Raw genomic sequence first — 72,089 nt, 5'->3', positions numbered from 1 at the left:
GAGCATAGGCAATCCTTTCTTCACTTTTGTTTGAAGATAAAGGAAAATGTGGTTCTTTTTATTCAAGTTAATGATCAGGCATTGCTTTGTTTCTCCTTGAAGGGTTTTGGATAGGCTCTACAGTGGTTCCACAGATGGAATACTGGTTTTGTTGGTTTCATGGATGAGCAATTTATATTATGGATGACTGGAAAATCTGCTTTTTCTTTTATGTATTTCTGCATCAATAGTAATAACCAACTAATAAACTAAATAGGGCAGGGAAGAATAATGATTAGGACAAACTCCAAACATGCTACACAACTAATTCATCCTAATTAAAATTTGGCCTCATTTCTACCAAATATGAAAATGCTGGCAAGAAATACAAAGACATATACGAGTGAAATAATGCGTTATTATTCTACATTGGTTTTCTTTGACCAGTTAATCCACTGGCTTGGGAAGGGTAGTCTTAATTTTATTTGATCTTATTTTTTTTTCTTTTGGGTAATTCATATCACAAATTTCATTTGTCCACAGCTGTATTGTACTCCTTCTCCCTTGTACCACAAGTTCCTTAGCCATTAATCTTTCATAGGGCACCTTGGTTGCTTCCAAATTTGGGCTATTACTGTGCTGCTATGAGCACTAGTGTGCCTAGGTCTTTTCAGATAGGTGTTTTTGTTTTCCCTGGGTATAGCCCTAGGAGAGGAATTGCTAAATTTTAAGATAAGTTTATTTCTATAGTTTTGATGATCCTCCAGACTGAATAAGTATTTTTTTAAGATTGGCATGGTGTCAGTGTGGTGATACAGTGAATAAAATGCTGGACTCTGAACCATGAGGAACCTAGTTAGATCCCTGGCATTGCATGTACCAGAGTGATGTCTGATTCTATTTCTCTCTCCTCTTATCTCTCTCACTAATAAATAAACTCTGGATGGGATTAGATAGTATAATGGTTATGCAAAGATTCTCATTTCTGAGGCTCCAAAGCCAGAGATGAGCAGAGTTCTGGTAAAAAAGAAAAAAAAAATCTGCCAATTTTTTCTTTAAGTACTTTATGGTATTTGGCCTAGTATACAAATTTGATGCCCTTGAGGCTTACTTTTGTATGTGATGAAATGTGGTGGTCCAGTTTCATTCTTCTGCACATTTCAACCCAATGTTCCCAAATACCATTTGTTACATAGACTTTCCTTTCTCAATTTAATCTTTTAGGACCGCTTGTCAAAAATTAGATGTCAGTAGGTATGGCAGTTTATATCTGGGCTCTTAATTCTGCTGCACTGGTCTTTCTGTCTGTTTTGGATCCAGTATCAGGCGATTTTTATTACAGTAGTCCTATAGTATGTTTTGAGGCCAGAAAGTATTATGCCTCTATCTTTGCTCTTTTCCCTCAGGATTGCTTTGGAAGTCCTAGGCATTTTCTGGCTTTAGCTAATTTTTTGTTTCTTTTGTTCCACACTCCTAGAGAATTTAGGTTGGGATCTTTATAGGGATTGCATTAAATCTATATACAGCTCTGGGTAGAATAGTCATTTTGACAATGTTTATTCTTTGAATCCTTGAACATGGGATATCTTCTATGCATCTTTTTCTATTTCCTTGAATAGTGACTCATAGTTTTCAGTATACAGGCCTTTCACTTCTCTAGATAGGTTTTTCCTAGATAATGGTGGTTGCTGCTGGGAATGTGAATTGGTCCAACCCCTTAGGAAAACAGTCTAGAGACTCATCAGAATGCTAAAAATGGACCTACCCTATAACCTGACAATTCCTCTCTCCTTGGGATATAACCAAAGGAAACAAAGACACCTATTCAAAGAGACTTATGCATACCTATGGTCATAGCAGCACAATTTGTGCTAGCTCAAATTTGGAAGTAATCAGGATGCCTAATAACAGATGAGTGGCTAAGACAGTTGTGGCATGTATATACAATGGAATTTTATTCAGCTGTTAAAAATAATGAAGTTGGGAGCTAGGCAGTAGCACAGTGGGTTAAGAGCACATGGCACAAAGAGCAAGGACTCACTTGGTTAAACTGCTTCAATCCTTGCTTCAGTTACTATTGTAATTTCTGAGGTTGGTGATTGTATTTGGTATTTAGCATATCGTGGCTTGTACTCAAAACACAATAACTGAAGAACAACAGAACATAAAAACGAAAAACACATCAATTAAAAAAAAACGGTTAAACCAAGAGCAAATAAAACTGCTACTACAATGAATGAAGAAAAGAGACCAGAAGAAACCACAAATCAGTCATAGGTAACCATAAATAAGAAAAATATGCAAGCAATAATAAAATTAATAATCACAGAAATGAAGACAACTATGGAGGGAAGGGCTAGCAGAATTAGGGAAAAAAACAGATGAGACCCTCAAGGAAAATACTAGCTACCTCAAGGTAATTAGAAAACAGAAAGCTGAAATAGCTGAGCTGAAGAAAGAAGCTGAGGCAAGGGAAAGCAGACTAACAGAAGCAGAAAACAGAATTATCCAGACAGAGGATGAGCTAGAGAAAAATAAGAAGGAGGTGAAAGAGCTCAAAAAGAGATTGAGAGACACTGAAAACAGCAACAGAGACATATGGGATGATCTCAAAAGAAGTAACATTCATATAATTGGCCTGCCAGAAGAAGAAAGAGAGGAAGGGAAAATAAAGATACTAGAGGAAATAATAGAAGAAAACTTCCCAGACCTGAACAACAGAAAGGACATTAAGATTCAAGAGTCCCAGAGAGTCCCAAATAGAATCAACCCAGAACTGAAGACACAAAGACACATCATAGTTACAATGAAAAGAAGTAAGAATAAAGAAAGGATACTAAAGGTTGCAAGAGAAAAACAACATATCACATACAGGGCAAAACCTATAAGATTACCAGCAGACTTCTCCATTCAAACTCTAAAATCCAGAAGAGAATGGCAAGATATCTATAAAGCCCTGAATGAAAAAGGGTTTCAGCCAAGGATAATATATCCTGCTAGACTTTCACTCAAACTAGATGGAGGGATCAAAACCTTCTTAGACAGACAGCAGTTAAAGGAGGCAACCATAAACAAGCCTGCACTAAAAGAGGTCATGAAATGCCTCTTATAAACAAGAATATCACTATCATACTTACAATATATCAGAGCAAATAAAAAATTGTTGAGTAATGGCACTACAATACATTAAGTTCATAATACCAATAAATGTCAATGGCTTAAACTCACCCACAAAAAGGCACAGAGTGGGGGGATGGATCAGAAAACATAACCCAACCATATGCTGCTTGCAAGAATCCCACCTGACCCAATAAGATAAACACAGACTTAAAGTGAAAGGATGGAAAACAAAAAGAGGCAGGAACAACCATTCTCATCTCTGACACAATAGATTTTAAATTAAATAAAGTAACAAAAGATAGGCAAGGACATTACATAATGATTAGTGGATCAGTCAGCCAAGAAGATTTAACAGTTATGAACATCTATGCACCCAATGAGGGACCATCTAAATACATCAAACACCTAATGAAAGAACCACAAAAATACATCAATAGTAATACAATAACAGTAGGAGACTTTAACACCCCACTCTCACACTTAAATCAACATAGCAGAGAATCAACAAAGAAATAAGAGAATTAAATGAAGAGATGGACAGACTAGACCTCCTGGATATTTTCAGAGTCTTTCACCCCCAAAAAACTGGAATACACCTTCTTTTCAAATCCATACAACACATACTCAAGGATAGACCACATGTTAGGCCACAAAGACAGCATCAACAAATTCAAGAGCATTGAAATCATTCCAAGTATCTTCTCAGACCACAGTGTAGTAAAGCTAACATTTAACAACAAACAGAAAATTATTAAAAGACACAGAATTTGGAAACTAAACAACATACTCCTTAAGAACCACTGGGTCAGAGAGACACTCAAGCAAGAAATTCAAATGTTCCTGGAAACAAATGTAAATGAAGACACAACCTATCAAAATAGGTTAAATACTGCTAAAGCAGTATTGAGAGGGAAACTCATAGCCATACAATCACATATTAAACAACAAGAAAAAGCACAAAAATAACCTTACTGCATACCTTAAGGTCTTAGAGGAAGAGGAACAAAGGAACCCTAAATCAACCAGAAGGACAGACATCACTAAAATTAGAGCAGAAATAAACAACATCGAAAATAAGAGAACCATACAAAAGATCAATGATTCCAAATGTTAGTTCTTTGAAAAATTAAACAAGGTTGACAAACCCCTAGCCAACTCACTAAACAAAAAAGGGAGAGGACTCAAATTAATAGAATTATAAATGATAGAGGAGCTATCACAACTGACACCATAGAAATGCAGAAAATTATGTGAAACTTCTATGAAGAACTACACACCACCAAGCTAGAAAATCTGGAAGAAATGGAAGAATTCCTAGAAACATATGCCCTTCCAAAACTGAACTAAGAAGGACTACAAAACCTAAATACACCAATCATAGACAAAAAAAATCAAAACAGTTATTAAGAATTTCCCAACAACAAAAGTCCTGGACCAGATGGCTTCACAAACAAATTCTACAAAACCTTCAGAAAACCGTTAATACCCATACTTCTATAGCTTTTTCATAAGATACAAGAAACAGGAACACTCTTTTCCACCTTCTATGAAGCCAACATCACCCTGATACCAAAAGCAGATAGGGACACACAAAAAAGGAAAACTATAGACCGATATCTCTGATGAACATAGATGCCAAAATATTAAACAAGATCTTGGCCAACCAGAAGCAGCAGTATATCAAAAAGATTGTTCATCACGACCAAGTGGGATTTAGCCAATGGATGCAAGGCTGCTTCAACATACATAAGTCAATCAATGTCATTCACCACATCAATAAAACAAAGCCAAAAACCACATGATTATCTCAATAGATGCAGAGAAAGCATTTGACAAAATCCAACACCTATTCTTGCTCAAAACTCTACAAAAAATGGGAATAGATGAGAAATTCCTCAAGATAGTGGAATCCATATATAGTAAACCTATGGCCAACATCATACTCAATGGACAGAAGCTGAAAGCATTCCCCCTCAGATCGGGGACTAGACAGGGTTGTCCACTATCACCTTTACTCTTCAACATAGTATTGGAAATTCTTGCCATAGCAATCAGGCAAGAGAAAGAAATCAGAGGAATACAGATTGGAAGGGAAGAAGTCAAGCTCTCACTATTTGCAGATGATATGATAGAGTACATTGATAGAGTACATTGAAAAGCCTAAAGAACCCAGTAGAAAACTACTGGAAGTTATTAGGCAATATAGCAAGGTGTCAGGCTACAAAATCAATGTACAAAAATCAGTGGCATTTCTTTATGCAAACACTAAATCTGAGGAAGAAGACATCCATAAATCACTCCCATTCACTGTTGCACCACAATCAATCAAATACCTAGGAATAAACCTGACCAAAGAAGTTAAAGATTTGTATACTGAAAACTATGAGTCACTATTCAAGGAAATGGAAACTATTATTAAGAAATGGAAAGACATCCCATGCTCATGAATTGGAAGAATAAATATCATCAAAATGAATATTCTCCCCAGAGCCATATACAAATTTAATGCAATACCCATCAAAGTTCCACCAAGCTTCTTTAAGGTACTAGAACAAAAAAAAAAATCATTTATCTGGAACCAGAAAACACCTAGAATTGCCAAAACCATCTTGAGGAAAAGAAACAGAAATGGAGGCATCACACTCCCAGATCTCAAACTATATTATAAAGCCATCATCATCAACACAGCATGGTACTGGAACAAAAATAGGCACACAGACAAGTGGAACAGAATTGAAAGCCCATAAATAATCTCCACACCTATAGACATCTAATCTTTGGTAAGGAGGCCCAAAATATTAAATGGAAGAAGGAGGCTCTCTTCAATAAATGGTGCTGGGAAAACTGGGTTGAAACATGCAGAAACAAAAATCAACTACAAATGGATCAAGAACCTGGATATTAGACCAGAAGCTATCAAATACTACCAAATAGAGGAAAACATTGGTGGAATACTCTCCCACCTACACCTCAAGGACATCTTTGATGAATCAAACCCAATTGCAAGGAAGAGAAAAGCAGAAACAAACCAATGGGACTACATCAAATTGAACAGCTTCTGCACAGCCAAAGAAACTATTAAACAAAGAGACCCCTCACAGAATGGGAGAAGATCTTCACATGCCATACATCAGACAAGAGACTAATCACCAAAATATACAAAGAGTTCAGCAAACTTAGCATCAAAAAAGCAAATGACCCCATCCAAAAATGGGCAGAGTATATGAACAAGACATTCACTTCAGAGGAGATCCAAAAGGCTAACAAACATATGAAAAACTGCTCCAGGTCACTGATTGTCAGAGAAATGCAAATAAAGACAACAATGAGATACCACCTGACTCCTGTGAGAATGGCATATATCAAAAAGGACAGTAGCAACAAATGCTGGGGAGGATGTGGGGACAGAGGAACACTTCTGCACTGCTGGTAGGAATGTAAATTGGTCCAGCCTCTGTGGAGAGCAGTCTGGAGAACTCTCACAAGGCTAGACATGGACCTTCAATATGACCCAGTAATTCCTCTCCTGGGGATATACCCCAAGGACTCCATAACACCCAACCAAAAAGACATGTGTACACCTATGTTCATAGCAGCACAATTCAAAATAGCTAAAACTGCGAAGCAACCCAGGTGCCCAATAGCAGATGAATGGATGAGAAATCTGTGGTATATATATATACACAATGCAATACTTTTTAAGATCAATCAACCCACCTTCTCTGACCCATCTTGGATGGAGCTAGAAGGAATAATGTTAAGTGAACTAAGTCAGAAAGATAAAGTTGAGTATGGGATGATCTGAAGCTGAGAAAGAAGAACAGAAAGGGAAACTAAAAGCAGGATCTGACTAAATCTAGAATAGGGCAGCAAAGTAAAAACCTGTGGTGAGGGGGAAGGTGGACATTCGGCTTCACCAGGTGGCAGGGGCGCAGGGGTGGGTTGGTGGGAGGGGACATAGTCTTTTCGTGGTGGGAATGGTGTCTATGTACACTCCTATTAAATTGTAGTCATATAAATCACTACTTAATTAATATGAGAGGGGAAAAAGTAATCATATTTCTTGAACTTTTAAAAACACAGACCGTCTTTTTAATACATAGGCTGAGTCTTTTATATGTTGATTCTCAAAAGTCTAGACCAGGGAGAACAGAAGCAACTGGAGGCACAGCTATATACAAGTTGTTGGGTATTGTACAGCAAATCCTAACAAAGGGACTTTTCAAAGTTAACCCAATTACAAAATTACAAAAGATGATGATAACAATAACTACCCATTGTCTTCTTGAACCCTAAGACAGCAGGAACATCACATTTCCACTATAGAGCCTATATTTCCCCTGCAAAGTCCTGGAACCTTAGGTTGGGGCACACTTTCCTGCATTCTTCTCTCAATTCATATCAAATAATATTGCATCCACTGATAACAATCTAATCAATGCAAGGAGTACCACCCCAGCATGCTTCACTTCAGACTGTGTCGAGAGACTTCAGGTGTGGAATGACAACCCTTCACCCTTATTACTTGGGTGAGACCTTTCCTTTTATAGTATTCTCTAATTCCATTCCAGGCAGTTCATTTCCTAACAAAGTCCCAAAACCTAGATATAGACCAGGTCCCCTGACATAGAGCATATGTTCACACGTGTCCATAAACTACGGCAAAATATATACCTGAAAGCAAAAGTACACAATGGTCTGCAGTGAGTACCCCCCAACACTTCATCTGCACTATTCCAGCCTTTAGGTTCATGATTAATCAACAATTTGTTTGGCTTTGTATATTAACTCTCTTTTCAGCCATCAGGTTTCAGATGCCAGCAGGATGCAGACCAAACTTCCCTGGACAGATGACCCCACCAGTGTATCCTGGAGCTCGCTTCCCCAGAGACCCACCCTACTAGGGAAAGAGAGAGGCAGGCTGGGAGTATGGATCGACCAGTCAATGCCCATGTTCAGCGGGGAAGCAATTATAGAAGCCAGACCTTCCACCTTCTGCAACCCACAATGACTTTGGGTCCATGCTCCCAGAGCAACAAAGAATAATAGGAAAGCTATTAGGGGAGGGGGTGGGATATAGAGATCTGTTGGTGGGAATTGTGTGGAGTTGTACCCCTCCTATCCTACAGTTTTGTTAATGTCTCCCTTTTAAAATAAATAAATAAATAAATAAATAAACAAACAATTAATTAAAAAAGAAATAGAAAAAAAAAACCAGGATGTAGCTATGGGCAAAGACCTATCTAGATGTAATGGAACCACCTCAGGCATACCTCTACTCCCACCCAAATTATACCTGACTACCCACCCTTTCTGCATAACCCCCCCCTACACACACACACACACACACACACACACACACACACACACACACACACACCTTATTCCTTTCCTCTTCTTTAACCAAGTATAACATTTCCTAGTCTGTAAGGGAGTGTAAGCATCTCTTTTGTCTGATGGTCCCTCTCAGGTTTTACCTCCATAAACCTGCATTAGCACAGGGGGTGAAGCACCAGGCTTTACAAAATGAGTTTTTAACATATTACTGTCTCTATAAACATGAAGTCCTGCATGAACCTAGGAGACAAGAGATTATATAAGAGGAAAGGAAAACAATGAGAAGGAGGGAACAATTTGAGAAATTGACCTCTGTGGGGAGGTGGGGGGGGGAGCTACATGATTTGAGAGACTTATCTCCTTTTCCTCATTGGTCACAGATAAAGTTTTTAAGATAAAGTTTAATAATTAGCTTTCCAGGGCTGGGGAGACAGCACAATGATTATGAAAAAAGGAGTTTCATGCATGAGGATCTGAGATCCCAGGTTCCATCCCCTAGTACTACTATAAATCAGAGAAGAACAGTGCTCTGGTATTTCCCTGTATCATTCACTCTACATTTCTCTCATTAAAATAAATAAAAAAAATATTTTTGAATGATATTTATGTCCTTTAAAAATGTATGTAATATTCTGTTTTAGGGTATTATTCATTTTTTTCATTTAAAAATTTACTTTATTAGTGATTTAGTAATGTTTACAAGACCGTAAGAGTACAGGGGTATAATTCCATACTGCACCCGTGACCACAGTGCTGTGTCATGTCCCTATCACTGTCCCCTCAGCCCCAAGAATAACCACCATAGTTTTCACAAAATCTTAGTGACTGTTTGACTTAAAAAAATAATGTCATGTGTTTCAGTTCTTTATATTGCACATATGAGTGAAATCATACAGTAGTTGTCTTTCAGAGAAATGCAGGTCATTTGGGAATAGATATAAACTATAGCAATGAGTATTTGAACAAAAAAACACCAAATTAACGATCCTCAAGATATTGTATATGATAAGAAGGATGAGAAAAAAATGTAAGAAAGATTAAAAAGTACTAGAGAGAAAATGGCATCCTTTAGCAAGACATAGTTTGTATGCATATGTAATGTGTTATACATAAAAGTATTATACATATAATTTATATATAAATATATAAGCACATCTAAGAAAGTTTTTCTTAAACTAGTCTTATCTCACCATTCTCATTTGAACATTCTCTATCCATTTCTTTCTCCCATTTCTTTAAAAAAATTTTTTATATCTATTTATTTTCCCTTTTGTTGCCCTTTTTTATTGTAGTTATTATTGTTGTTGTTGTTGATGTTGTCATTGTTGTTGGATAGGACAGAGAGAAATGGAGAGTGGAGGGGAAGAAAGAGAGGGGAGAGAAAGATAGACACCTGCAGACCTGCTTCACCGCTTTTGAAGCAACTCCCCTGCAGGTGGGGAGCCAGGGGCTTGAACCAGGATCCTTCCGCCAGTCCTTGCACTTTGCACCACATGTGCTTAATGTGCTGCACTACTGCCCAACTACCCTTTTTCTCCCATTTCATACTTTAAAGTTGCCTCATTTTTTCTATGGTTGTGTTTCTGAGTCTGTTTTACTGTGTATCACTTTATTGAAAGTTAAATGTTCCTTGTTTCTTTCTCTGTGGCACTCTTTTCAGTAATTCTTGCAAGAGAGGTCTGGTGATGGCAAAGTCCTTTAGTTTTTGTATGTTTAGTACTGTTTTGATTGCTTCATATTTAAATGATATTCTTGAAGGGTAAAGTATGTGGGCCGGCAATTACTGTCTTTTAAAACCTTGGATATACCATTCCACTCTCTTGGTTCCCATGGTTCCTGAATTAAAGTCCGGCATAAGCCTGACTATACTGCCCATAAAAGTAACTGTCTTCTTTTCCCTGACAGTTTGTAAAATTTTCTTTGTCCTTGACTTTTGATAGTTTCACAACTGTGTGCCTTGGTGTAAGTCTTTCTGAGATTAGGAATTCGGGAGTTCTTTCTGCTTCCTGAACATCTATACCCTTACCATATCCAAAATTTGGGAAATGTCCTGCTATTATGTCTTTGAATGTAGTTCTTGATCCCTTCTTTCCCTCTTTTCATTCAGAGACCCCTATAGTTCCGATATTAATTTTTTTTGTTGAAGTTTCAATATTTTGAAGATTTACCACATTTTCCCTAAACTTTCTTCTCCTTCTACTTTGAAGTCAAAGCCAGTTTTTCTTCTATTTCTGATATTCTCTCTTCTACCTGAGTAAGTCTAATTCCTTAATTTGCTGTTTCATACTGGAATGCATTTAAAGTGTCCTTCATACTCTGTAACTTTATTTTTAAAATTTCCACTTTTCTATCAAATGGATCTTTAAAATCTCTAAACTTGTTCTCTCATAGCTTTTCTGAGTTTATACTATTTAGTTTCTGGCTTTCATCTTGGTTTTGTTGAACCAGTGTTTTCCTAGTTTTACCTATTTGTTCTGGTTTCTGTTGTTGTCTGTCCACACTGCTGCTAGATTCTTCTTTGTATGTGAGTTGTGGAGGGAGGCAAGTTATGGATTATGATGTCCCTTAAAAAGAGATCCAGCACCAAAAGACTGTGACCCATCCCTCCCATCCACTCCCACCCCCCACTGGTCCAGGAAGCTGCATGTCTACCCCTCAACACAGGGTTTTTACTTTGGTGCCCTACTTACAATTTGGTCAGGTCCTGCTTTTAGTTTCCCTTTCAGAATGACCCTGGGTCCATGCTCCCAGAGGGATAGAGAATGGGAAAGCTATCGGGGGGGGGGATGGGATATGGAGATTGGGTGGTGGGAATTGTGTGGAGTTGTACCCCTCCTACCCTATGGTTTTAATCCTTTCTTAAAAAAAAAAAATTAATACAAAAAGACCCAGCCTAAATAGTGAAGGGGGGGGGGGTGATTCGAGATCTTATTCCCTTCTCAGTTTTATTCCTAAAAATAAGAACTCTGCTGTATATGAAAGTCACTTTTCTTGCCTGCAGGAAGTAATCAAGTCTAACCTTGATCACTAGCATCTCTATGGCAGCTGAAACACCTTAGTGTTTGACAGGCTTCCCTTATGCCACAAGGGTACCTTGTTCTGTTTCCTTATTTATCTGAGAGATTCCCTGGAGTTTGCAAAAGAGCCTGTGAATTCTTAGCCCAAAGCTTCTTTTTAAAAGCCACTCAGTCCCTGACTTGTTTTACATGGGCCCTTTAGATCTGCTACATGGATTTGAAGTGATTGCAAATATGGTGTCCATTGGCAACAGTGGTTCTGCTTGACTCCTCTCCCCTCCTGCTTCCACTGTCTATATAAAATCATCAACCTTCAGATAATTATGTTCTTTTCTTAAATGGAAATCCCAGATGTACTCTTCTGAAATTAGATGTAATTTTGTTGTAATATTTGTTTTCTGGAGGAGAGCCAAATTTGTGTGACTAGGTCTCCCTCCCTACCTGTCTTAGAAGTCCTGTTTTTGCAATTTTTTCAACAACAAATAGAACTCTCCATTATTCCCATCCTCTTTTTCCCAGCCAGTTGATTATTCTCTCTGATAATCATCATAGTTTTCAGTATCTAAGAGTCAAATTGGTTATTTTTTAGGGTTCTTATTTTATTTATTAGGTTTTATTTATTATTATTTACCAGAGCACTGCTTTGCTTTGGTTTATGGTGGTGCTGGGGAGTGAACCTGGAACTCTGACAGGAGAGTTTCTTTGCATAACCATCATGCAAAGAAAGATAGCTACTGCAAGTAGATAGCTACTGCCACCCTGGTTTGTTTTATTAAATTATACTTTCACTTCTTTATTTAACTTACCATGATCACCTCTGTTTCCACTCATCTGCTCTACTGTATCCTTTAGGTTAGTTACTGTATTCTTTGTTCCTCTGATTTTTGTTATGACCTCTAAAATTAAACTAAGACTAAACCTATACTTGCAACTCTAGATTTTAGAGTAAAATGCTTACAATAATATTTTCACTAGCCTTAAATAAAATGCAAGGATTTTTAATTTAAATTCTAAAATAATCAAATGATTAACCAATACAAAATTAAAGAAGTATTTAGATATTTAGATATCCAGGGATATATACAGAGTTGGTACTCATTAATTTTTTTATTAAATTTTTCATTTGCTTGACACAAAAGATGAAAGGAAAAACTGTTCTCTAAAATAAATGCCTTCTTGCTTTCTAAGTGAAAAATACTTCAAATCTCCTGTGTGGATTCATGAATATGGGTGGTTTATGTATCTAACATACATATACATCTGACATAAATCTTCAGAATATATAATCTATAAGATTGAAATGTACTTTTAAAAAGGAAATCTTGGTTTAAATAAATTGAGGGGAGGGCAGGAAAGAGTGTTTAATTTACTTAATAAACCGCTGTCTAAAGACTTTTTAAACTGCCTCAACTGTGCAATGAATAATTAGCAGAGTTGTAAGAGCTTATTTTCTGCTCATTATGATAGACTCAGCAGGACTCTTGTTTAAGCACATTGTTTTCATTGGACTCCAATTCTCACAGTCAATTGAAAGTACATATATGGTGGTTTTTTTTTTGGAGGGGGATGTTTTGTTTGTTTGTTCTTTTTTTTTTTTTCCGTATTTTCTGTTTCCAGAGTCAGGCCAGCAATCTTGGTAATTATTTTGAATTGGTGAAGTGGAGTTGTAGTCCATTTATTTCTTGAAGGTATTATTATTATTATTATTATTTTCATTATAGAAAAGAATGTGACGGCACATATCCTGAGAGAAAAAAAATCAAGGAAATAATCTCATCTATGTTATTTCTGATGTCGAGCCACACAATCCAGAAGTAAAGTAAGACATAAAAAGAATAAGCTTTATGAAAAGCCACTCTGAGTTACAGGAAATTGCAATTAGGTGGGTATATTACTAGACATTTCATAAGACATTGCCATGAGATGTAAAGGCAGATTTCCGGCCTTTTTATGACCCAAGTACACTCTGAATACATGGTATCTTAGTTAAAAAATTTAAAGTTAAAATATGTTAATAGCAAATATTATTAAAATTTGTCTGGCTTGTTTTTGTAAAACGTAATGATGAAACAAAATGGAATAGAACAAAGGCATGAGTCTGCCTTGACTAATGGCTAGGGAAAAAGTTTAGAGCTTCAGAAGAAAAGTTAGAACAAGAATCTGACAATAAAATCTGTTAAAAGATTTGAGTAGTGGACTGGGAGATATTATAATGGTGATATATATATATATATATATATATATATATATATATATATAATATATATACTTTTTCTTAAGTTTTTTTCTTTATTATTATTTTTTTTTTTTATTACCAGTTCTGCTCTGGCTCATAGTCCTGGGTGCAGGAGAATGAATCTGGGACTTTGGGGCCTCTTGTATGAGGGTCTCTTTGCATAGCCATTATAGTATCTATCCCTGCCCATTATGATACTTATGCAAAATGCTTTCTTAACTTCCAGGTCCAATCCTGAACACCACCATAAACCTGAGCTGAGTAGTGCTTTAGTGAAGAAGGAAAAGAAAGAAAGAACGAAAGGAAAAAAGAAAGGAAGAAAGAAAGAGAGAGAGAATTGAGTAGTTTTACAATAACAGAGTAAGGCAAAAAATATTTCTCTGAGTTAACATTGTTACTTTTATAACAATTCAAAATAATACAAGTTTAGAAGAACTGGCATAATTCATTGCATCTATTGTTGGTTTGAATGTATATGTTCATATATATATATATATATATATATATATATATATATATATATACATATATATATATCCTTCCCTAGCACACTTTTAAATATTTTTAATATTTATTTATTTACTCCCTTTTGTTGCCCTTGTTGTTTTATTGTTGTAGTTATTATTGTTGTTGTTATTGATGTCATCCTTGTTGGATAGGACAGAGAGAAATGGAGAGAGGAGGGGAAGACAAAGAGGGAGAGAGACAGACATCTGCAGACATGCTTCACCTCTTGCGAAGTGCTTCACCGCTTGTCCCTGCAGGTGGGGAGCCCAAGGCTCGAACCGGGATCCTTAAGCTGGTCCTTGCTGTTTTGCGCCATGTACACTTAACTCACTGTGCTACTGCCCAATTCCTGCACACCCTTTTTATAATCACATTATTGTAGTAGATGCAAACATTTTCTTCTCCATCTACATGTCACTATGCACTAATAACTTAGGAAACATGGAGATATTTTATAATTTTAAATACTTTGTATGTAGGTTTTAGGGTCATACTGATACACACAAATGCAGAAGCCAAGATTATCAACACTTTGTAGTTTGTAGCTACCACACAAACTTAACAAATTATGTTGATGTGTGGACATAATTTCTTTCAAATTTCTCTTTCCTTAATTAGACGCTCTTTGTATATAATTATGCAGTCCTGTCTCATTCTTTCTCAGTAATTTACTTCACTGATATTGGTGAATATCAATCCTATCTAGAGACTAATATTTACTAACTAGGAACAGTCTGTAAACTAACATTTTCACATGTTTTTGTTTAATTATGTTACCATACTTATACAGTATTACACAACTTGCTGAATTCCTTCATATAAATTACTTCCTGCTCTATTCACTCAATCAGAATTGCTACTGGTAATAGAAACAGACTACAATTTATCCATCCATTGATTTCCAGGTGTCATTTAAATTGTTCGCATTTGTTAATTTTTAAAGTTATGTTACAATGCATAACTTTATTATTTTATTTCTTTATTGGGAAATTAATGTTTTGCATTCAACAGTAAATACAATAGTTTGTACATGCATGACATTTCCCAGTTTTCCATTTAACAATACAACCCCCACCAGGTCCTCTGTCATCCTTCTTGGATCTGTATTCTCCCCACCCACCCACCCCAGAGTCTTTTACTTTGGTGCAATATGCCAATTCCAGTTCAGGTTCTACTTGTGTATTCTTTTCTGATCTTGTTTTTCAACTTCTGCCTGAGAGTGAGATCATCCCATATTCATCCTTCTGTTTCTGACCTATTTCACTTTACATGATTTTTCTCAAGCTCCATCCAAGATTGGCTGAAAACGGTGAAGTCACCATTTTTAATAGCTGAGTAGTATTCCATTGTATATATACTACAACTTGCTCAGCCACTCATCTGTTGTTGGACACCTGGGTTGCTTCCAGGTTTTGGCTATTGCAATTTGTGCTGCCAAGAACATATGTGTACACAGATCTTTTTGGATGGGTGTGTTGGGTTCCTTAGGCTATATCCCCAGGAGAGGAATTGCAGGATCACAGGCTAGGTCCATTTCTAGCCTTCTGAGAGTTCTCCACAGAGGTTGAACCAATTTACAGTCCCACCAGCAGTGCAGGAGGGTTCCTTTGTCCCCACAACCTCTCCAGTATTTGCTGCTGTTACCTTTTCTGATGTATGGTATTCTCCCAGGAGTGAAGTGATATCTCATTGTTGTCTTTATTTGCATTTCTCTGACAATCAGAGACTTGGAGCATTTTTTCATGTGTTTCTCGGCCTTTTGGATCTCTTCTGTTGTGAATATTCTGTCTATGTCCTCCCCCAGTATTGGATGGGGTTATTTGTTGTCTTGTTGTTGAGATTTGCAAGTTCTTTATATATTTGGTTATTAGCCTCTTGTCTGATGTATGGCATTTAAAGATCTCCCATTCTGTGAGGGGTCTCTTGGTTTGGGTAATAGTTTTCTTCCAGAGTCTTATTTGTTGTTTCTGTATTTATGATGAAAATTATTTCAAACTCTTTACTCACTCCTGTGATTATTTCCTTAACTAGTGTTTGGATGGTGACCTCAGTATTTTGTGCTTCACCCTTTGGGGGGATTTTAGCTGGATCCTTGTCCTGGTTCATTTCTCCAATATTTATTCTTGTTGGTCTAGCCATTTTATATATTGTGTTATGGTTCCCTCTCTCAGTACTTTTCAAATTACTGATCACTATTGCCTGGATTGACTTGTGTCCAAGTAAGGTAATTAAAGGGTTCACAGTTGTGGAAGTTAACAGTTGTTTCAATAGTATTTTAATCCCTGATTTGGAGCTGAGTGGCTTAAAAGCCTCTTTTGTGCTTTTTCTTCCCTGTAGGCTATGGGAGCCTGAGGGCTTTTAAACTATAAGTAGGCTTCTTAGCTTAATCAGATATTCGTCGAGATGCGGCATCATCTAAGTTCATTTCCCAAGTCTACGCTCGACCAGACCTGCCAATATACGCGGATATCTTCGCCCACCCTGTCCAATGCTTGACGTCTCGTCACCCAATCTGGTCCCCTATGCCTACACTGAACTTCTCTGTTCCAGTCTCTTCTTGGAAACAGAGTTGGCAGTCAGCTGAGGTAAAGAACAAACACCTCATCACAGACCCCTGCAAGCGTCAACCCGGCTTTGACCTAGCACATTATGATTGGGCCCTCCTCAATCGCTATCGAACAGGCCATGGCCGGTGCGCCGCTATATTCCATCGCTGGGGAGCCAGAGACGACCCAAACTGCCCCTGCGACTACAGACAGACTATGACCCACATAGTCAACGACTGCCACCTCTCCAGATTCAAAGGAGGTCTCAAAACTTTACATCAGGCTCAACCTGACGCTGTTGACTGGCTACGGAAGAAGAGCAAACGCTAGAAGAAGAAGAAGCTTAATCACTGGCTCCTGACCAAGAGATAAAGCAGGGAGGGTGTGGCAGATATAATCCAGTGGTTATGCAAAGAGAGTTTCACAGCCCCACTGCTATGCCACCAAGGTACAGGTCTTCTCCTGGGTTTCTTGGTTAGATCTCTGTCCCCGGGTGTCAACCCAGGGCCTCCCTGCTTCTGCTCCAGATTCCAAGGGCAGTAGCAATGGAGACTCAAAGTTGCACTTGGTGAGTCTCAGGGGAGTCCTTTCCTCCCTTCAGCTGTTCCCTTGTTGGTGGAACAGACTGGAGGTAGTATCTCAACTGATAAACTGCTGGACTGTTACCAGTCACTTAATCTCTCCCTAGGCTCCTCTCTGTCCATGAGCCACACGTGTTTGCACTCACTGGTGATTTGGTGGGTTCCTGAAGTTGTTCTAGTCCTGTCTTGTTTGGGTCCCAGATGGTCTCCTTTGGTATTCTTAGTTGATCCATGAGAGGAGAGAAGAGAAACAGATCTCACAATGCATATCTTTAAATAGGCCTTCTTGTATGTGTTTAAGCACTTTCTTACAACACATAATTTAATGTGAAATTGTAGCATCAAAAGATATACCCGTTTTTGTATTTTTAGACACTGCCATACAGTAATAATAATAACAATGATTTGAATATATCTAATTTTAATATTCATTTATTTTGGATATATACAGAGAGATAAATTGAGAGGAAAGGGGGATAATATATATGAAGAGAGAGAGAAAGAAAGAAATAAAGAAGGAAGAAACAAATAAAGGAAACTGCAGAACTGCTTTACTCCTTGTGATGCTTCCCCTGCAGGTGGGGACCAGGAGCTTGAACCCAGGTCCTTGCACATGACAACAAGTGAATTTAACTGGTGTGCCACCACCTGGACCCCCAAATTTTCTTTTTTTCTTTTCTTTTTCTTTACTTTTTAATTTCTTTATTGGATAGAGACAGAGAGAAATTGGGGGGGGGGTAGAAAGGAAAGAGAGAGTAAGACACCTGCAGCCCTGCTTCATATGTTGTGAAGCTTCCCCTCTGCAGGTGGGGACCAGAGGCTTGAACCTGGGTCCTTTTCGCACAGTAATGTGTGTGCTTAACCAGGTGCACCACCACCTGGCTCCAATCCATAAATTTTCAAAAGTAGTAAAACAAAGTAAAAAAATGATGTACAATCCTGACTCCAATAACCATGAGATAAAGGTCCTAAGTTTCTTCTATTTGTAAAATAAATTTTATAGTTCATTTATACAAAGATTATGGAGAATTAAGCATATAAAATAATTATCAAAATTCAGATCAGTGAGATGGCTCACCAGAAAAGTCATTAGTATTGCCATGTGTCTGTCCCAGATTTGATAATCCTCCCAGCCCCTATCAAATTAGAGAAAGCTTTGGTGCTGTGATGCTTTTCCTTCTCTGTGTGTTACTGTCGATTTCTTTCTATCTGTGAAAGTTGAGCAAGAGATCTGAAGCCACAACTAAAAAAAGAAGTTGTCAATATTCTTGACAGTATTCAATTACCATAAATATTACTATTATTACTTCCCCCACTCAATTTTTGTCATAGCAAATAAATAAATGAAATAAAAATAATAGATAGGAAATATAAAGGAAAGAGACTGATAGACTTCAGTGATGTCACTATGAGGTCACCCCATCAGCTGGAACCCTATTCGGGGAGTCCTGATTCCCAAACAGACAAGATGTGCCTAGACCTCCAATAAATCCCTCTCTCCATTGTTACTGGTCATGTCTATCAGGAACAACATAACAGACCCCTCTGTGGGCCCCCATAGGATCTTGCCTTCAACATGGATCAAAAATGCAGAGAATGTCCCATCTTCCAAAGGGAGACTGGACAACATACTCTATCTTCCACCTGAGGAAAATGGGTTCTGAAATTGGGGCAGCCTGGAATGTTCCTACTCATGACCACAGAATGTGAGCTCAGATCTACAGGGATGCAGAGTTCACATAGGCTCCTAAGCTGAATATGGGCCCCAGATCAGATCAAATTGATGGGATTTACAGTCAACAATATTTATACACCTTTCCCATATTTGGGAGCTACTCTCTTCCCAGATCCAGCTTTCTGGTCCTTTTTCCAGCCATGACATCATCTCCCCAGACAATAACTTGGATTCACCTGCATATCAGATGTCAGTCTCAGAAAAAAACAAAAACAAAACTAGTATAGTTGTGGGCCCTTTAGAATATAACTAAAATAGGCCTACTAATTATCTACAAAAAGGAGACCCCCCAATTCATCATCTGAACTATTTCAGCCTTTAGGTTCATGATTAGTCAGAAATTTGTTTGGCTATATATATTAACTCTTCTTTCAGCCACCAGGTTCTAGATGCTACCGTGATGCCAACTGGATTTCCCTGGACAGAGGACCCCACCAATGTGTCCTGGAGCTCTGCTTCCCCAGAGCCCTGCCCCACTAGGGAAAGAGACAGACAGGCTGGGAGGATGGATCGGCCTGTCAATACCCACGTTCAGCAGGTAAGCAATTACAGAAGCCAGACCTTCCACCTTCTGAACCCCATAATGACCCTGGGTCCATACTCTCAGAAGGATAAAGAATAGGAAAGCTATCAGGGGAGGGGATAAGATACGGAGTTCTGGTGATGGGAATTGTGTGGAGTTGTACCCCTCTTATTCTATGGTTCTTTTCAGTGTTTTGTTATTATAAACAAAAATTATTTCTTAAAAAGGGAGACTATCTAATGGGTAATTTATAATAATCTTTTCCCTTTTCTCTAATTATTCCACTGAAAAAATACCCTTAATGGGATTTCTTTGTTATTTGTTATGATTATGATGAATTAATTATATGCTCCTCATTGAAGTAACTTGTAAGTTACTTCTTTATCAGTAAAGTCTTTCTTTCCAATTCAGATCTTCCTGTGATTTTTAATTATATACATACAACTAGAATCTTGCATCAAACATCCATTTAAAAATGATATACTTAGGAAAACTTAACTTTACCACAGGAAAAAAAGTTATATTTTTTATTGGCACCATATTTAAAAAATTAATTTTTTAGAAGACAGTAATAGAGGCTATACCTTTAGATAAAAAATTGGGAGGATATGCAGATAATATAGGTGCTCAATACCAAGGATGAAATGTTAGAAACTAAAAAGGTGTTGATTCATAGTCATTTTCCAGTTCTGTAATACCTCACTTGTATTATTCTTCATTTTGCTTCTAGTTCAGTTTATTTGTTTTTTTCTCCCTCTCATTTTCATTTCATACACTCTGACCTTGAATAGCATGCTTAAAAATAATGACTTGCAAATAAATCACTTCAAATCTAAGTCATTTTTTTAAAGGTTCAGATAGATAAGTTGTACTTTTTTTAATTGTATGCCTTGGCTGAAGCGTTTTCAACTCAGGACAGAAGCAGGACTATCTCAATAGGTGAAGAAAGTTCCCTTGTTGTTTATGGCTGATGATGATTGGGAAGGATGGGAAGCTTTGCAGGAAATTGCAATTTTATGCGAACTCCAGACCAGAGAGGTTTGGCCACTATTCAGAGAAGTACTCAAACCTGTGATGTTTATCTGTCTTCAATAGTTAACCTTCACAGATCCATTCATCTCCAATGACGGCATTCATCCTACCCAACCTCCTTATGGGAATTCTATGGAATAAATTGTTCTTGGAAGAATTTCTGAAAAAAATACTGTTTAGAAATAAATATTTAGATAAAACCAAGAATGAGGGATCCATCAAAGAGTTTTAAAGAACTTAGAAATACTTGAGAAAAAGGCCACGAGCTTTTGAACTGATATCAGGTTGACTTACTAACATGATTACATCAGTGCCACTAATATATAAGTACTTCCAAGTCCAGATACTATATAATAGTTAAGTGGTTCAATCCAGTGGTTACTGAATCTCTCCCCACTTTATAGAGATCTTCCTAAAAGTGGTTTAGGAATATCATTAGCTATTAAACTGTACAAACTGTACAACTAACTCTGTAAGGAATTTTGATTTTGTCTTTGGCTACTTTTAACCTCTTTTTTTTTTTTTTTTTTTTTTAATCAGTGCACTGTTGAGCTCTGGTTTATGGTGATACGGTGAATTGAACCTGAGATTTGGAGCCTCAGGCATGAGAGTCTGTTTGCATAACCATTATGCTGTCTACCCTCTCCCTGAGACTTTTAACTTTGTATTCTATACTTTTTTAAAAAACCAAGAGAGGGTTGGAGAAACAGCATAATGATTTTGCAAAAGACTTTCATCCTTGAGGCTCGGAAGTCACAGGCTCAGTACCCAGTACCACCATAGGACAGAGTTTAACAGTATCTGTTCTTTCTCTACCTCTATTTCTCTCTTTCATTAAAATAAGTTCAGCGGGGAAGCAATTACAGAAGCCAGACCTTCTACCTTCTGCAACCCTCAATGACCCTGGGTCCATGCTCCCAGAGGGATAGAGAATGGGAAAGCTATCAGGGGAGGGGGTGGGTTATGGAGATTGGGTGGTGGGAATTGTGTGGAGTTGTACCCCTCCTACCCTATGGTTTTGTTAATTAATCCTTTCTTAAATAAATAAAAATAAAATAAAATAAAATACACAAATTAATTAATGTAAAAAGAACCAAGAGTCAATATATTCCTATATTGAGACCAAAAGCTAAAAGAAAAATCATTAATCAAGACATTTTGAAGACAAAAGTATAGTGACCCTAATGTAGGAAGCCATTTGATCAGCTTTCCTAATAATATATAACTTAAAAGATGTAGTTTCTCAGTCACTAATGAATGTGTGATGAGTTGATATTCTCTTTTTAGTCAATTTGGTTGTAATAACTACTAAGGTAGATTAATAGATATATGTCATATCACCAACACACAGGGTAAAATTTGAAGTTATTGCTTTAAAATTATTATTTCTAGTAGCTGGGTAAATAGTTCAGATTGTAGAGTGCAGGACTTACATGCTTGGGGTTCTAGGTTCAATTCCTAGTACCAGAGTGGTGCTCTGGCTTCTCTCTTTCTCTCTTTAATGTGAAACTTTATATAGCATGTGAACTTAACAAAATAATAATTCTTGAAATTATTTCTAAGACACATTTAGTTCTTAAGTTAGTTATTGAGGGTAATTTAATTTTAACTTTGAATTCATATAATTTTCTATTTCTTTTAAAAATTTGACCTAGTCTTCAAGACAGAATTCATCATTTGTCTTCTCCATCAATCCTAGCTATCTTCTCTTGTTAATTGTAATTTCTCTTTTGAAACTCTTACAATATATCATATTCTACTCTGTAAGTTAAGTATTCAAGTTTACTTTCACTTATTACTTTTTTTAAAAAATAAGACCCACCCATCCACCAAGAAAAAGTTAAAGAGTAGCCCCCTCCCCCCATTTCACTAAAGAAACATCCTGGACAAAATTTATTTAAAACACATATTTTGTCAAGTATTTCTAGCTGAATTTTCAAAACTTGACTTTAGAATCAGAATTTAAAATAAAACACACCACTGGTCATTAACAAATAGATAACAAAGACATTTCACTAACAGTAAGTTGAATTCATACTCTGCCCTATGGTTAGGTCATTGATTTCTAAATAGGTATCAGTTCCCAAGTAGTTTTTATCTCTTTATTTTCTTCTCTTCCCTCCCATCCTCCTCCCTCCTCTTCCCTCCATTTCTCTTCCCTCCCCTCCACTTCCTTCCTTCCTTCCTCTTCCCTTCCCCTCCCTCCCCTTCTCTTTCCTCCCCGCCCTCTCCCTCCTCTTCCCTTCCCTTCCCTCCTCTTCCCTTTTCTTCCTTCCCCTTCCCTTCCTTCCTCTTCCCTCCTCTTCCCTTCCCTTCCCTTTTATATTTGATAGGATGGAGAGGAATTGAGAGGGGAAAAGGTAAAGAGTTAGAGAGACACCAGCAGACCTGCATCACAACTTGTGAAGCTTCCTCCCTTGAACCCAGAGCTAATGCATAGCCCTCCAATTGTTTATATTCTAAATTTTTGTGTATGTGTTCATGGTTTGATAATAAACCATCATTTATTCTGAAGAACTCAAAGGAATTTATGTTTTCTATCTTTAAACCTATGTACTAGAATTGCTTGTTTAGCTCCTATAGTCATTTGATATCTAGTAAGAAATATATGTTTGGTATGAATTCTATTTCTAGCACAGAGCTTCTGACAACCTTGGAATTCCTGAAGGAAGAAGAACTCTATGAACGTGTTTTTTATTGTGCTAATAGATGACTTTTAGAAATTAGCTAAAAATGAGGAGCCAACAAGTTCAACCCCACTCCTCCCACACTTGCATACCTCCTTAGAGCGGAGACAGACTGGTGGTTGGTAAATATGCCTATGTAATTAAGTCTCTGTAAAACCCAAGAAAGCTTGAGACTTTTATCTGAAGGGTGTTGAAAACAGTCTTCTAAGACTGAGTCGTTAGAGCATGGTGACATTAATCTGGCAATATTTGTAGGTAGTAGTGTCAGAATTAAGTTATATTGTAGTATATCTGACTGTTAATAATTACTGAAAACTGTTCATTGATATGATATAATGGGAATGTTCCAACCTCCCCACACTCCTACACACACACTTGCACAATAGTTTTGATTTCAGAAATCCAAAATTTTTTATTTCAAAAATCCAATTGTCACCTATAAAGACAATTACATCCTCTGGAGAATAATGCTTTACTCTGAGATCACTTTCAGAAATGGGAATTAGTTTGACACTATAGGCCACAGTGACTGATTGCTAACCAATCACTTATTTATTTTAAATTTTTATTTATAAGACGGGAAAATTTACAAGACTATAGGATAAGAGGGCTACATTTCCACACAATGCCCACCTCCAGAGTTCCATATGCAATCCCCTCCCTGATAGCTTCCCTATTCTTTTTTTTTAATTGTTGTAATTATTACTGTTGCTATTACTGATGTCATTATTGTCGAGCCGGGATCCTTACGCCGGTCCTTGCCTTTTGGTCCTTGCCTTTTTTCTCCACCTGCGCTTTACCCATTGCTCTACTGCCCCAACTCCCAAACCTCCCTATTCTTTATCCCTCTGGGAGTATGGAACCAGGATCATTGTGGGGTGCAGAAGGTGAAAGATCTGGCTTCTGTTATTACTTCTCCACTGAACATGGGCGTTGGCAAGTCGATCCATACTCTCAGCCAATCACTTATTTTAGCTAATTAGACAAAAATACCAGGATTTGGGGGGAGAGTAATAAAGAAAAAGCATTTCCTCATCTCTAAGATTATTAAGTAGGTAAATGATCCAAACTCACTGTAACCTTGTCAAAACATTGGAAGTACTTGCATCAACATGCCAAGATAACCAACAAAGAAGAAAAAGAAACTGAACACCAGTGGACTGAATTTCTCAGGAAAACCATGGTCTTCTGGTTGGAAAAACAAGGGTGAGATAAATGCTATGTACTTCTTTTTGCTGGGAAGAGAGTAGGTGAAAATCTTGAGAGAAACAGAAGATATGATATTCTGCCCCCCATAGTCTGCCCACTATCTTAAGTGATATAAAAGCATAGCCATTATAGTATGGAAGATCTGGTTTGAGTAGAAAATGCTCTGTCCAAGGATCTGTGCAAATAAAGTTTCCCCAGTAACACAAGACTGACATATAGAAACTGGCTGCTGTAGCACAGGTCAAAAATAATCATTTTTGTCCATTTTGAAACAGAAACTGAAGTGGAGAGACATTATGTGAGGAAAAAATAATTCTCTGGGGTAGCACAGCGAGTTAAGCGTACATAGCGTGAAGTGCAAGGACTGGTGTAGAGATCCTGGTTTGAGCCACCAGCTCCCTATCTGCAGGGGGTTCACTTCACCATTGGTGAAGCAGGTCTGCAGGTGTCTGTCTTACTCTCCCCTTCTCCTCCTCTCTCGATTTCTCTCTCTGCTATCCACACCAATGACAGCAGTGACAACAATAACAACAAAAATGGAGAAAATGACCTCCAGGAGCAGTGGGCTAATATTGCCGGCACCTAGCCCCAGCAATAAACCTGGAGGGAAAAAAAAAGACATAATCCTGTAGAATTTCTGGGCCTTGCTATTATGTGAGCTAGTATTGTACTTTTTTTTTTTTTCCTTTAAAACTTACTGAGTTTGTCTGTTGGCCTTTTGGATCTTTTTTTTTGGTGAATATTCTGTCCATTTCCTCTCCAAAGTCACTGATTGTCAGAGAAATGCAAATAAAGACAGCAGTGACATACCACTTCACTCCTGTGAAAATATCATACATCAGAAAGGACAATAAAAATAAATATTAGGTCGTGGGGATAAAAGGAATACTTTTGCTTTTTTAATTTTTAAAAATTTCTTTGATAAGGGAGTCGGGCTGTAGCGTAGCGGGTTAAGCACAGGTGGCGCAAAGCACAAGGACCTGGATAAGGATCCCGGTTCGAACCCCGGCTCCCCACTTGCAGGGGAGTCGCTTCACAGGCGGTGAAGCATGTCTGCAGGTGTCTATCTTTCTCTCCTCCTCTCTGTCTTCCCCTCCTCTCTCCATTTCTCTCTGTCCTATCCAACAACGACAACAACAATAATAACTACAACAATAAAACAACAAGGGCAACAAAAGGGAATAAATAAATAAAATAAATATTTTTAAAAAATAAAGAAAAATTAAAAAAATTTCTTTGATAAAGACAGCCAGAAATCAAGGGAGTGGGGGGTGATAGAGAGGGGGAGAGACAGAGAGACACCTGCAGCCCTGCTTCACCACTCATAAAGCTTTTCCCCTGCAGGTGGGGACCAGGGGCTCTAACCCCGGTAATGCATGTGCTCAACCAGGTGCGCCACCACCTGGCCCCAAAGGAACACTTTTAAAATGTTAGTTGGAATGAGAATTAGTCCAACCCCTGTGGAGAGCAGTCTAGAGAACTCTCAGAAGGCTAGAAATAGACCTACCCTATAGTCCTAAGGATATATACCCCAAGGAAACAAAAACACCTATCCAAAGAGATCTAGATATACCTATGTTCATAGCAACTCAATTTGCAATAGCCCACACTTGGAAACAATGTAGGTGTCCAACATTATAGCCACTCAACAGATGAGTGGCTAAGCAAGTTGTTGTATATATAAACCATGGGATACCAATATGCTCTAGAAAATTATGAAGTCACCTTTTTCTCCTCATCTTGGATAGAACTTGAAGGAATCATGTTAATTGAGATAAGCCAGAAAGATAAGGATGAATATGAGATGATCCCTCATGGAAAAAAACTTTAAGAAACAAGAACAAAAAAGGAAAACACAAGTAAAACCTTGACTGGGTTTAGTTTATTGCGCCAAAGCAAAGGACTCTAGGGAAGAACAGGGAGAGAGGTAGAAGGGAAGGGGGCTTTCAGTTCTTGGTACATGATGATGGCAAAGGACCTAGGTTGGGGGTGAGAGTGTTTTTCAGACATTTAATATGGAGGATAAGAAATTGTGCCAACTACTGTACTATAAACCATTAAACTCCCAATAAAAAATATAAAAAAATCACAATGAATTTGGTCCCCATTACCTGATATTTAAATTACTACAAGTCATAAAGAAAGATCCTAGAGGTATGAAATACTGAAATATTTCATTTAAAAGAATTAATCATGCTGTTATTTCAGTTAAATGTAACTAAAAGAAAACATTTTAAGAATTAAATGTCAAATGCTAGGCTGAAATAAGGGGAAAGAAAGTTAGGTGTTCTTTTTCCTCCAAACAAAGGGTGGCATGAGCAGAAGAATTTAATGATTTATGTAAAAAAAAACATAAATTGTGAAAATAATAATAAAACATATTTTAAAAGTTTGTGCATTTAGAACTCCCTGCCAGTGCTTTGTGAGGTTCAAGTAAAAAAATCCATGTTGATGGCTTTTTGTTTGGGAATACACAGGAGTTATTAAAGTTGGCATAAATTTAAACTTCTAATCAAGTAAATAACAGAACACTGGTTTTGGAATCTAGCGGATAAGAAGTAGGGGGAAAAGTCTGAAATGGAGATTTTAAGGACTAAGTCAAATGTAACCTCCAAGAAGTTTCCCAGGGCTGGGAAAAATTAATGGATTTTCAAATCAGGAAATTACTATGTTTCATGTTAAGAATTGTCTTGTCCTTTAAAAAAACATATTTTGTATACAAATATACACACATGATATATGTGTGTGTGTGTGTGTGTGTGTGTGTGTGTGTGTGTGTGTGTGTGTATTTAATCTACTGCATTAACTTAAAATTGTAAAGAGGATTCTGTGATGAGTTCTTTGGGAGAAATGAAATAGTGGGGTGTTAACCATTGTGGGCAAACAGGCTGGTACAAAGAAAACAAATGGGGATCGTGTGGTAGCGCAGCGGATTAAGCACACATGGTACGAAGCACAAGGACTAGTGGAAGGATCCGGGTTCTACAGCCCCCACCCCTCCGGGTCACCACATGCCCCGGGGTCTCTTCACAAATGGTGAAGCAGGTCTGCAGGAATCTGTCTTTCTATCCCCCTCTTTGTCTTCCCCTCCTCGATTTCCCTCTGTCCTATCCAACAACAAGGGTGACAAAATGAGAAAAACGGCCTCCAGGAGCAGTGGATTCATAGTGCAGGCACTGAGCCCCAGTGGTAACCCTGAAGGTAAAAAAAGAAAACAAAGAGCAAGCAAAGTACCCAAAGGTGTATACTGAACAAAGCAACAGGTAAACAGTCTAGAGTACACAAAGGCTCACAGACTGCAATATCCTTTTTATTTGTTCAGAAATCCTGATATTTAATTCCACTAATATTTATAAACTTACTATAGAATTTGTAGAAAATGCTACTATGAAGTGAGCCTTTGAAAAATAAGAGCCAATTTAGATATAAGACAATGATGTAAGTACAATAGCAAACACTAAGTGAAATCTTATGTGAGTATGTAAGAAAAGAAAAGAAGAGAAAAGAAAAGAAAAAGAAATGAGGGCACAGGTGGTGGCACACTGGTTAAGAACACATATTACCACTTGTAAGGACTCTCTGAGCTCCAGCGCCCCACCCTCAAGGGGCCACTTCACAAGCAGATATCTTTCTTTCTCCCTCTGTGGTTGTCTTTCTTTTTCCCTCTCTATCTCCTCCCCCAAATTTCCTCTGTTCTACCCAATAAAAGAGGCCACTAGAGAGGTGGATTCTTAGTGCCAACTCCAAGCCCCAGCAATAACCCTAGTGACAATAATAATAACAAAATAAGCTTTATATAATCAAAGAATTGGGAGATCAAATCCTTAAAGGAAAACTGATGTTTATAATGCTTGACAAATTCCATAAGAACTGAGACAGGTTCTTCATGAGAGGAAGAACATCAAGAGCAAAGTCATTAACTCATGATTGCTTAGCAGCTGTTATGAATCTAGAATTCAGAGAATATGGCTAATTATTGAAGGGACTATCTTAACATCTTAGACATTAGTGTTTTTCACCCATGTCCAGCAGAGAAGCAATGACAGAAGCCAGACCTTCTACCTTTTGCACCCCAAAAGAACTTGGTCCATATTTCTAAAGGGATAAAGAATAGGGAAATCTCCAATGGAGGGGATGGGATATGGAGCTCTCAGATGATGGGAACTGTGTGGAATTGTATCCCTGTTATATTACAGTCTTGTGAGTCATTATTAAATCATTATTTTAAAAAAGAAAAAATAATATTTTATCTTTAAAATTTTAATTTCTTAAAAGAAATTCTTTTTTTTTAAAATTTTTTTAATATTTTATTTTATTTATTTATTCCCTTTTGTTGCCCTTGTTGTTTTATTGTTGTGGTTATTATTGTTGTTGTCGTCGTTGTTGGATAGGACAGAGAGAAATGGAGAGAGGAGGGGAAGACAGAGAGGGGGAGAGAAAGATAGACACCTGCAGACCTGCTTCACCGCCTGTGAAGCGACTCCCCTGCAGGTGGGGAGCCTGGGTTTGAGCCGGGATCCTTATGCCGGTCCTTGTGCTTTGCGCCACCTGCGCTTAACCCACTGTGCTACAGCCCGACTCCCCTAGAAATTCTTAAAAAATTTAAACAAATGAATTATATAGTAAGTATCTATATTTAGACATTCATATATATCAGTTCTCTAGATTCCACATATGTCTCTGATATCTGATTACTGTAAAAAATGGCAACTAATCCCTAGCACAGCAAAAAACAGTATCATCTGTTTTCCATCTACACCATGCCTCGGCCTCGCGTGAGCTTAAAGTGCAGCTTGGCGATACGAGAATCCGGCATGAAGCCCAGCCAGTCTATCTTGGCATTACTCTCGATCGCACTCTGTCATTTCACGAACATCTCATAAAAACTGCAGCAAAGGTGGGCGCGAGGAATAACATCATTGCAAGACTGGCCAGCTCCTCATGGGGCGCGAGCGCTTCCACACTACGATCATCATCTCTGGCATTATGCTATTCCACTGCAGAATACTGTGCCCCAGTATGGTTCCGTAGCCCCCATTTCCACTTGGTCGATTCCAAATTATATTCCTCCATGAGGATAATTTCTGGAACCATCCGTTCCACCCCGGTTCCATGGCTGCCAATTCTTAGCAACATCGCCCCGCCAGATATTCATCATAATCCAAGTTCATTTCCCACGTCTACGCTCGCCGGACCTGCCAATATACGTGGATATCTTCGCCCACCCTGTTCAGTGCTTGACGTCTCGTCACCCAACACCTACACTGAACTTCTCTGTTCTAGTCTCTTGGAAACAGAGCTGGCAGTCAGCTGAGGTAAAGAACAAACACCTCATCACAGACCCCTGCAAGCGTCAACCCGGCTTTGACCTAGCACGTTATGATTGGGCCCTCCTCAATCGCTATCGAACAGGCCATGGCCGGTGCGCCGGTATGTTCCATCGCTGGGGAGCCAGAGACAACCCGAACTGCCCCTGCAGCTACAGACAGACTATGACCCACATAGTCAACGACTGCCACCTCTCCAGATTCAAAGGAGGTCTTGAAACTTTACATGAGGCTCAACCTGATGCTGTTGACTGGCTACGGAAGCAGGGCAAACGCTAGAAGAAGAAGAAGCAGAAGAAGGAGAAGGAGAAGGAGAAGGAGAAGGAGAAGGAGAAGGAGAAGGAGAAGGAGAAGGAGAAGGAGAAGGAGAAGAAGAAGAAGAAGAAGAAGAAGAAGAAGAAGAAGAAGAAGTGAAACCATCCAGTGATTGTCTTTCATCTCTTTAATTATTTTGCTAAGCATAATTACCTCCAGTTCCATTCATTTTATCCCAAAGGACATAAGACAATCTTTAATTATTCTGTAGTAGTATTCCATGGAGTGTATATTTAGCCAGTTATCTACTGATTGACATGTGGGCTGTTTCTAGTCTTTGGCCACTGTGAATAATACAGATATGAATATGGGGTACAGTTGTTTGTGTGTTCTTTGGGAAAAGAATATATATGATACATATGAACTTGAAAAAAAAATTATGCTCTTCCTCTCATGGAGAACCTGTCTCAGTTCTTAGCAAATTTGTCAAGCATTATAAACATCAGTTTTCCTGTAAGGATTTGATCTCCCAAATCATTGCTTATATAAAGTCTATTTTATTTATTATTATTATTATTGCCACTAGGGTTATCGCTGGGCTTGGAGTTGGCACTATGAATCCACTTCTCCTGTGGCTTCTTTTTCCTTTCCTTTCTTTTCTTTTTTTTTTAAGATTTTTTTATTATCTTTATTTACTGATTGGATAGAGAGAGCAAGAAATCTTAGAGGGAAGGGGGTGAGAGAGAGAGAGAGGGAGACAGAGAGACACCTGCAGCCCTGCTTCACCACTTGCAAAGCTTTCCCCTGCAGGTGGGGACTGGGGGCTTGAACCTGGGTCTCTATGCACTGTACCATGTGTGTTCAGCTAGGTGTGCCAGCACCCAGTCCCTCTTTTTCCTTTCTATTTTATTGGATAGAACAGAGGAAATTGGGGGAGGGGGGTGGAATAGAGAGGGAGAAAGAAATACATAGCCAAACAAATTTTGGGCTAATCATGAACTTAAAGGCTGGAATAGTGCAGATGAAGATTTGGGGGTCTCCATTTTGTGGATAGTTAGTAGGCCTATTTTAGTTATATTCCAAAGGGCCCATGATTTTACTAGTGTTTTTTTAAATTATTATTTGTTTTGTTTTTCCTGAGCCTGACATCTGGTATGCAGGTGGACCCAAGTTATTGTCTGGGGAGATGATGTCATGGCTGGAAAAAGGACTAGAAAGCTGGATCTGGGAAGAGAGTAGCTCCCAAATATGGGAAAGGGGTATAAATGTTGTTGACTGTAAACCCCACTAATTTGATCTGATCTGGTACCCATATTCAGCTTAGGAGCCTATGTGACCTCTGCATCCCTGTAGATCTGAGCTCACATTCTGTGGTCATGAGTAGGAATGTTCCAAGCTACCCCAGTATCAGGACCCATCTTCTTCAGGTGTAGCATAGAGTATGTTGTCCATCCTCCCTTTGGAGGATGGGACATTCTCTGCATTGTTGATCCAAGTTGAGGGCAGGTCCTATGGGAGTCCACAAAGGGGTCTATTTTGTTGTTCCTGATAAAGATGACCTGCAACAATAGAGAGAAGGATTTATTTGAGGTCTAGGTCCATCATATCTGTTTGGGAATCTCAGGACTCCCCACCTAGGGCCCCAGCTGATGGGGTGGCCTGATAGTGATAGTAACTAAAGAGTAACTGTTAAAGTATGCCAGTCTCTTGCCCTTATTCAGATTTTGCAGTCCTTGCTTTGATAAGGTTAGCTTTTCAGTGAGTGAGGGAAGTGTAATAGGAAGTAGGTGAGGACGGTATCTAGGTCTAAGTGGACACTATTTCATTAGGAACTCCATACTGACTCACTACAGACTATCGTGTACTTTTGCTTTTAAAGATTTATTTATTTATTTATGAGACAGATAGAAGAGGAGAGAAAGAACCAGACATCACTTTGGCACATGTGCTTCCGGGGGATCAAACTCAGGACCTCATGCTTGAGAGTCCAAAGCTTTATCACTGCGCCACCTCCCGGACCACAACAAGAACAGAATTCCTAATTCACAATCTTTATGAGTTGGAGTTCATATATCCCAAAGCCTTGTCTCAGAATATAGAGGGTTTTTACTTTAGGTAGGCAAGTTTATCCAGACGTAAATTAAAAGTACATACTGAGGGCTGGGGAGACAGTATAATGGTTATGCCAAAAGGCTCTTATGCCTGAGGCTCCAAAGTTTCAGGTTCAGTCCCCAGCACCACCATAAGCCAGAGCTGAACAGTGCTCTGTTCTTTCTCTCTGTATCTCTCTCCCTCATTAAAATAAAATAAATTAAAATATTTTTAAATGTACATCCCTCTCTTACAAAGAAAAAGTTAGACCTGAAATTGAAATAAATTAGTTATATAACCTCAGGTAGATATTATTTGGATCCAAAATAGTAATAATAAGATAATGCTTTTCAATTAGATGCTTTCCTTACAGTTAACATTACTCACATAAATATTTTTCCATGAAGATACAGAGATCTTACTTAGCATAGGATTTATGAGAGATTCAGTGCTATAGTACATATTAGGATTGCTTGGTTGACTTAAACAGTGGAAAAGGGTCCGCTTTTAGAATTTCTGATATGAATCTCTGGTAGATTTCAAGAGTTAGCATTTTTATCTAGTTTTCAGCTGACTCTAGTGTTGTCAGTCTGCAGGCCTGAGAACCAGTGACTAAGGACTTTGTGAATGACACAACTGGAACAAGCGTATTTGACAAATCAACATCCAGAAAAAAACTTGTTTTTCATAAACAGTTCTGAAAAGTCATCTGGAAATGCAGTCACTGTATCAGATCTCCTCACAGCCAACCAAGCAAGAATTTAAATCATATGGCCTGCGAAAAGTCTCTCTAGATCTCCCAGGGGTAAGTACTCATCAAAGTTGCCAATTGCTAGCCTACAGTTCTTGCAGCAATAGTATCAATATTTGATCTTGCTCTGAAATTTTTCTGACTCCCATTAAAATAACCTCATAGAAACTCAGTGTTTTTAAGGCCCAATTATTACGAAAAACCTTTAAGTATAGTGTTCTTTATGGAAAAGAAGTATTAATACCCATATGGAAAATAGTCTGAACACTACCCCTCTTATCCTATGGTTTTGTCAGTGTTTCCTTTTTATAAATAAAATAAAAAATAAAAAAAAAATCCAATTTTACTTTGGATGGGACCAGATAGGCAAATCCTTTTTCAATATTCTCCAAAATTTGTTCCATATTTTAGATACCATGCTTCTATATTTTACTTATAAGTACTCCAACTTCCCTTACTCACATTTTTCTCTCATAATATCTCCTGGTGTGCTTCTATGAAAACCAACCTCTGACATTAACCAGAAGTATACAAAACTTCTTTGAATGAAGGACCTTTACTAGTGATTCCTTCTAAACTCTGTTGTCATAGTTTCTCACAAACACATTTCTGAACTTCTCTGTGTCCTATTGCCTCTTCTCCAATGACAACTGTATTAGGACAGAGAGGATGCTCTTAAATATTTTTCTGATTTAAGGTATTAAAGATAGTCCTTTGATTTTTATCCAAACAAACTCACCAGTCTTGATTTCAAGGGAAAGAGACAATCAGCTCACTGCTGTTCCACAGATGTGAAAGAACAAATTTTGCCAGAGAAATCTCCAAGCTGGTCCATATGGAGCTAACTGTAAACACAAAATCTATGTTTTATAACATCTCCTTCCAGTCACATGACAACATGGGTCTGGATGTAACATGTGGACATCAGACACTGAACAAATCCTGATGGCCTATTTAGCAACAGTCATCCTGGATAGATTCCGAGGGAAAACAGGCCATGTGGAAGCTGTACTATGTCAGAACTTAGTTTACTCCTTGACAGAGGCCCTATTCCACGACACACAAAATACTGAACTCAAAAAGGCTATCTGGCCCTACAAATAATCTGTGCTATCTCAATTTGTAAATGCATTTATGCTACTGTACTGGGTTGACTATAACCAATATGACAGAAGGTGAAACCACACTGAAAGTGAGATAAAAACCTAAGATGTATGTTCCTTATACTGCCTTTTGGGAGCACTGATTGCTATCACCATATTATTTATGAGATTGCATAGTTCTCATTGAGTCAGAGAAATGAGCCAACTTAGAATTTTTGAAATAGGGAGTCGGGTGGTAGTGCAGCGGGTCAAGCACACATGGCGCAAAGCAGAAGGACCTGTGTAAGGATTCCAGTTCGAACCCCTGGCTCCCCACCTGCAGGGAAGTCACTTCACAGGTAGTGAAGCAGGTCTGCAGGTGTCTATCCTTCTCTCCCCCTCTCTGTCTTCTCCTCCTCTCTCCATTTCTCTCTGTCCTATCTAACAATGAGGACATCAACAACAATAACAATAACTACAACAACAATGAAAAACAAACAACAAGAGCAAAAAAAAAGGGAAAATAAATAAATATAAAAAATTAAAAAAAGAATTTTTGAAATAGAATCTCTTTAAAATATTTTTGTTGGGGGAATTAATAGTTTATAGTAAATATAGCTGTCGATATATATGTAATATTTCTCAGTTTTCTGTGAAACATCTCACCCCCCAGCCTAGGTCTTCCTCTACCATCATGCACTAGGACTTGAGAGACTCCAACCCAACCCCGACTCCTTTACTTTGGTGCAATCCACCAAAGCCAGTCCAATTTCTACTTTGTGTTCTACTTTTGTGTTTTCCCTTTATGTTCTTATTTCTCAACTTCTGTCCATGAGTGAGATCATTCCATAGTCATCCTTTTCATTCTGGCTTATCTCACTTAACATGAATCTTTCAAGCTCTATCCAAGATGAGGTGAAGAAGGTGAATTCATCATTCTTAACAGCTGAGTAGTACTACAATGTGTATATCTACCACAATTTTCTTAGCCACTCATCTGCTGTTGATACCTAGGTTGCTTTTGACTATTAAAAATCATGCTGCTATGAACATAGGTATGCACAGATCTTTTTGGATGGGTGTGTTGGATTCCTTAGGACATATCGTCAGGAGAGGAATTGCCAGGTCATAGGGTAGGTCCATTTCTAGCCTTGCAAAAGTTCTCAGAACTGTTCTTCACAGGGAATGGACCAATTTATATTTCAACTAGCGGTGCAGGAGATCCTTTTACCCCTGAAATTTTTTCAGCATTTGTTGTTACTGTCCTTTCTGATGTATGGCATTCTCACAGTAGTAAAGTGGTATCTGATTCTTGTCTTATGAGATAGCATTCTTTTGTTGATGTAAAAAGTAGTGAGGAGAAAGAAAACCATTTGTGTGGTAAATACCAATCATCTTGTAAATACATTTTGTGTCTATATGTGTGTTTTACAGAAAAAAGTCTCTTCCAACTAGCATTACTTTGTAACAGAACACCCAACAAAATAACAACTATTTATTATTTGTGTTTGTGGCTTCCGTGAATCAGGAATTTGAAAAGAGCACACCTCCTTCCAATAACAGAAATTATCTTCCCTGGTTGATATTTGGGACTACAATTAGAAATCTCAAAGGCTGAGGGTAATCTGATGACTAGGCATTATATTGTCTAGTGACTTACATATTTACTTGTGTGAGCAGATTAAATAGCTTTGAATAACACAGTTAAAATTTCACAAGATACACACTGGGTGGAACTTAATAGAAAAAAATGGGGGGGGGGCAGGCCATGGCATATCCAGTTGAGTGAACATATAAACATCCACAAGGACCCAAGTTTGAGACTTTGCTCCCTAGCTGCGATGGGGAAGCTTCATGAATGGTGAAGCAGTGCTTTTCTTTCTCTCCCTGCCCTAATAAAAAAATCTTCTCCTCCCTAACTAATAAAAAATAAATGGTAAAAAAGGGGGGGGGGTATGGCTGTCCAGAATGGTGGATTTGTGGTGCAGGTAGCAAGCCCCAGTGATAAGTCTGGCTGAAAAAAAAATGTTGTTTTGAATAGAAGCAAGAGAAAACAGCTTCCCATTTGTGGCTCAAAAATGGGAAACATCCATGACTTTTTTCTATATTTGCATTCTTGGGATTTTCATATACTTACCCACTTTATGTTAGGTTAACTGGAAAAACATAATTAAGATAAAGAAGTTAGATTAAGAGTATTTTTAGGGGGAATCTGGGTGGTAATGTGCCTGGAAAAAATGTACATGCTACCACGTGAGGACCTAGGTTCAGTTCCCCAGTCTCTACCTGCAGGGGTGATGTTTCACTTAAAAAAGAAAGTCTGATCAGTAGTAATACAGGGTTCATGTCCCTACTCCCACCTGCAGGAGGGGGCTTTTACAAGCAGTTGAACAATGCCATAGATATCTCTCTATCCCTTTGTCCCCTCCTCCTTGTCTCTCTCACTTCTATCAGAGTTAAAATGGCCACTAATATCAGTGATATGTACAGGCACCCAGCTCTATAAATAACCCCTGTAGTTAAAAGAAAACATACATAGGGGAGTCGGGCTGTAGCGCAGCGGGTTAAGCGCAGGTGGCGCAAAGCACAAGGACCGGCATAAGGATCCCGGTTCGAACCCCGGCTCCCCACCTGCAGAGGAGTCGCTTCACAGGTGGTGAAGCAGGTCTGCAGGTGTCTATCTTTCTCTCCTCCTCTCTGTCTTCCCCTCCTCTCTCCATTTCTCTCTGTCCTATCCAACAACGACGACAACAACGATAATAACTACAACAATAAAAAACAACAAGGGCAACAAAAGGGAATAAATAAATAAAATAAAAATATTTTTAAAAAAGAAAACATACATGGGTCCAGTTTGTCCAAGTTTGCACTATTCTAAGGCTGCATATCTAATAGAAATTGGACAGATTGCTAAAAAGTGGTTGCCTAAAGCTTCTGGTGACTTGAGGTCAATCCATAGATGTTCTACAATGAAAAATATTTCTCAAAACTCCAAAGCTCTAAAGATTTTGAACTGCAAGTTCCTCAGTATAGACTTTAGTCTCATTTGAATCTCTTTGTCTCTTCCCCAACTCTGCTAATGACTTTAAGGCTCTTCACCTTTCTGTGAACTTTATCAAAATGAATGTGCAGGACCTAATGGGGTCCCTTTCCTGAGTACCCTCTCCTCTTTCAACAGCCTTGGAGATGAGACAATGGGTTAATTGAGGTAGCTACCTGTATTCAGGCCCTGCACAAATTTATCTCTCTGTTGTTTTTGGACTGTAGTCTATGTAAACTGCCTCAAAAATATTTGTTCAGAACTTTTGCCAACATTGCAATTTTCCACCCAGGCTTTTGAGGAAAAAGAAACCCTCAGTGGATTGTTCATAAAAACACAAAACTAATATGCAGACCCTTTGTATATTACGTTTTATAATATACTTACAATGTCTAGCATATGTAGTACTTCTCATACCATATATGTATAGAGTTTATAAATATATCACTTTTCTTTATTAAAGCAGACCCTCTAACATCCAATATACATTTTGTGAAGTCTTAACTTTGCACTTTTTAAGAGGTGGATGACAAATCATCACAGAAGGACATGTCACACTACAAGATGGCAATTCCAAATATTCTATTTCTCTATATCATGAAACAAGGTAACACCCTCATGATGGTGCAAATATTCATTTTAAGAACAATTCGCTTTTTTAAACATTCTTTTTCTTAAATAGCTTTATTATTTTTAATCTTTTATTTTTATTTATTGGATAGAGACAGTCAGAAATCAAGGGGGAACAAGGAGATAGAGAGGGAAAGAGACAGGGAGACACCTGCAGCCCTGTTTCATCACTCGTGAAGCTTTCCCCCTGCAGGTAGGGACTGCGGGCTTGAACCTGGCTCCTTGTGGATTGTAACATATGCACTCAACCAGGTGAGACACCACCTTTAACCAGGTGAGCCACCACCTGGCCCCCATGTGGGGTGTGACAATTTTTTGTTTTAATCATAGCACTGCTCAGCACTTACATATGGTGGTGGGGTTGGGGGGGGAGGCTTCCAGAGCCTGGAAGTCTCTTTGCATAACCATTATGCTATTTGCCCCCCCCCCAGAACAATTCAAATGAACTTAGGAGGCTTGAATGTGTGCCCAAGGTATAGGTAAATCAGGAGAGCACAGGGTCCCAATGCTTCATAGCTCTCACTAGAAAATATGTTAATTCCGTCTTCAGTAGGACTGATGGGGAGTTTCTCCAGAGGTTATTTGTAGGGTCATTAGTATTGGCTTTGAGGAAGGGCACTTGAATTTTACCATGAATACAAGCTCTTAACGATGCTCTCTCTCTTCATTGTTTTGTTTCCAAGTAAATCTTGCTTGTTGTTAGACTAGCTAATAGCTTTTATTTGAAGTCAATAATAGGTTTAAAATCACTTCAAGAGCACATAGCCAATGTTTCCCTTGCTCTGCAGAAGAACTATTATATCACCTATAGACAATACATATAATCAATGATTTATATTATTTGTTCACCTCATCAAAGCAAACTATAAGTTCTTTAAGTGTTTTTGTTTTGCTTTGTTTTGGTGAAAAACTAAGGCTTCCCACACGTGATATTTCACTACTCTAGGTCACTTTTTTCATAGAGAAAGAGAGAGACAGAGACAAACAGACAGATATGAAAATATAGACGGATAGCACAGACAGCATAGCACCAAAGCTATCTTCACTGACATAGCACCACTCAGGTAATGCTTATGGCAATGCATACATTCCACATGGTGAGCTATTGCTACAGCCGAACAGTTAAGTTTTGGGGGATTCCCACGTTAGACCTAGATTTCTAACTGCATGGGTGGTTGGTGTTGCTAAGCTCCATACTGTTCAAAAATCAACAGTACTTATTTCATATAGATGTTAGAAGGTTTATTTGAACTGATACTAGTAGGAATTTATAAGAATTCATGATATGCAAAAAGTGTTAATAAGCAATCACAATTATTGTAGAGCATAATGGGTGAGATTCAGCAGAGTGTCACCGCTGGAATAGGTCAGCTAGAACTTTCAGACTCAGTGTGGCAAGAAAAAAAAATTGTGGAGGCTGGGAGGTAGCACAGTGGGTTAAGCACAAATGGCGCAAAGCACAAGGAACAGCGTAACGATCCAGGTTCCAGCACCTGGCTCCCCACCTGCAGGAGGGTCATTTCACAGGCAGTGAAGCAGGTCTGCAGGTGTCTATCTTTCTCTTCCCCTCTCTGTCCTCTCATCCTCTCTCAATTTCTCTCTATCCTATCCAACAACAATGACAGCAATAACAACAACAATAACAATAAGTCAACAAGGGCAACAAAACAGAAAAAATAACCTCCAGGAGCAGTGGATTCGTAGTGCAGGCACTGAGCCCCAGCAATAACCCTAGAGGCAATAAAAAAAGGGGGGGTAAAAAAAATTGTGTCAACTCAGCCCTGCAAGTAGAATTCTTTCTCAATTCCAAAACAACAGATCATGGGGATGGGTTTTTAGACACACAAACCAAGGACACTTATCTACTTCTTCATTGGTAGGGGGACTTAAATTTCTGACAGGGTCTCTTTAAGCATGAAGCGAGATATGCTGCACATCTCCAGCCTTTCAAGCACTAATGCAAAAGCTGTGACTTATTAAGCTTATTCATGCCTTGAGTCCTTCCACTGACAACCTTGCTCTTTCCATAGAAATGTCAGGGTTATATCTTAGAAAACAAATTTCCAGGTCTGCTAATAATTTTATAATGTCTGAACTACGTCCTCTAGAAAAAAGTATATAAAAGCCTTGGGTTTAATGTCAGTTGTCACTCAAATGTTCTCTTCCTATTTCAATAATAGCTTATTGCACCTTCTTCCATCAGAAGATAGTTCTGGAGATTCTTTAAACAAATGAAAATGGAAATACCTCATGAACCAGAAATACTACACTAAGGCATATATCTAAAGGATATGTAAACACTCGTTTGAAGGGACATATGAACCCATATATTCGTAGCTGCATTATTTGAAGAGCCTAGACGTGGAAGCAATAAAATGTTCCTTGACAGAGGACTGAATGAACAATATAGAATATATCCCCAATGGAATACTACTAAACAACAAAAAAGATGATATTGTAATATGTTTAGTAAAGTAATTAAGGAGGTAAACAATTACTGGATGGTTCACTCATATATCAAAAAGAAGAATTAAAACACATAACTTTGTAGAAAAGAAAAGAAAAAAGTAGCTAAACTGTCTCTAAGACTCTGTGTGAATTAAAGTGTTCATCATGGGGAGGGGACTGGGCCAAGGAACTTTACTGGTGAATGTGATATGCAAATATACCCGTGTAAATTCATAATCTTGTAAACCGTTTTAAAACTACTAATAAAAATTAAAATCAGGGAGTCAGGCTGTAGCGCAGCGGGTTAAGCGCAGGTGGCACAAAGCACAAGGATCGGCATAAGGATCCCGGTTCGAACCCCGGCTCCACATCTGCAGGGGAGTCGCTTCACAGGTGGTGAAGCAGGTCTGCAGGTGTCTATCTTTCTCTCCTCCTCTCTGTCTTCCCCTCCTCTCTCCATTTCTCTCTGTCCTATCCAACAACGACAACAACAATAATAACTACAACAATAAAACAACAAGGGCAACAAAAGGGAATAAATAAAATAAATATTTAAAATAAAACTAGTCAAGACACCTTAAAGACAACTTATTGTTGAAGATATGCAAAATTAGATTATGCTGTAATAGTTCATCCTTATAGGTCTTGTTTCCTCTCAGAGCACCTGCTCCACCATGTTGTCCTCTCAGGCTATTGCCAGTTCCCTAGAGAGTTGGGACATTCTCAGAGTGCCTTTCCCAACCAATCCAGTCCTGGCTCATCACTCACAGTTTTTGCCCTATAAAGTCCTTCTTTTTCCGTCCCTCACTCTCTTGCCCGCTTTTCACTTCAGTGACTAGACACAGGGAATGTTGCTGCGCGAGGCGGCCATTTTGGCTAGCTCCACATGGCCCGAACCACTTCGCTGTCACCCAACTATATGAGGTGTCTGTGGGAATAAAGAATTGTGTTCCCTCTCTGCTCCGGATCTCCTCTCTCTCTCTCCTCAGCATCGCAGCCGACAGTTTCCTTCACTAAATTTGTCATGGTAGTAGTACTATCTGTGAAGATACTTATGCACTTTCCCCTAATATTTGCATTAAGTGTGTATACAAAACATTTTCTCAGTGGTTTGATAACAAATATATAAATACTGAAGTGGCTCTCTCACTTCTAAGTTTATTGAGCAGATGGTCTAAACTGAAAAGTGTTTATAGTTCACTTATAAAATGGGCATATTGAGACATTTTTTAGTGTGAATGAAGATTATTCTAGAATTGCCCCCTTTTTTCTTGAATAAAGACATAATTTAGGAATCAACTCCCAGGACTACTCAGGACCCAGTTAAGGAGAAGCAGTGCCAGGCTATAAAATGCTAATTATCAAAACTATATAGCTAACCTTCTTCACTTATAAGTGAGCTCCAAGAGTGAGAATACATCAGCTTATAAATTTACACTTTTCTCTCTCAGATGGTTTGATAGCCATACTTCCCCTAATCTTATCGTAATATGAGCCTACATTACATGATAAAGAAAAAATACTTCATAAATCCATTTATATATACCTCTCATTACCCAGAGAACACTGTATTTGGGGTCAAGAATTTTATAACAGTTCAAACTTGCAGGAATGACATTTCAGAATTAGTTAGGGGATAATGTAATATAGAGAAAACCAAACAACTTATTTGATCTGTATATTTGGCAAAAGAGGTACGTATCACATATTCACAGAGGAGACTGTCCAAAGATCCTTTAAAATGGCCATTGAAAATGCCTGAAATAAGATAATAGAATTTGGTTGTGAGAAAAAGTGAATAAGAAAAGTCAATGTATTTATGCCACCAAATTCTTTTATGTCTTTGTTTGTTTCTTTTCTTTATTTTTAAAGATTTTTTCTATTTATTTTTTATTATTGGATAGAGACAGAGAGAAATTGAGAGGGGAGAAATTGATCTTAACTTCCTCACCATCCAGAATCCAGACAGAGAGGAAAGAGTGACAGACACCTGCAGGCCTGCTGCACAATTCGTGAAGCTTCCCCCTACAGGTGGGGACCAGGGGCTTGAAACTGGGTCCTTGTGCACTGTACTGTGTGTGCTTAACCAGGTGCACCACCACCTGGCCCCGCCACCAAATTCTTTATCTCAAAGAGTAGAAAAATTAAATCTGAAACTGCATATTATGTTGCTGCTGTGCCAAAGGTAATGTTTACATATGATCAATAGCCAATAAACTATACCAGTAATAGTGAAACCTAATAAGTTTCATAAATATAGAAAGTTAATTATCTCTGCTGATAACACTTCTTATTATAAATTTAACAAAAATAATGCATAGACTATTAGAATTTCATCAGCTAAGGTATAGATAATAAAGTTCTCTCTAGATTTTTCAAAGAAGTAGTTCAAAAACATACTATCAACACTATTAGTATTTATTACAATCAAATACTGGTCATATTTTACTCTTCACTTTTTTTTAAATTGCTACCAGGCTTATTGCTAGGGATCAGTACCAAGACTACAAACCCACTGCTCCTAGCAGCAATGTTTTTTTTCTTTTTTTTTCCACTCTATTTTGTTTTGACAAGAGAGAAATTTAGAGCATAGGGAAAGATAGAGGGAGAGAAAGAGAAAACACCTGTAGACCTGCTTCACTATTCATGAAGCATCCTCTCTGTGGGTGAGGAGCAAGGGCTCAAACCTGTATCCTTGTGCCCAGCCCCACTTTATTCATTTCTATAAGGAGAAAAATTAGGAAAGAAAGTAACAAGTATCTACAGTATCTTACTCATATAGAAGAGATAACTTTAATGATTTCCTGACGGAATAGTAGGTCAGCTCACTATTTTCTACAGAATACAAAGCAATTGTATGTAGTAACCAAAAGTAATGGCAGTAAATATTAGTATTAATGAATTGGAACCACAGGTATTCTTTGATTGCATTATAGTTGCTATAGATATTTATTGTTATAATTTATATTTACCACTAACTTAATTAATTATGGTAGTGATTAGATGCACTACTATGTCCTTGTTATAACATCTAGTAATATATATGTGTATATCTTCATCATGATTGTATAGTTTTAAGTGTACATTAAGTGTCTTTTTAAAACTTTAATTATATCTAAATATAGATATGCCTCACACACAACACATATCTACATATATGTGCACATGACAGGATATACTATATATGTGGACATATTACATATGTAAATATATTTACATCTAAAATTTTATTCTGAGAAACAGTTCCTAAGTTCTACTTGTTACTCTAAGTATTCATTGTGACAATAATTATTTATTTATTGACTAGACATAGAGATAAATTGAGAGGGGAGGAGATAGGGAAGGAGAGAGGAAAAACGACACCTTCAGCACTACTTCGGAAGCTTTCCCTTACAGGAGGGATGACAAACTCTTGATATATATGATTTGTAATGTGATGGGATATAAACATGACAGGATACTGTACAATACAGGTACAAATAATGAAACAAAGAAAGAGACATACAAATCATGTTACCATAACACAAATCAGACCAATTTATCTTTTAGTTTCTTTTTAAAAAATATTTTTTCTGATATCTGCTTGAGCACAATTGATAATTGGAGATGTCAAACAGGTACAATTTCTGCTAATCACAATCCTGCTTTGAACTATATTGATTTGCACACCTAAGAAAAACTTGAGAATATTTCAAAACTTAAAAACTATGCTATACCAGGTCTCTCTCAGTTGCAATATACTCAGTATCAATTAGTACTTTAGATACTTCCATAGTTGGAACTCAATTGTTACCTAAGTATAGAAAGAAAGGAAAACAATAAACTCTGACACAGGCAACACTGCATAACTGAATAAACGATTGAAATAAGATACAGGGAGTCGGGCGGTAGCGCAGCCGGATAAGCGCAAGTGGCGCAAAGTGCAAGGACACACAGAAGGATCCCAGTTCGAGCCTCCAGCTCCCCACCTGCAGGGGAGTCGCTTCATGGGTGGTGACGCAGGTCTGCAGGTGTCTCTCTTTCTCTCCCCCTCTCTGTCTTCCCCTCCTCTCTCCATTTCTCTCTGTTCTATCCAACAAAGACGACATCAATAACAACAACTACAACAACAATAAAAAAGACAAGGGCAACAAAAGGGAGAATAAATAAAAACATTAAGAAAAAAAATGAGATACAGTCCACTGAACAACCTTTCAGGGAGTATTTTGTTCCTATCATACTTTATGGCTTGAAGAGACTTTGAAGTCCACATTCAAAACTGAAACTGTTTGACTGTGGTGCAACAAGATACTCTTTTTAAAAAAATTTTTTTTTTTAATTTTATTTACTTATTCCCTTTTGTTGCCCTTATCGTTTTATTGTTGTTGTCTTTGTTGGATAGGACAGAGAGAAATGGAGAGAGGAGGGGAAGACAGAGAGGAGGAGAGAAAGATAGACACCTGCAGACCTGCTTCACCGCATGTGAAGCGACTCCCCTGCAGGTGGGGAGCCGGGGTTCGAACTGGGATCCTTATGCTGATCCTTGTGCTTTGCGCCACCTGCGCTTAACCCACTGCGCTACAGCCCGACTCCCGCAACAAGATATTCTATGAAAATAGGATAGATAGATACATTTGCCTGGTAGATAACCACTACAGATGAACCATGCATACTTGAGAGTTCAGAGTTAGTTCAACTGATTCTCCAGAAATGTTATCTGTTCATCCAGACCTTACTAGATGATCTTAATTTCCTCACCATCCAGAATCCAGTTGGCACTCCTGTGAGGATTTATTTTCCCATGAGAGTTCTCTTCTACTCTCAGACAGAAATATTCCATACACTTTTTCAAGGTTATATGGCCATAAGAACCCAAGTGGACTTAACAATGAAAAAGTAAACAGCAGCAAATTCACTGTGAAACCTAGTTATAAAGACATAAATACTAAAGGACTTTACATATTGCATTCTGTTAATATCTGTAAGGGATGCAAGAGATGTGATTACATTAATGCACTATACTGGAAAGTAATAATGTTTTATTTATGCATGATACATTGCCCAAAATTTTGTTTCTTTCATGAAATAACAGATTGAACGGTTAGGGAGATCAGGAAAAAAAATATGAAGAAATGACAAAGCCTGAGAAATTAAACCTAGAAGGGAAGACTCAAAGGACAGAAGCTGGAGAAGAAAAGCAAAGAACAGCTGAGCAACCTGTCAGATAAAATAAATTAAATAAAAACAAATATGAAAATATATCTTAGACAAAGATAGAGATCAACTGTGGTTCGTTAACTCTGAGATCAAAACCAGGAGAAAATATTGTTAGCTGCTCTGAGAAAAAGACTGACCATCAGCTAGTTCAATTTCAAGGTAAATTATTGTGGGAAAGTGTTAACCATTCTAAAAGTCTTGGTTGAAATATTTTCTCTCTAACATGGCTTAAGGACTATGTAATTTTAAATGTGAGCAATGTTATTTATCAAGCTTCTTTTATAAGTTTTATTTTGTGTGCACTTAATTCAGCAGCATGAACATATATAATCATAAAGAATGTACCATGCTCAAGGAAATATCCTATCAAGATATTATTATTTTTATTTTTTTTGTTTTTTATTTTTTAACTGTTATTTATTTGATAGAGACAGTCAGAAATTGAGAGGAAGGGGGACATAGAGAAGGAGATAGAGAGACATCTGCAGCACTGCTTCGCCTCTTGTGAAATTTTCCTTCCTACAAGTGGGGACCGGAGGCTTGAACCTGGGTCCTTGCACACTGCAACATGTGCACTCAACCAGGTGTGCCACCACCTGGCCCCCTATCAAGATATTATTATAGGTATTCCAACCAGTGTAGCAGGGTATTTTGTACCAAGAAAGGGGCATAGTGATGTCTGAATCATATCTCAGATCCACATTTCAATTCACTGAAGCCATTTAAACATTTCATAGCTAATATAAGACATGTTGTTACATTCTTAAAAGGACAAGAGACTGATAGCAAACATTATGCAGTTCAACAGTAACAACAAAAAAGTTAAAAATGGGCAAAGGATTTGAATAGAAAAGTTTCTAATGAGGATATACAGACAGCACACAGCCATATGAGAAAATAATCCACTTCAACTGTCAGTAGAGAAATTCACATTAAAACCACAATGAAATGCCACCTCACACCCATTAAAGTGACTATATATATATATATATATATATATATATATATATATATATATATGAAATGAAAAATGTTGATAAGTATGTGAAGAAATAAGAACTCTATAACACTGTTGGTGGGAGTACAGGCTAATACTACCCCTTTAAATAAAACATTTTGGAGAGTCTTTAAATAAATATGAATGCATATAGAAAGATAAATGGAAATACATTAAGATCTTGCAGTATCCCTCCTAGACATATATCAAAAACCAAGAAAAAATTAATTTAAAGGCACAATATGTATACCCAAATGTTCATATTTGATTTAATCACAACTACCCAGGCATGAAAACAACCCAAATGCCCACAGATGGCTGGATAAAGAAGCTACGGATCATATATTCAATGCAATACTGGTCTGCAATTTAAAAAAAAAGTGATATTATATCCTTTGGAACAAAATGTGTAGAACTGGCAGTGACTATATTCATTGAACTAAGTAGGGAAGTATAAGACAATTATGATTTCATTTCTATGTGGAATACAAGGAATTAAATCTCATGAATCACCAAACAAAATAAGAGTGACCAAATGTTCTCTAAGATTTTGTGAGAAGTATGGTGGTTATCACTGAGTAGGGCTGGAGAGGGAAGGGCGGGCACAGAATATTGGTGGAGGATTCCCTGTAAACCATCATTGCATCACTAAGAAAAAAAATTACAAAAATAACTACCTTTAAAAAAAAGCATAAAGGGGGCCGGGTGGTGACACACCAAGTTAAGCACACATAGCACTAAGTGCAAAGACCAGGGTTCAAGATACCCCTCCCCTCCTGCAAGGGGGAAGCTTTGCAAGTGGTGAAGCAGGTCTGCAGGTACCTATCTTTCTTTTCCTATCTCCATCTCCCCTCTTAATTTCTCTCTGTCCTACCTAATAATAAATAAAGATAAAAACATTAAAAAAGAAAAAATGGGGGGGCAGGTCATGGCACACCTGGTAGAACACACATGTTACAATGCTCAAGGACCCTGGTTCAAGCCTCCCCATCCCACCTACTGGGGTGAAGCTTCAGGAGTGTGTCACAGTGCTGCAGGCATCTGTCTCCTTGCCTTGTTTTTTTTATTTTTTATTTTTTTGTCTCTATCCAGTGAATAAATAAACATTTAAAAACAAAGGAAAAATGATATTTTAAAAGACTAAGCCTGTTTCTGGGTAGCTAGACCTTGTATTTAAAAAGTACCCACTGAGGTCCCATGCAAAGCTGCCTCATCTGCTTGCCTTCATGTCACCGGCACTTTGTGCACCTGCACCTGGCTCACCATCATTGTGGACCCCAAACTAAAGCTCTCACACCTGGAGAAACTCTGCCTGACATACAAGGACAGCATGATCCTGAGCCTCAGCACTACCAGCATACTGGCCAGAGAAGAGGATCCTGTAGGAGCTGTCCTAGTAAAACCTTGGCCCCTGTTCCTCCCACACCCCTTACCCCACCCAACTGATTTGAAAGGAGCTGCTCCTGAGAGAAAACCTCTGCTGCTTTGTCATCATTTCCATCGAATACTATAATATCTGGCAGATGTATAAGACAACTCTTTTTGGTTGCCTAAGAAAGTGGATCTTTCCAAGGACAGCCTGCACTGAGAGGCCCTATTGTCTGAGGGTAGATATTTTATATCCCATGTGCTGGTTTTCTTCCCTGCCAGTGATGGCATAGTGAATGAAAACGGTAGAGTAGTTTAGCCAAGAAGTTTCAGATTACAGAAACCCTCTATTTTTATGGTTTCCATGGAAAACAAACATTCTGAAATATATAATCTCCTCATCAATATTTAAAGATTCCAAAGAGAGGACATTCCCTTTCAACACTATTGAGACAATGTCTTGTATAAAGAAAGCAGACTGGGCCTTGTGTTTGATTGGGGGCCAAAAATGGAGAATATGTAGTAGCTTTTGCAGCTATGGAAAGAATATTCTTTCCTGGTTCTTTTGCATCCATATTCTCATTCAAGAAATGAAGATTGATGTCTGGTCTTACATTTTTCCAATGAACAGAGATGAGGGACTCCATTGTCACTTTGCATATTTGATGTTCAAACATCTGCTACACAAACAATCAGAGCAGAGAGTAAAAGAAATAGTGGGGAGTCGAGCGGTAGCGCAGCTGGTTAAGCGTACATGGTGCAAAGCACAAGGAACTGCCTAAAGAGCGCAGGGACCTGCATAAGGATCCCGGTTCGAGCCCCCGGCTCCCCACCTGCAGGGGAGTCGCTTCACAGGTGGTGAAGCAGGTCTGCAGGTGTCTATCTTTCTCTCCCCCTCTCTCTCTGTCTTCCCCTCCTCTCTCCATTTCTCTCTGTCCTATCCAACAACAAAGCAACGTCAACAATGGCAATAATAACCACAACGAGGCTGCAACAACTAGGACAACAAAAAGGGGGGAAATGGCCTCCAGGAGCGGTGGATTCATGGTGCAGGCACCGAGCCCAGCAATAACCCTGGAGGAAAAAAAAAAAAAGGAACTGCCTAAAGATCCTGGTTCAAGCCCTCAGCTCCCCACCTGTAAGGGGTTCGCTTCACAGAAGGTGAATCAGGTCTGCAGGTGTCTATCTTTCTCTCCTCCTCTCTGTCTTCCCTTCCTCTCTCCATTTCTCTCTGTCCTATCCAACAACGACGACATCAACAACAATAGCTACAACAATAAAAACGACAACAAAAAGGAAATAAATAAATTAGGAAGCAAGGAAGGAAGGAAGGAAGGAAGGAAGGAAGGAAGGAAGGAAGGAAGGAAGGAAGGAAGACATAGTGGTCAGTGCTGTTAGGCTAGAACAGTAGTTCCTCACAGAGGCCTTGCCAGTGAATCTCATTGGGATGAACTGCACTTTAAAGAAGTAGCACACTGATTCAGTGGTGGACGGACTTATACTGGAGCTGGGTGTTAGCAAGGCATTCAGAGTAGAGAATTTATCTGCCTTTATGGAGAATATCTCACTGGGAGGGAAGAACTAACTTCTTTGAGGAGAGAGAAGGAGAGTATCAGAGGATGGGCATGATGTCAAGTCCAACAGACAACTGTTTTACCCTGGATGCTGACTTCTAAATGAACTCAAGATGTGCTACTTTTATTTTTTCCTTTTCATCACAAAAATAAAAACCCCAGCTACTTTGAAGTTCATTCAGCTACACCATGAACTATCCATAGTGACATTTTGAAACTGTGTTGCTACCTCAGTCAAAGCCTGTTGAACAGTGCCAGTGATGTCATCTAGAACAAAACCAGCCCTAAACTTCTAGAATTTTGTAAGTTCTTTTGGGTATGGGGACTCAAGGGAAAGTGATCCCACAAGAGCATTATCACAATGCTTCAGACAGGTGTCACTTTCAACTGCTTTAAAGACTTTCAACCTTTCCTATCTGTATATTCATAAAGCTAGCTCTTTATGTTTAAGGGAGAGCTAGTGTTGTAACTACCACTAATGTAAGTCAGTTCAGAATTTACTTGGTAACCAAAATCAATTAACCCATGAATATTTTACGTGTGCTATTTTTTTTTCTTTAATGAACTGAGGTTTATTTAAATCAGTCCAGTACACTTACAAGGTATCCTACTGTGTAGCCTAGATGAAGTATCCCGGATAAAAAGTTACAGGAGAAAGTAACCGCTAACTGAAGTCAGGAATTGAAGTGTGATCTGGATTGACTGCAGTAACTTGGGCATGTGTGAAGGGGGGGCTACAACATTTATTTCTCAAATTGCATTTTCCCCTTTATGGAATCAGTAAGATTTTTGGGAGATTCTTACACATGAGATCTATAATAAGAAGATATTAAACTGATTTTCAAGTTGAAAAAAAATTTTGTTAGTGATTTACAAAACCATAAAATAATAGGGGTATAATTTCATATCTTTCCCACTACCAGAGTTCTGTGTCCTCATCCCCTCCATTGGAAACTTCAGTAGTTCTCCCAAGGTCACAGATATGGGTTGACTTATTTCTATATCTATCTATACATATACAAATACATTTGCCCATTTTTTCTATGACCCTGCCTTCGTTTCCTTACTAAGTTGAACCTACAAATTTTACTATTTCCAAGTGTCCTTCCTTTATTCCTCTTCTTTCTTAGGGTCCTGAGCCCTCTGGTCATTTTACCTTAATTTTCCCCCCACTTTGGGGATATGGACCAAAATTAAAAGTACCTTTTTTTTTTTTTTTTTTAGATCTCACATTTAAAAAAAAAAAACCTTACTATACTTGAAAATCTGGGATTAATTTAAACAATCCTCAAAAAAAAATCTACCTATTCATTCAAATAAAATTTAAATAATTGGAATTGTATCAACCATCCCAAGTTCCCTAAACTAATACATAATACCCTCACCAAATTTTTTGGTGATATTTTCCCAAATGATTTCAGCTATTTTACCATAGCTCCCTTCCTCTTATATTCTTCTTTCTATCAAGAACTTAGTGTAGATAAATAGTTTTTCTCCAGTTACCAATATTTTACCACTCTGAGAGTAAAAAGGCATCCTTCTAAATCATGATGGGCTCAGGGAAGCCATGCATGAAGTAGGAAAGGAAGTACAGCAAACAAATCCTGTTTCCTAAAGTGATGGTTTGTTGTGTGACCCAGTAGCCTCTGTAAGAGTTAATGATCCTGGCTTTGTTTTTCATCTTCAAGCATAACTCAAGAGTTTTAAAAGAACTGAAACTTAGCTACTCTAAACATTAAGTGACTTCATACCAAGCCCTTATTTTAGTCTTTTTTTTTTTTGGTAGTTTGGCTGATTTGTCAATAATAGGTCAACATTCTTGATATAAGGAAGGCATTGGACAAAGCTATGATTTTAGATGAAGAACACACTCTCTTCAATTCAGTAGTGCCAATGACTTCATATCAATGGTCTCAGTCTACTTGGAATCAGTTCTGTTTCTGGTTTGACATCTCATGGAACTCAGCTTCAATTCAGTCCATTATTATTTGTAATATATTAAAATTACAAGCCAAATTGTGGGCACTCATACATTCAGAGAGTTTACAAAGAGCTCTGTACTGAAAAAAACCTACACAAGTGCTCTTTAAAGTTCCATTAGCATCTAAGTAAACAAATTACAGTGTTGCCCAACAATCTAAATGGCCTACTCAGAAAAGACAAAAGTAGTGGCCTAACTTGTTTTTATTTTTTGTTTTTTGTCACTCTGTCCTATTCATTTTGTATACTACTTAAATCATCCAAGCATGGTGTTCCCTTTGAAATTAATGAATGATCCAAAAACAAATGAATTTATGTGAGGAGTGGGTCAGTTTTTCCTATGTAAGCAGTATTACTAAATATTATTTTCTGATCCCAAATAATTGTTACCCAGTTAAACATCAAACTGACAATAGCCATTCATTCAGCTGTCTTTGCATGATGAATTCATCAAGCTTTGGGCTTATTCATTGTGTCTGAGTTTTCCTGTCACCCTGACATTTAGGCCAATTTAGGAATTGCACAATGCAAGCTGAGGAAGCAAAAGAAATATTACTTAAATTGGTTTATTCCGATTTATCCTGGCATATCCTGGCTATGTGTTAGCATTTTCCATGGCTTATGCTCTCTCTATTTAATACTTTGGTTTTTATTTATTTATTTATTTTATTTTAATAAATGAGCAAGGGGGGAGGCCAGTCAGTCCATAATGTCTGACTTATGGTGATACTGTATTGAACCTGAGGCTTCAGAACCTCAGACATGAAATCCCTTTGCATAACAATTACACAATATCCCCTTCCCTGGCCAGTTCTTCTTTGCTTTCAGTTATCATAAGTCAGAGTCATATAAGCGCCATGTAAAATAAATTTAGTTCCTTTATCAGCAGCAACATTATAAATTATCAAAAATCCGTAGCACATTTTGATGACATGGACTAAGGTCATTGAGCAATCTGTGGACTTAGCCCATAACCACATTTTTTAAATGTGTAAAATAGGTCCATAAAATTAAAAGGGGAGGGGCCTGGGTGGTAGCGCAGCGGTTTAATCTCGCATGTGGCGCAAAGCGCAAGGACCGGCATAAGGATCTGAGTTCGAGCCCCTGGCTCCCCACCTGCAGCGCAGTCGCTTCACAAGCGATGAAGCAGGTCTGCAGATGTCTATCTTTCTCTCTCCCTCTCTGTCTTCCCCTCCTCTCTCCATTTCTCTCTGTCCTATCCAACAACAATAACAGCATAACAATAACAAACAACAAGGGCAACAAGGGGGAAAAAAGCCTCCAGGAACAGTGGATTTGTAATGTAGGCACTGAGCCCTGGTGATAACCCTGGAGACAATAAGTAAAAAAATAAATAAACAAATAAATAAATAATATAAAAAGGGGAGCAAACAGAGTGAAACAGAGTCATCAAAGTAATAAAATATAGGAGCTGGGCAGTGGGCCACATAGCAGAGTGAATGTGCTATAATGCACAAGGACCTGGGCTCTAGCCCCTGGTTTCCACCAAAGAGGGAAGCTTCACAAGTGTGAAAGCTGTGCTGCACATGTCTCACCTATTGTATCTTTCTTCCCTTTCAAGTTTTCTCTATAGCAAATGCATAAATACATAAAGTAAATTAAATAATATTAAAGTGTGATATGTATATCCATTAGTGCATTAAACATGGGGAATATATTTTATTAATAATAATTGAAAAATTTGGATATTCTTCAATTATATTCTGAGACATTCATAACTTCCCAAAATATGGCAGAATCATGGTTCTTCCTGAAGTGCAGTTTGCTACTCATATTAGTAACTGAAGGAAATGTTGTCAAGTCATGTGATTACAAAGATATTTTTTCTTTTTTAATTTTTATTCATTTTATATTTACAATTAGAGAGGGAGAAATTGAGAGTGTAGGGGAATATAGAGAAATAAAGAGACAGAGAGACACCTGCAGTCTTGCTTCACCACTCATGAAGCTTTTCTCCTGCAGGTGGGGACCCAGGTCATAGCACATTATAACATGTGTGCTTAACCAGGTATGCCACTACCTGGCTCCATGATTTTTTTTTCTACTTAGGTTTATAGAACCCTTGACTATTTTCACAGATCCTTTGTAGATTCCATGGAAAATCTTTGTAGATTCCAGGTTAAAACAGTTTTGTGGAGTTTAATGTTTTAAATTTCATCTTAATTTATCTTTTTACTGATCCAGGTAGACTATTTTGTTTTTCCAGACAGGTAAGGAGAGTGAAAAAGAAGAATAAAGGGTACAGAAGAAACACCACAACTCTTTCCCCAGTGCTGGAGTACTGGTGTATAAGGTCCTTGAACTTGAGTCACATGCATGGCAAAGCAAGTGCCCTCCCTATGGAGCTATCTCATCAACTCCAAGGATGCAAACTTTAAAACAGCCCTGATATACCAGTTCACTTTGGTGGTGAGATAAGATTGATATAAGATCAAGTTTGGAAAAAAAATCTCTGCCCACTAACTGACCTTGGGAATTAAATGCATAACAGTTTTACATTAATAGTGTTTGATATCTCGTTCTCTGTCTAGGCAAGGGAAAAGAACTATTTAAACTTATGAGGCCTCAAGCAAAGTAAATTATCCCATGCTCCTCTGGGTTCTTCATAAGCTAGATAAATAAACAGTGTCAGGGGAAAAAAATAAAACTAAGACAGTTAGTGCTAACTGAATATCTCATGTGTATCTGGGAAACACCCACTAACTCAACCATGTGGTTGGTTCCAGAGTTCATATTTAAGTAAATGTAGCTAAAAAGAGTATTATTGGTAGAAGGAAGACCAGTGAGGGAGGTAATTGGAGAAAGCACAGTAAGTAAGGCTTACTTATTTTTGAATAAAATCTCACTTATGTTTAATTTTCTGCCTTTTGCATTAAGATTTCTCTGGAATATGTGGTAATATATCCTTATGGAGGTTTACAGGTAAGTAACTTTTTTTTTTGCCTCCAGGTTTATTGCTGGGACTCAGTGCCTGCACTACAAATACACTGTTCCCGGAGGCCATCGTTTCCATTTTTGTTGCCCTTGTTATTGTTGTTGTTAGGACAGAGAGAAATTGAGAGAGAAGGGGAAGACAGAGAGGGGGTGAGAAAGATAGATAGACCTGCTTCACTGCTTGTGAAGCGATCCCCCTGCAGGTGGGGAGCCAGGGGCTTAACTCGCTGTGCTACTGCCTGGTCTCCCGTAAGTATCTTTTAAAAAGTAATCTCCATCTTGCTTTTGAGAACCTTCCTGTAAAATTTGCATTTGTCAAAGAGTGGTGACAGACTTTTGTTCTCCTACAGAGTCCATGTTTCAAAAATTATTTTGATTTTTTTCCCCACTGAACTGGCTTTTTATTTATTGTCTTAAGGAAAGAGTCCCTTCCTAAACAGAGTTTACTGATGAACCTGTGGAGTAACCCCTACTCTACCAGCGAAGTAGAGCAGAGCTCCAACGTTCTAGCAAGTGTTCTTCACACATGAATTAAGTTCATGTCATAGAGATATGTTGTAGTCAGTGATGCGTATTCGTGATATTCTTCTGATTTATTTATTTTTTTTGGTGACTCTTGCTTTTTCTCCAGGAATAATCATATTTTACTTGTCTTATTTCCAAGCTACTGCCTACCTATAGTTGTGACAGCCAAAATGTGGGGTCAGAAAATGGTGATGGTGAAGAAGCATGAGGAACACTGGGAGGATATCAGTATTTTCTTTGTTTTGCCCATAGTTCATAGAAATAAATTACATACTACTTATGAGCCTGTGAAGGAGTAAGAAACCCTCCATGGAAAATAGAAAAATAAATAAGTAAACCTAAATAGATGTTTTTGAATAAGATCCTCTCAGACAAAATATTTTTAAAACAGTTACTCACCATATCACAGCATTCAATAAATGTTTATTATTTTTTCCCTCAATAGTAACAACAACTTGTTAAAATGCTATCCAACTAATCTGAAAGCTAAGCTGAGGAGGAAGGGGATGCTTGTCATTGCCTCCTCTCTTTTAAGCCACCACAAATATTATGCTCTTGCTATTTTGTTTAACTTGGGCTGAATTCACTTCATAGAGTAACAGGGAGGGAGCATTGGGTCCATTAAGAATAAACTTCAAAAACCTTCTGACTTTGGGGCTTTCTGTGTTATTCCACCTCAAACCCAAAGGATATGAAAGATGGGAAGATTAGCTAAGGTTTTTCCCTGACTTTTCTTTTACTGAATGGTTTCATAAATGCCAGTTGAAATAATTATCAAACCATTATGATGATTTGCATTAAAAAATGGTAACTTAAGCAAGCAGTTCCCTTGCTTGGAGGGGGAGAGGTGCACTTGGAGGGATAGCATTTAATGTTATAAAAGGCCCATTGAAGTCATACTAACTTTCTGGCTTTCTGAGGATTACCACACAGTAGTTCACAAAAAGGTTATTCTTCCAGCTCTATTTATATTCACAGTAGTTGCAGTGCATGCTCGCAGCGCACCCATTCCTGGTATTGATTTGTACCTGTGCCCAAATTATCATCTGGCACAGAGGGCAATGGTTTCTGAGGTGGTGATGCAATGCTTAGAAAGTGATAGAACAAAGAAAGGGCTTCTTATCAACACTTCCCTTTGCTACTTAAATGAAAGTCCCTGGACCTCTGGGTATCAATTCCTACTCCACTGCCCGCCTCCCCCCCCCCCCCAGGAGTCTCATTATATCCAATACTGCAGTTCCTCAAGTTCAATGCCCTAACCCACTCAGCCATCCCAGTAGTTCACTGTGGCTCCTTGAGAGTCAACTTAAAAGAATAAGCAGGACATAAGGATCACATTCTCATTTAACTCAGTCATTCTCTCAGTGAGGGAGGAAGGTACTTTATAGAAGTTATCATCTTTGCTCTGCAAACAGACTTTTGAAGGATATCAAAGATGGCAATTATGAAAGTTCCCAGGGCTTCATAAAAAGTTCAGATGCAAGACTAAGTGAACCAGAATGGTGCTCAGAATATATTCCCACAAAAATATATCTTGCTATATAAAATATTTTTATTTTATTAACTTTATTTTAATGAGTAGGAGAAAGGCATGGAGAGAGAGAGAGAGAGAGAGAGAGAGAGAGAGTGCCTACTTAGCTCTGGCTTATGGTGATGCTGAGGCTTGAACCTGGGACCTGAGAGCCTCATGAATGAAAGTCTCTTTGCATAAATATTATATGGTCTCTTCAACTCACCTACTTTACTGAATATTTTCAATGGAAGCAATTTTAAAAATGACATGTGGGAGAAGAACTCTCTAACCTTCCCCTTGAGCCTTCTCTGAGAGGTGCTGCATCAGAAAGAAAGGAGTCTTCTTACCTCAGAAGAGAAAGGATGCACAGAGAAATCTGAAAGAACAGGTCAGGCTGAGTTGAATTTCCTTTTCTTCATTTGAAAGCCCAAACACTTTACATTATCATGTCTTACCATGATTTTTCAAGCTAACTGTCAGCCCTGACATAAAGGCATTTGGTTTAACTGCTTCTTCTAGCCTTCATTTGTTTATGAAGACACTTGTGTCAGATGAAACTTATTAAAAACCTGACTGGATTTTCTCCCACTACTCTGTTTTTGTCAGTTTAATCTTCAGCCTTAGTTAAGACCGTAAGAGGGGAAAAAAAGAGAAAAAAAGTTTTCCTTTCCTAGACAGGACATAACGTTTTTTAAATTTTTAAAAAAATTTACTCATAAAATAAAAAATATCAACAAGACCATATAATTATAGAGGTACAATTCCACATAATTCCCACTATCAGAGTTCCATATCCCATCCCCTCCCTTAAAAGCTTTCCTATTCTTTATCCCTCTGGAAGTATGGACACAGGATCATTATGGGGTGCAGAAGGTAGAAGGTCTGGCTTCTGTAATTGCTTCTCTGCTGAACATGGGCATTGACAGGTCCATCCATACTCCCAGCCTGTTTCTATCTTTCCCTAGTGGGGCATGGCTGTGGGGAAGTGGGGTTCCAGGATACATTGGTGAGGTCCTCTGCCCAGTGAAGTCAGATTGGTGTCATAGTAGCATCTGCAACTTGGTGGCTGAAAAACTTAACATATTGTTGAAAGTGAACAGGGATGTGCCATAGTAGCTGAACCATTTTGACACTACTGATTTCTCAGACTTCAGTACATTCAAATTGTACAAGGAGAGGAGAGGGTGGGGTGGGGTGGAAGGATGATAGAGTGTATTCCTTGTCATGTGCGTTGCCCTGGATTTGAACCTTAGCACATGTGGCGTGTCACAGAACCAAGGGAAGTTCCACTGCTACAGTTTACTCCCTGATTCTCTTACATGAAAAAGTTGGTCTGGAATCAGTAAAATTATACAAGCATGAGGTCCTGGTGTTGAAAATACACACACACACACACACACACACACACACACACATTTGGAGATGTTTAATAATTAAAGTTTATAGACTCTGTCCCTAAAAATCTTATTAAATAAATCTGGAGAGAACTCAGAAATTTGTACTTTTAATAAACACCAGGATGATTCTAATGCAGGTAGAAAAATGAACATTTTGGCTAGAGTGTTTGATGGAATATAGTAATTTTTTTTAAACACTGCCTAAGAAACCTAAAGAAAAACATAAATTATAAATGTACAGCTTAATGAATTCTCAGAAAATAGACATTTTTTTGGCTATTTAACTATCCATACTAAGAATGCTGTATTATAGAAACTCACTTTATGCTCATTTCTAGTAAGTACCCATGCCAAAGGTAGGCATCTTGATTTCTTTTCTTCTATTTAAATTATCTTTATTGCCATCAGCATTATCACAGAGGTTTAGTGTCTACACAATGAATCTACTACCACTGGAGGCCTTTTTTTTCCCCTTTTGGATAGAGATTGAGAGGGAAGGGGAGCTAAAGAGGGGCAGTAAAACAGACACCTGCAGCACTGTTTTACTACTCATGAATCATTCCCCTGCAAGTGGGGACTGGGGACTTGAACCTGTGTCTTTGTACATGATAATTTGTGTGTTCTACTGAATGTATTACTGCCAAGCCCCAACTGACTTCTAAAACTGTAAATCTCTCTCAACTGATTTGGGACTTGATACTAACAAAGTCACACAAAGTATTATTTATATGTCTCTTTTTGTTCAGTATTATACAGTGAGATTTACTCATAGAGCTGATTATAATTTTATTCATCACTTTTTTTTCTGAAAAATAATTTTTTCCATCACATTCTATGGTAAGTAGATCTCATAGGTGTGAGTACTTGGAATCTTTTTAAATTATTATTTTTAACTTTTTTGATATTGTTATCTTTCCTCCTAGTAACAAGTCTGCTAGTTGATCCCAGATGTCAAATATAAAGCCCTCTTGAGATGTACCAAGATGGATTTTTAGACATTTATGATTTGTTTTATTAAACTTTGCTGAAGCAAATAAAATGTGATAGACTGGGAAGAAGATAAATTAGAATAGGCTTAAGGAAATACTTCAACATTAAGAACATATTTGTATTTAAATGGTTGTTTTTAAGTTCACACCTGAGGTTGCTAATGGAAAAAACTTTTTTTTTTTCAGTATTAAATTTCAAGTGATTTTGGATAGCAGCTGTCAAATGACAGGACCTGTTCCTGGGCCTCAGAGATTGTGTGTGTGTGTGTGTGTGTGTGTGTGTGTGTGTTTTCCCCATGATCTGTGCTTACCAGCTTCACTTCCTGAAGAGTCCAATTAACAATTTGCTATTTAAACTCCATGCTTAATCTGGTAAGATGGCTTATCTGTATAGTATACCTTTGCAAAATGTGTGGCCCAGGTTCAAGCCTGGCCTCAGCACACTAGAAACTTCAGTGCTGGAGTATCTATCCCTCTGTCTTTTAAAAAATATTTTATTTAAATTAGAGAGAGAGAGAGAGAGAGAGAGAGAAAGAGAGAGAGAGAGAGAGAGAGAGAGACCAGAGCATTTCTCAGCTCCAGCTGATGGTGGTGCTGGGGATTGAAGCTGGGATCTCTTGGGGCCTCAGCATGAAAGTCTTTTGAGTAACCACTATGCTGTCACCTAGTCATTTGTCTGTCTTTTATCCTATAAAAATTTTTGGCTCAGAGCAATGAAACTCTGGTAATGAAAAAATAACAATAATAATAGATAAAATATGCTTACTATTAAATATGTCAATCCCTTCCACAGGAGACAGTGTGTTACATGTGTTTGATGCTTACACAATGCTTAGAGAGTTAACTGTCTAGTGACTTTTGAGCCATAGCACATATAGCAATATCCCATTCATTACATTTGGTTATAACATTTTATAGACTGATGGTTAAAATTTCTGTGAATGGGCTGGAAGGTCTCTTTAGTCAAGGATCCCTCTTTCCAATATTTATAAATTAGTTTTGGCATTCAGGTCTTTGGGGGCAGGCAATCACAGAAAGAAAATTGAGAAATGACTGAAGTTCGAACTTTTATTTATTATATAACACCCATATTAGAATTTATAATGAACAAGTGGGTCATTGTATATTATTATCATCTTAAGGGATCTATGATTAATTATAAATATATTATGTACCAGATTGTGAATTTCTGAGACGTCAGTCAACTATATTTCTGGGCAATGATGTTTATATTATTTTTATCAACTGCACCAAAATAGTAAGATGCTAGTGACAAATCCTCATATCAGAGTCAAGGTGACATTTATTCAGTGGTTTTTTGGATTTCATGCTGACCTTCTGTCAGAGATCCTGATCCAAGGATTTAGGTAAATGTTGTTTATTCAGAAGGAACTTCTAAGAAACACTACTCAAGGACTGAAGGGGAAGTAGCCAAGTAAGTGCTTGACAGTGCTAACATAATCTGAGACCCTGTGGAACTCTGGAGAGCAATTAATAGTAATAACAAAAACAATGATTTCAATATAATAGCATCTGGCTATCAGAAGATAGCATAAATCCACTTCAGAGTTAACACAAACTATGATGGGCTAGTCAGAATGTAGTTTAATAGATATAGAAGTGAAGCTGAAATGACAGGGAATGCACTGTGAATTAGAGTACCAAGTGATGATGTTTCTAGACAGTAAATTACATAAACAAAAGTGCAGACCTAAAAAGAACAATTCCATCAGAAAGAGGAAGAAATGTTTCAGCTGGGGGCTGGATGGTAGAGAAGCGAATTAAATGCACATGGCATAAAGCACAAGGACCTGCTCAAGGATCCCAGTTTGAGCCCTTCAGCTCCCCACCTGCAGGGGGGTCACTTCACAAGTGGTGAAGCAGGTCTGCAGGTGTTTATCTTTCTCTCCCTGTCTCTGTCTTCCCTTCCTCTCTTGATTTCTCTCTATCCTATCAAACAACGACAGCAATAACAACAACAATAATAACAACAAAAATAATGACAATAAATAATTAAACAACAAGGGCAACAAAAGGGGGAAAAATAGCCTCCAGGAATATGGGATTTGTAGTACAGCCCCAGTGATAACCCTGGAGGCAAAAATAAATATAAATAAATAAATAGGAATAAAGAAAAAATATTTTAGCCAATCAGAGGAATTTCTTTTGTTAATTTTTAAAAATTTTTATTGGATAGAGACAGAGAAATTGAAAAGGGAGTGAGAGATCGAGAAGGAAATAGACAGACAGACATCTGTAGTTTTATTTCACTACTCACAATGCTTTCCCCCTACAAGTGTGGAACAGGAACTTGAACCCTGGTCCTTTTGCACTGTAATGTGAGTGCCTAACCAGGTATGCCACTACCTGGCGCCATCAACAGAATCTCTATTGGTAATGTTTTCTACTTGGTTCTTTAATTGATTGGCAACTGTTCAAATAACTGAAGGGCATTTAAAGTTTATAGGGCAGAAGATCTAAATTTATATTATCATCTTTTTGGTGGCATACCAGTTAGAGTACACATGCTACCATAAGCAAAGACCTGGGTTCATGCCTTAGACCATTCATAGGTGCCTATAGGGGAGAAGCTTCTCTCCACCTCTCTCTCACCTTCTGGCTCAGGAAAAGAAGAAAATAGCTGCTGACAGTAGTGGAGTCATGCAGTTGATGAGCCCCAGTGATAATTCTAGCAGCAAAATAACAACTAAATAAATGAAAATGAAGTTTATAGGGCAGTTCTTCTTTATGACACACCAGTTGATATAACCTGGAGATATAGTTTTACATTGCAAGTATGGCATAAGACAAGCTACTTCATTTCTCTAGCCTTAATATCTTTATCAAATAAATAATGAGATAATGAGACTGAATTCCCAGGAACAATGTAGAACTTGATGAATAACTAAAGTACATAGCAAAACAGGTGGCCTAAGGTAGGTGATCAGCATATGTCTATTATTAATACTAGGAGTGTCAAAAAGTTAAATTTATATTGACATTTTTTGCCCTCAATTCAGATAATCTAGCATATTAACAGTACATGATGTGAAACAGTACTATGCTTATGGATCCTGTGAGTCAAGAATTCAAATGGCATAGTGGAGACAGCTTCTTTCTGCTCTACAATATCACAGATCTCAACAAGGAACACAGATTCCTTAAGATGACTCAAGAACTAGGGCTGGAGGCAACTTCAGTCACATATTTGGCAGCAAATGCCGCTTGTCATCTGGAATGTCAGTTGTGGCTGTCAGCTGGAACAGCTCTCATACATAACCTCTCCCCATGTGGTCTGAGCTTCCTGGGGGCATGATGAGTTCAGGACAGTCAGACATCCCACATAACAGCTCCAAGCTTCCAAGGAGGGTATACCAGTTAAGAAGGTTTAAGGTAGATCCTCCTTGTGAGTCTTGTAAGTCATACAGAATCATCTACAATTCATTCATTATTAATGAGTCACATACTCACCCAGATTAAAGAGAAGGGAGCACTAATTTCACCTCTCAGAAGAAGCTATGTCAAATCATATGAAGTCAGGAACCTACTTTGAATCAAACAGACTCCATCTTGGTTCTAATTGCTATGCTGAGGGTTTTGAGTGAAATGCTGAGGCAGCCTGACCCATCAGTTGGTGAGCAGAAAAGATACAGAAGACCATACACTGATTTTATAACACATCTCACACACCAGTTTCTGTCCGAGCATTCTGGTCAACCAATCACAAACTGTAAATGCCTTTAAAAATAATCAGAAATTTTACTCTTTTGTATTTCTTCCCTCAGAACCAGGGTCTTTCATGTGCATGTTTTCACCACTCCAGAACCACATTTTCATTCAGAAAAAGAGAGACCAGAGAACATAGCACAGAGCTTCCTCTAGTACCATGGCATCTCCCATCTGGTGCTGGGGTACAAACTTGGGACACACTCATGGCAAAGCGTACAACTTACTTGGTGATCGTTCCCTCTATCCCTAATCTGAAAAATTCCAAAACAAATTATGTAAGCATATACCATTTTTCTGTTTAACCCTCTCAAATTTCCCTATGCCCTGAAATGAATGTGTTCTTGATTATACTACAAGCTAATTATTTCTTGGTCAACAAAAGCCATTACTTTGTAGACACCAAAGACATAATAAACAATATCCACGGTTCTCTATGGTCATATATACATAAAGAATACTGATAGTATAATTTTATGCTTTACTAAGCCATTTCTAACAATCCAAGGCAATAAGAGAATCCAAAGGGCTGGGAAAATAGCATAATGGTTACACATAATGACTCTTATGCCTGAGGCTCTGAAATTCCAGGCTCAGTCCTTAATACCACCATAAGCCAGAGTTGAGCAGTACTCTTCTCTCTGTCTGTCAGATTCTGTACCTCTCTTTTATTAAAATAAAATTAAAATAAAATAGAATTCAATGGTCTACAGGTTCAATATCCTGGCACACAGCTCCACTAATGTATGCTTAGTTTCATGATCTCAAAGATAAATTGGTGACAATATATACTACTAATTTATAGAATCTTGCCTGATATATGGACATTTGCTTTCTCATTAATTTACAGAAGGAAGAGGTCTGAAGTAAGGAGAGTTACTAAGTAAAATATGTGCTTTAAAATTTTCATTTTCATGGTCTTGGAGGTGGCGCAGTGGCAAAGCTTTGGGCTCTTAAGCATGAGGTCCCGAGTTTGATCCCTGGCAGCACATGCCAGAGTAATGTCTGGTTCTCTCTCTCTCTCTCCTCCTATCTTTCTCACAAATAAATAAAATATTTTTAAAAAATTTCATTTGCAGGTGCTGGGCAGTAGTGCAGTGGGTTAAATGCACATGGCATGAAGTCTAAGGACTGTTTCAAGGATCCTGGTTTGAGCCCCCAGGGGTCTCCCCACTTGCAGGGGGGCTTGCTTCACAAGCGGTGAAACAGTTCTGCAGATGTCTGTCTTTCTCTCTTCCTCTCAGTCTTCCCCTCTCAATTTCTCTCTGTCCTATCCAACAGCAATGGCAACAATAACAAGGGCAACAAAATTTGAAAATAGCCTCCAGGAGCAATGGATTCACAGTTGCAGCTCCAGGGATAATCCTGGAGGCAAAAAGAAAAAAATCATCCTCTTGAACATGAATACACACATCTTTAGAGAGTAATATTTTCATATTGCACTCCATGGAAAGATTATTTTAATGGCATAGCAATATTTGTTCCTCAGAAAACATATGTATACAAGATAGATTTAAAGACTTGTGAAGTTATATCAAATAAAGCTAAACTGAATCTTTACTATAAGAATTTTTAGAATCTTTTAGTAATAAGTGCATTGAAATTCCAACTCATAGATATAATGTACAGTGTGTTTTTAAGTTATTTAATAAGAGGTAGAGCTACTATTTAACAGAATAAACATTGCTATATATAAACTGGAATAACTGATATGTAAAGTTGTTTCCTAAACAGAGCTGGGGGGCAGGCTTTACAGAAACTATTATAACTAGTCCCTCGGTTAGCTGGTGAGAACAAGGCTACTAACTGAGTAACAGGTCGCCTGGTTGGTAATTCAGTATTTTTAAGAACATCTGAATATATATGCATGTGTACAGAGCAATTGTTTTTATTGGAGAAACCTGTAGGATTTATAAAATTAAAAGATAAAAGTCCATATTACATCATGCAATTCATTTCCTTTCCACTGTTCCTTTTTTCAATATATTAGTAAGAATATGCCATGAGGTAATGAAGTTAGTTCGTGAGTGAGGAGCAATTGGAACAGTAGCTACTAAAGGATATGTTATGACATAAATACTGACAAATACATTAATTATTGAGCAATAACTCCCTCTCCCAATAAAACTAGTGTCATTCCTAAAAATGATGAATTTGTGCACATAATTTGGTAAGAATACTTCACAACCAAATCATAAAAACGTTATTAGAATACTTAGTGTTGGGGCAAGGGAGATAGTGTAATGGTTATATAAAGAGACTCTCATGACTAAGACTCCAAAGTTCTAGGTTCAATCCTCTATACCACCATATACCAGACCTAAGCAATGCTCTGTTAAAAATACATAAATACATAAATTTTTAAAGAAAATAATAGTGTTAAAAAACCGAGGATTTTCTGTTGTGGTCACAAGTGCTTCATAGTTCCTGACAGATTTTTCAGAGAGAAAGACAGAGTAAGGGAGGAAGGGAAGAAGGAAGTATGAGAGAGAGACAAAGAGACATGAAAGTCAGACATCATAGCACCAAGAACTTCCATAAGGTTGTTAGTAGTCATATTTGAACCTGGGTAATATGCATAGCACAGGAGACACTCATAGGTGAGCTATCTTGGCTACCAAGGAATGTTGTTTTTATTTACATTTTAACAATTACTTAGTGAAATTTTTCATAATATGTCTGTCTTGTGTCATGCATGCAAGAATGCATATAATGCATATGTCTGATTCATTATGTGTAAATACAAAATAGAAAATAAAATTATTCAATATTAGTGCAATTATTATATATTACAATACTTGGATTGATCTGTGTTAAACTGTCAAAATTTTTTTTTCCAATTCTTCATTTCTCCCTTCAATAACATTTTTATCACAAAACTACTTAGAACTTTTTGCCTTTGGAATCTTGTGGCAGTCATGTGACTTGATTTGACCAGTAAGATTTAACAAGCAAGACACAAACAGAATCTGGAGATGCATTTGTAAATCAAAAATTGTCCTTTCTCTTTCTCTCTTACCTCTGTCATCACCTTGAGAATACGCCCAGGCTAGTCTGTTCAAGGATGAGAGACATGAGGGACAAAGCTGACTCATCCCAGTCCCCTTAACCAAAACCAACCTAGACTTGCTGACAGCCATTCTCTTCACAGACATGAATGAGCCCAGCCAAAATCATCAGAGCTGCCCAGTTTAAAATCAGCTATCATTATATTTGCAAACAATATATACCACTAAGGTGTTGTGTTGCCAATTATCCATCACTACTAAGGTAATAAATAACTAATAAATTATATTTAAAATAAGGTAGATTGTTTTCTTTATTTTACACAAGCTTAGTCAATAAAATAAATGTTCCTTGGGAGATCTGACTTCATTAACCAACTCTAAATGGCTGTGCAAATATACACTAATTACAACTTTTTGTGTTTAGTGGCTATCCTCTGTAAAACTTAGATAACTTCTTTATTTACTGTTGATTGGCATTTAAAATAGTTATTATGCTGAATTTGGACCAGGTAGATAATCGGCATTAAAACAAAATCAATTGTGGGGCTGGGGAGGTGGTTCAGTCAGCAGTGTTCATTCCTTGCATGCTCTAAACCTTAGGTTTGATCCCTTGCAATTCCTATAATTATGTGTTATAATATTTATCTCTCTTTCACTCTTGGTAAAATTAAATGAACAAGGGAGTCCGGCAGTAGTGCAGCGGTTAGGCACAGGTGGCGCAAAGTGCAAGGACAGGCATAAGGATCCCAGTTTGAGCCCCTTGCTCTTCACCTGCAGGGGAGTCACTTCACAAGCGGTGAAGCAGGTCTGCAGGTGTCTATCTTTCTTTCCCTCTCTCTGTCTTCCCCTCCTCTCTCCATTTCTCTCTGTACTATCCAACAATGACAACATCAATAACAATAATAACTACAACAATAAAACAATGAGGGCAATGAAAGAGAATGAATAAATATTTAATAAATAAATAAATGAACATGCTGCTTTGACTATGCATGACCCAGGTTCATGTCTGGTGTCTGGCCCCTGATCCAAAATAATTCCTTTCTAGGTGGCTGGAACCAAAATTTTAAGTTTTCAAATCCAGAGGTATATACTAAGAGGTCACACTACTCCTACAAGAGTTGACATATACTACATTGATTTTCATCATTCATTCTTCTGGAATATGCCTGTAGAAGGTTTGGTGCATCAAAGATGACATTTCCTGAGTGTGAGCCTCTATTTAGGAGACAAGTAGAACATCATCAGGAAGCCACCTGGGACTCCTGTTTAAAATTAGAAGATCCCTGTTTTGAAATAACAATGGACAAAATGACCATATCAAGCCTTCTCCTGAATGCAATTTCAGGGTTTTATATTTTGGAAAATCCTTTTCCCTAAGAACATGATAAAAATATTTGCTGATAGTCAACAGATCCATGGCAAATTCCTTCCAGGATGCTATGCCTCCCTTATTTCTTAGACCTTTACAGGTTTGATCTCTGGTTTTTGCTTCTGTTTTGATCATTGGACCTCTCAACTCTAGCTATTGGTGGTGCCAGGAATCAAATCAAACACAGGACACTCCCTCTGCGTACACACTCCCACCCCCTTTAATAAACACAGAGGGAAAGAGTAGAAGAAACCACAGCACCAAATAAAGCTTTCTTCAATGTTGTGGGAACTAATTTTGAACTTGGATCCTTCATGCACATGGCAAAGGAGTGCTCTATCCAAATGAACTATCTCAACCACCCACAAACATGAGAATCCCTCAAATGATATTCCTGTCTGAGGAATGTGCAAATCCTCAGCCCTGGTTTGGTCACTTAACATAGTTTTTCCTTCTAATTTAATGATAAGAATATCTACTAGATCTAATAGATATTATATATATAATATTATATATTATATAATATAATATATATAATATAATTAGATTTAATAGATCTCTATTAGACAACATTACAATAAAAACTTTTTGGACTGTTTTTTTTTCAGTTTGTCTGTGTGACAATGGCTGTAGTGTCAGAAGTAAAACTGATAGATCAGAAAGTCTGCATATTGTTTTCTACTTCATAAACTTTATAAATGTCAAATTCCTTTTATTTATATATATATATATATATATATTGAATATTTATTTATTTACTCCCTTTTGTTACCCTTGTTGTTTTATTGTTGTAGTAGTAGTTGTTATTATTGATACCATCATTGTTGGACAGGACAAAGAGAAATCAGAGAAAAATGAAGAGAGGAGAGGAAGACGGAGAGGGGGAGAGAAAGACAGACTCCTGCACACCTACTTCACCGCTTGTGAAGTGACTCCCCTGCAGGTGGGGAAGCAAATTGCTTTTGATAAAACTTCACCTGGGGTTTGAACAGTTATGTGGAAAATCGTGAAATGTTATGCCTGTACAAACTACTGTATTTTACTGTTGACTGTAAACCATTAATCCTAAAATAAAGAAATTTTTTTAAAAAAGATTTTGCCAACTCATAGTCATATCACCATGGTATGACACTTGCCATTTCTCCAGTTGCTAAGACTTGCAGAAAATATTGCTGAATATTAGTGCAGTTGAGTAGTTTTCATATGTGTATTAGCTATTATAATTCTCCTATAAATTCTTTGCACATATTTCACTCAACTAGTATTTAGAATATTTTTTCATTTTATTTAATTATTACTAGATAGAGACAGAGAGAAACTGATAGGGGAGGGGGAGGTAGAGAGGGAGAGAGACAGAGTGGTGCAGCTCTGCTTCACCACTTATGAAGTTTTCCCTCTGCAGGTGGGGACCAGGGACTTGAACCCAAGTCCTTGTGCACTATAGTGTGGGCAGTTAACCAGGTGTGCCATCACCTGGTCCCTAATATTCAGAATTTAATAGAACTCTATTAAAAAAATAGTAAGATGCCTTCATTATGAAAGGATACTTACTGAGAGGGAAGACAACTACTTCCACTACTATTTCAATACAAAATTAGCAGTTCACCAAATACAAGACTGGCCACTTTGCTGGGATTCAAGTGGTAAACAAGAAGTGGAAGAAACCAAAAGGGACCAAGATGGTCTCAAGAAAGTAGTCAGGCTTGTGTTTAGTGAGTTCTGCTGGTTTGGGATTAATATGGCAGTAGAGACAAGTGTCTTCCCTCTTATGAATAGGAAAGCTTGGGGTTACATAGTAGATCTTTCAGGTCCCACTTGACTTTCCCCAGTTCTTTTCCCTTAGCCTCTTTATTCATATTGGTTGGGAAGAACCACATGATGTATCTGATGACAAAATGGACAAATATGATCAGAAAAGAAGAGGGCCCTAAATCCCCAAGCATGATCTTTTCTAGGAGATCTCTTTCCATTTTAACCCATTAATTAATAATAATTAGGCCACTTTTCCAGAAAAATGTCCACCTAAGTCAGACAGACCCCCATATAAGCTGAATTCCTAAAATCAGCAGCATGAACTTCACCCTAGAATTCACCCACACTCTCCTATGAGTATGTGCTTTTGCTTTCTAATAAATCTGCTCTTCTACATACTGATGTCTTTGTCTCTTACTATTTTTTTTTCTTTTACCAGAGCACTGCTCAGCTGTGGCTTATGGTGGTGCAGAGGATTGAACCTGAGACTTCAGAGCCTCAGGTATGAGAGTCTCTTTGCATAACTATTATGGTATCGACCCCGGCTTTTGTCTCTAAATTCTTTCTGGACTCTGACAAAAGCTTGCACCCAGGTTCGTAGCATACTTTGCATCACCTCTCCAAATTCATGTTCTCTGTCATCTTTCACGGTAAGTCAACAAAGTCTCAAATTCATTATTTAGCATCATTATTACTGTATCAGTATTCTGTGACTTTTAATGATAGCTCTGCCTTTTATTATTCTAGTAAACCAGCATTTAAAAATATATGGAGATAGTCCACTATTAGAAATCCTGGGTTCCAGGCTATGTGGTGGTGTACCTGGTTGAATGCACATGCAATAATGTTCGAGCCCCCAGGCCCCACATGAAGGGGGAAAGCTTCCAAGTGGTGAGGCAGTGCTACAGATGTTTCTCTATGTCTTTCCCTATCTCCCCCATCCTCATGATTTCTGACTGTACTCTATCGAAGAAGTAAATATAGACAACAATAAAAAATTTGAAAAAAGAAATCTTAGGTTCCAGCACCCTAAATCTCTAAACTATAACTAAATTGAGCTTTTATTAATGCATTGCTCTGTGTATACAGAATCTACTTAACTCTAACTGATAAAAAAGTCTTATATTGAGCTCAGTCTTTCTCTGTTCCTACACTGTTTATACTTATCAAGGAAACCAAATCAAACTAAATAAAAAACAAAGGAAAGAATAATCTCCCATGTCTAATAAAAGTGTTTCTGGAAGACATTTTGGACATCAAAATGACTTTACAAAATATGTTGGTGAGTTAAGTGTACATGATTTTGAAACACGTTAAATTTCTCTTGGAATCTGGTTTTAAAAATCAAGGAACAAACACTAACCCAGACTAGATTTGGAAGTTGCCACTTCTAAGGCATTTGATAAGTAGTTCAAGACAAATGGCAATTCCCAGTTACTTTCAAATTGGTTCTTTCTTAATGGAATATATTCACTTACTATGCCTTACCACTATCATTATAATAGAAGTATCTGAAACTTCTTAAATTCTAAATGTTTCTGGTGAAATTGTGTTTGAAAGATACTATTAATGACAGTAACCTATTATTTCTCGAGACATTTGACAGGCACTGTGTTGAGTGGTATAAATAAATTAGTTCATAGTCAATTCTGATAAATAGCTTCTAAGCAAAAAAAAACTATGCTATACTAAAACAAAGCTATTATAAAGCAATGTAAAGAACAGTGTAGAAGAATAATAGATAGTATTGCTTAGATAGCGAGCACCCATGTAACAAAGGACACTGAAAGAACCAAATCTATACCTCTCTTATTCATTTTCCCCACTGCTAACTAGAGATTAGTCCTAGAGCATTTAACCAACATCTCCCTCTCAACTGGTCTAAAAGTATAATATGCATTATCTATTTTCCTCTTTTTTTCCCTCATCTATTTGTTCTTTTTCTGTATTTACTGTCACAATCAACTCCTCAATTTACTACTGAAATCTAATAGTCACACTTTCCCTCCTTTCTTCTCTTCCTCTCCATAAGCAATCAATCAGTAATAGTTTTAAATTCTACCACAGTAGCTCTCAGATCTTACATCTCCTCTCAATCATTCTACCATAGTTTTTATCTGCTGTTCCTACCCCATATCAACAGTCATCACAGATTACTTATATTAGGTGTCTCAGTAACTAAACCTCTCTTTATTGGAGTTTAGGGGTCCACAAACTTTTTTCAGTAAAGGGCAAAATGATAAAAATGCTCACCATTGTGAGCTATAAACTGTGGGATTAAAAGGACAGGAATTGCAAGGAGTAAATGAATGGGCAGGGTTAAGGTCAATCTTTTTTTTTTTTTTTTCAAGTTTGCTGATCCCTACTGACTGGAGAAAAACATCAGGTTCCTTATGTAAAAATGAATAGATTTACATGTCTCTGCTAATTCCCTATTCCCTGCAGAAGAAAGCTATATGCTTTTGGTCCTTTGAAGAAAAGACCTTTATAAATTTTATAAAACTGTCCTGTTCTCTCCTCTCTTTTATCACCTTTTCCTTGTACCCACCTATGTGGTGTGTGTGTGTGTGTGTGTGTTGTACTTATGTGCTTTTACATGCCATTTTTGCCTTTTATACTTTTCCTGGAAAAATCTTTTTAAGCCCTGCTCACATGTGAAGGTTAGCAATATTCTCTGTGATTTTTTCCCCATAGTTTTACATCAAGCTCAATTGTAGATTTGCTATATTGTGTTATGATTAGCTGATAGGATGCTGTTTTTACATTTGATTGAAATATTTACTCATAACACTTAATGCAGTGCATACCAACCACCTACTAAAAGAATAAAGGATAAAAGCAAAATATTTAATTAAGTAGTGACTGAAAGAATGATCAGCAAGAGGAGAAAAGTGGGCATAAGATTATCTTGTAATTATGGTAGTTAAAATAAAAATGGGCTCATGCTTATAGTCATGATATAAAACAAACTATAATAAACCAGTTATTTTAGTGTAATAAGCTATGTTTCCAAATTTAAGTAATAAACACAAATATGGAATTTTTGCCACTTCAGGAATTGAAAATATTACTCAAGTCCTTTAACTTCTATAGTTTATATTTTGTTTCTGTTCAAGACAATTTTATTTTAAAAGAACACTAAGATACAGATTGGTGACTCTCAGATTACAAAGTGTTAAAAGGAAAAGGCAGCGCTTTCAGGTATCTTCATTAGTTTTCCCTCCTAAGGTTTTTTTTTTTTTTTCTTTTGCCTCCAGTCATTGTGGCTTGGTGCTACTCTTGGTCGTCATTTTTTTCCTTTTTTGCTTTCTTTCTTTCTTTCTTTCTTTCTTTCTTTCTTTCTTTCACCTTTTTTATTCATTTTATACAATATGACAGAGAGAAACAGAGAGGAGGGAGAGATAGAGAGGGTGAAAGAAAGGATACTTGCAGACTTGTTTTACCACTTGCTAAGTGTCCCCTCTGCAGGGGAGCAGGGGCTTGAACCCAAATCCTTGCGCAGGTCCCTATGCTTAGTGCTATTTGCACTTAACTAGGTGTGCCACCTCCCAACAGCCCCCCCCAAGGTGTTCTTATTAGCTTAATATGACTATTAATTTGTATA

At 37.7% G+C, this 72,089-nt stretch overlaps 1 pseudogene; it reads left to right on the top strand.

Annotated features, from left to right (window-relative positions):
* Nucleotides 1-33,848: 33,848 nt before the first annotated feature.
* Nucleotides 33,849-49,370, top strand: LOC103128705 (ribonucleoside-diphosphate reductase subunit M2-like; annotated as a pseudogene).
* The last annotated feature ends 22,719 nt before the right edge of the window (nucleotides 49,371-72,089 follow it).

This window comes from Erinaceus europaeus, chromosome 1 (assembly GCF_950295315.1).
Source record: "Erinaceus europaeus chromosome 1, mEriEur2.1, whole genome shotgun sequence".
Lineage (NCBI taxonomy): Eukaryota > Metazoa > Chordata > Mammalia > Eulipotyphla > Erinaceidae > Erinaceus > Erinaceus europaeus.
This window is presented reverse-complemented; position numbering and strand designations above follow the sequence as displayed.